Source organism: Artibeus jamaicensis, unplaced genomic scaffold (genome assembly GCF_021234435.1).
Source record: "Artibeus jamaicensis isolate MK-2021 breed Jamaican fruit bat unplaced genomic scaffold, CSHL_Jam_final contig_335, whole genome shotgun sequence".
NCBI lineage: Eukaryota > Metazoa > Chordata > Mammalia > Chiroptera > Phyllostomidae > Artibeus > Artibeus jamaicensis.
In genome coordinates, this window is record NW_026521800.1 from 6918603 (window position 1) to 6990691 (window position 72089).

Sequence of the window (72089 nt, forward strand, 5' to 3'; positions counted from 1 at the left end):
TGTTCTCTCCTCCATAGTGTATTGCTAATTTTCTATACTTCATGCCACTTGTTTTCGTTTAGCACACCACCCAAAGTTCTATATCCCTATTCATGATATCCAGATCACACAGAGTCTCTCTGTATTGATTGATCTCTGTATGATTGTTGCTTTAATATTACTGTAAATAATGGCTCTTCTATACAACTGTAAGTACTTCACAACACATGTCCCGGATCTTAGCCCACTTCACAGTTTCCTGAACTCTATTACTGTAGTGGTTAACTCTATTTGCTCATGCACTACACCTATTTACTAATCTTTACTCTCACCTTACCTCAGAATCTGACTGCCCGCAACCTCACTGCTTTCTAGATCCAACTCACAAGCCTTCCTTCCCCAACAAGAGACTTATGTCTTGTCCATCCTCTCTTAAAAGTGGCAAATTGGGTTGAAGATTATTGTTAACACTATATATAGCCTAAAGATCTTCTATTTCTTCTCTGCTGGCTGTGACTGTAAATATCATAAAATACTCTCCTGCTGTCATAAACCATTTTGCCTCCCCCTCCAACTGATCACACACACAAAAAAGTAGATGGAAGCAGAGAACACCAGGATACCCGAAGGAGACTGCACCACTGAATTTCACAGGTGTTCTACCACAGAAGTTCACACCATAAACCCATGGAGTCAGAACTGATCAATTTAAGAAGCTGAGGCTAACAAGAAGAGTCTCACAAACAATGGGAAGACAAAGAAACAATCCCCAAATGAAAGGAAAGGAGGAAGCCTCAAAAAGAATGTTAGATGAAATGAAGGCAAGTCAACTATCAGATATTGAATTCAAAGCACTGGTTATCAGGAAATTCAATGAGCTCACAATGAGCTACCAGAAACTACAGGGGAGCTACAATGAACTCACTGAAAACTAAAGCAATATAAAAAAAAGAAATAGAAACTATCAGTAAGGGCCATGAGGAAATGAAGAATACAATTTCTGAACTGAAGAACACAGTGGAAGGAATCAAAAGCAGGATCGATGAAGCAGAAGATTAGACCAGTGAGTTGGAGGGAAAAGTAGAAAAAAAGAAAACACTCGGAAACAGCAAGAAAAGGGAAAGAGGCTAAGAAAGAATGAGGAGGGATTAAGAGAAATGCAACACAATATGAAACATAATAATATCTGAATAATAGGGATGGAAGAAGAAGAAGAAGAAGAACAACAACAACAACAATAACAACAACAATAAGGGCTAGAAAACCTATTTGAAAAAGTAATGATGGAAAACTTCCCTAATTTGATGAGAGAAAAAGTCACACAAATCCAGGAATGACAGAGAGTCCCAATGAAGAGGAACTCAGAGAGGCCCACTTCAAGATACAGCATCATTAACATGGCAAAATTCCAAGATAAAGAGAGAATCTTAAAGGCAGCAAGGGAGAGAAAGAAAGAAACATACAAGGGAGCCCCAATAAGGTTAGCTGCTGACTTCTCAATGGAAACACTCCAAGCAAGAAGAGAATGGCAAGAAATGTTCCAAGTAATGAGAACCAGAGGCCTGCAACCAAGGCTACTTTACCCAGCAAGGCTCTCAATCAAGATAGAAGAGCTTCCAAGACAAAAGATGTCTAAAAGAATATGCCTCCACCAAACCAGCTCTGCAAGAAATGCTAAAAGGACTGCTTTAAGGAAAGAAAGAAAAAGAGACAGAGAGGAACACAGGTACAAAAATAGCAATGAATAAGTACCTATCAACAATAACCTTAAACGTAAATGGATTAAATGCTCCAGTCAAAAGACATAGAATAGCTGAATGGATAAGAAAGCATGACCCACACATATGCTGCCTACAAGAGACCCACCTCAGGACAAAAGACCTACACAGACTAAAAGTGAAGGGCTGGAAACAAATTTTCCAAGCAAACAGAAAAGGAAAAAAAAGCTGGGGTAGTAATACTCACATCACACAAAATAGACTAAAAAACAAAAGCCATAAAGGGAGACCCAGAAGGTCACTTCATAATACTCAAGGGAAGAATCCACCAAGAAGACATTAACATCATAAATATATATGCACCAGCATAGGAGCACCAAAATATATTTTAAAAATCTTAGAGGACTTCAAGAAAAGATATTGACAGCAACACAATTATAGTGGGGGATTTTAACACCCCACTGTCAAAAATGGACAGATCTTCCAAACAAAATATCAACAAAGATATTGTGGCATTGAACAATGCCCCAGATGAAATGGACTTAACTTATATAGAGAGAGCCCTTCATCCAAAAGAAGCTAAATATTCATTCTTTTCAAATGCACAGGGAACATTTTCAAAGATAAACCACATGATATGACACAAAACGAGCATCAACAAATTCAAGAAAATTGAAATCATACCAAGCATTTTCTCCAACCACAAGGGATTGAAACTGGAAAACAATCAAAGGAAAAAACCCAAAACACCCAAAATCATGGAGACTGAATGGCATGCTATTAAACAACAAATGGGTCAAGAATGAAATTAGGAAAGGAATAAAAAAGTTTCTGGAAACAAATGAAAATGAACTCACAACCACAAAAAACTTACGGGACACAGGCCCCTGGCTGGTGTAGCTCAGTGGATTGAGCACGGGCCTGTGAACCAGAGGATCGCAGTTCGAATCCCAGTCAGGGCACATGCCTGGGTTGCAGGCAGGTTCCCTGCAGGCCAGTTCCCAGCAGGGCATGCACTAGAGGCAACCATACATTGATATTCTCTCCCTCTCTCCTTCCCTTCCCCTCTAAAGATAAATAAATAACTCTTTAAAAAAAAACTTATGGGACACAGGAAAGGCAGTCTTGAGAGGGAGTTCATAGCAATACAGGCCTATCTGAAAAAGATAGAAACATTTCAAACAAACAACCTAACCCTATGCCTACAAGAACTCAAGAAACAACAACAAAGACAGCCCAGAGCAAGTAGAAGAAAAGACATAACGAAGATCAGAGCAGAATTAAATGACATAGAGACTAAAAACACAATTCTAAGGATCAATGAATCTAGGAGCTGGTTTTGTGAAAAGATAAACAAAATTGACAAGCCTTTAAGTAGGCTTATCAAGAATAAAAAGAGAGAGGACCCAAATAAACACAATCAGAAATGAAAGGGGAGAGATTACAGCTGATACCACAGAAATACAAAGCATTGTAAGAAATTACTATGAAGAACTGTATGCCAAGAAATTTGAAAACATAGGTGAAATGGACAAATTTCTAGAAAAATATAATCTTCCAAAACTCAATGAAGAAGCAGCAGAAAGCTTGAACAGATCAATAACAGCAGATGAAATTGAAGCAGTAATCAAAAACTCCCATCACACAAAAGCCCTGGACCAGATTGTTTCACAGGAGAATTCTACAAAGCACTTAAGGAAGAGCTTACTCCTATTCTTCACAGACTATCCCAAAATATCCAAAATGATGGAAGACTCCCAAACTCTCTTTATGAACCCAACATCATCCTAATCCCCAAACCAGGTAAAGACACAACGAAGAAAGAATACTTCAGGCCAATATTGCTGATGAACATAGACTCTAAAATCCTCAACAAAATATTGGCAAATCGCATTCAACAGTACATTAAAAAGATCATACACCATGACCACGTGGGATTCATCCCAGGGATGCAAGGATGGTTCAATATTTGTAAATCAGTAAATGTAATACGTCACATAAACAAAAGCAAAGACAAAAATCACATGATCATATCAATAGATGCAGAAAAAGCTTTTGATAAGGTACAACACCCATTTATGATAAAAACACTCAGCAAAGTGGGAATAGAGGGAGCATTCCTTAATATAATAAAGGCCATATATGAGAGACTTACAGCCAACATCATACTTGATGGGCAAAACTAAAATCTTTTCCACTAAGATCAGGAACAAGACAAGGTTGTCTACTTTCACCACTTGTAGTCAATAAAGTACTGGAAGTTTTGGCCACAGTGATCAGACAAGAACAGGAAATAAAAGGCATCCAAATGGGAAAGGAGGAAACAAAATTGTCATTGTTTGCAGATGACATGATAGTGTACATGGAAAATCCTATAGACTCTACCAAAAAAATGCTCAAACTAATAAATGAATTTGGCTAAACAGTGGGATACAAAGTCAATATCCAGAAATGAAAGGCATTTTTGTATACCAACAATGAAACAGCAGAAGCAGAAATCAATTTAAAAATTCCCATTTGATATAGCAAAAAGAAAAATAAAATATCTGGGAATAAACCTAACCAAGGAGGTAAAAGACCTGTATACAGAAAGCTACACAACACTGAAGAAAGGAATCAAGGAAGACACAAACAAATGGAAATGTACACTGTGTTCATGGATTGGAACAATTAACATCATCAAAATGTCCATACTATCCAAAGCAAGTTACACATTCAATGCAACACCTATTCAAGTACTAATGGCATATTTCACAGACATAGAACAAACACTTCAAAAATTTATATGGAACCATAAATGACCCCAAATAGCAGGTGCAATTTCGAGAAAGAAAAACGAAGTAGGAGGAATCACAATACCTGATGCCAAACTGTATTACAAAGCCACTGTAATCAAAACAGCCTGGTACTGGCATAAAAACAGGCACATAGACCAATGGAACAGAACAGAGAGTCCAGAAATAAACCCAAGTCTCTATGGGCCATTAATATTCAACAAAGGGGGCAATAACATAAAATGTAGTAAAAATAGCCTCCTCAACAAATGGTGTTAGGAGAACTGGACAGCTATGCGCAAAAAAAGGAAACTTGAGCACCAATTTACACCAAACACAAAAATAAATTCAAGGTGAATAAAAGACTTAAATATAAGCCATGGCACCATTAAAGTCCTAGAAGAGAACATTGGCAGGAAAATCTCAGGCATTTCATGCAGCAACATTTTCACTGATATGTCCCTAGAGCAAAGGACATAAAGGAAAGAATAAACAAATGGGATCTCATCAAACTAAAAAGCTTCTGCATGTCTAAAGAAAACAGTATTAAAATAAAAAGAGAACCAACTGTATGAGAAAATAAATTTGCCAATGATACCTCACACAAGGGTTTAATCTCCAAAATATACAAAGAACTTACATGACTCCACTCTAAGAAGACATCTAACCCAGTTAAAAAATGGGAAAAAGACTTGAACAGATACTTCTCCAAGGAGGACATACAGAATATCCAGAGACACATGAAGAGATGCTCAATATCTCTACCTATCAGAGAGATGCAAATTAAAACCACAATGAGATACCACTTTGCACCGGTCAGAATGGCTATCATAAACAAAGCAACAAACAACAAATTTTGGAGAGGTTGTGGAGAAAAGGGGTCCTTAGTTCACTGTTGGTGGGATTGCACACTGGTACAACCATTATGGAAAACAGTTATGGAATTTTCTCAGAAAAATAAAAATCGACCTGCCTTTTGACCCAGCAATTCCACTGCTAGGATTATAATCTAAGAATCCTAAAACATCAATTTCAAAGAACCTATGTACCACAATGTACATAGCAGAACAATTTACAATAGCCAAGAGTTGGAAGCAACCTAGGTGCCCATCAGTAAATGAATGGATCAAAAAATTGTGGGATATATACACAATGGAATTCTATGCAGCAGAGAGAAAGAAGGAGCTACTACCCTTTGCAGCAACATGGGTGGAACTGGAAAGCATTATGCTCAGTGAAATAGGCCAGGCGTTGAAAGACAAATACCATATGATCTCACCTTTAACAGGAAGCTAAGCAACAAAATAAACAAGCAAGCAGAATAAAAATAAAGACACTAAAATACAGAACAGGCTGACAGGGACCAGAGGAGAGAGGGGAGGGAATTTCAGGGGAAAAGGGGAAGAATTTATAGGAACAAGTATAAAAAAACACATGGACAAAAACTAGGGGGGTGAAAATGGGAGGAAGGTAGGGAGTACTGGGGGGGGTGGGCTGGGATCGGAGTAAAAGACAGAAAACTGTACTTGAACAATAACGAAATAAAAAATAAATTAAAAACAAAACAAACAAAAAAGAACATTTATTGCATTCTTAGTGTGTGCCAGGCACAGTGCTAAGTAGCCATGCAGTAGGGCCAATTATGATTTTTCTTTTATAGATGCAGGCATTGTCACACAGATAATAAATGATGGGCATGAAGAAAAAAGGAGGTCGTTTGACATGGTAGAGGAAGAAGAAAATTTCTTCTACCCTTCTAGGTTCTTCCAGCTGGTCTAATAATTAAATCAGCATGAGACAGATTAAGAAGAGAAATAAACCAAATTTAATTAAACATGTACAGATGTCAGAGACCTCATGTACATCAAAGATTCAGAGACAAAAAGGAAAAATGGGGAATATATGACATTCTGGTATTCTGCAGCTTCTGATGGGGGGAAGATCATTCACAGGATGACAAAAAGAGATATTCGGGAATTAGATGTTTGCCATGACCTACTGGGCAAGGCACCTTATGTAAATTCTTTCAGGGAGAGGTACAAGTTTCTCTTGAGCCTTCGGGGTCTTGTGTGTGAGAAAGAAATTTTGTCATCAAGTTTCTTCTGGCTAGTCTAATAATCAAACAGACATGAAACAGATTAATGAAAGAAAATAACCAAATTTAATTGCATAATATGTATGGGTACTCTGCATTCATGAGAGAGTCAGAGACGCCACATACATGAGAGGTTTACAGACAGAAAGAGAAAATGAGGTATACTCATATAAGACACTTCGGGCTAGGGATGAGGTAAGGCACCTTGGGGCTTCGGAAGGTGATTGCCTGGAGAGCCCAAGCTCAGTAATCAGTAGTTTGCCCTGCCATATAGGTAGATAGTCTCTCATAATCTGTTATTACATGCAAGGCCCCTAATTCAAATCCTTCTAGATAGTTAAGGGTGAGGGGTCAGACATTTATCTTGAGCCTACAGGGTCTAGCTCAAAACAATCTGCATACCACAGAGGAACATCTTGGGGTGGCTCATTCAGAATCCATACAATTGCCTTCAGCTCAAAATAATTCACATGCCAAAGTGGCACATTTTAGGGAGGCCTGTTCGTATCCTTTTAACATGCACAGCTCATAGTAAAATTTTCCATTTCTAAGACAATCTGACATTTCTTTTCTATTGTAAGGCTGCTGTCATGTGAAAGGAAACTTCTACAACCATCCCTGAATTCTTTCCATTCTCCCAGTACCTTAAAAGAATAATAGCACAATCCAACCTTTCTTCATCTCTTGGCAGTTTATCTAGCTGACCACTACTACTGCACTTGTTTTACACCTTCTTTTTCACTCCATCCAATTTCCCCTTTCCATCCATTTTTTACCTTTGTCTCCCTTGCCACCATGCTACCTCATTTCAACCTCTCTTTTGCCAACATTTAAAAATTTTGGACCCCTTGCTTTATGGTTATACCTATCTAGAAACCCCTAGACCAGGAATGGATTCAGATATCTATCATCTTTACTCCTACACTAGGCTGCTGAATATTATTGTAGAAATTGCATAACTAGGCAGAACCCTATTACAGTATGTTTATGGCCTATTTCTGTGAACTGTGCTAGGGTCTCAAAACCATCCAGCCTCTTACTGTGGTGTTTTAGCAGTCAGCACATTTCCACTACCCGCAATGACTATTTCAAACTTTCTCCACTCTTCTCAAATCTCCAGGCTCCCTGGACAACCTCACTTTTTACAGATAGTCTTGCTTCCAAATTAATAGAGTAAATAAAGGCAATCAGTTGGAAACTCCTTCATCTTCCTACCTGAGTTTACACACATTCTTTTTTTTTCCCCTGCAGCAGTGGAGAAGGATCCAAGATCCTTTCCTCTCTGTCATGTCATTCAGGATCATGTCATTCATTCAGGCAGTTGGGGTCTAATTTAGATTGAGGGGGATAGAATGAGTAAAAAAAAAGAGGCTTTATTAAGGCAAGAACAAAAAGGAGATCTGAAGGAGAAATGTGATGTTGGACTAGAAGAAACAAGGGTGAGTTAAGGGTTGGTTAAAAAATTGTAGGCTGAGAGCAAATAAACTGGAAGTGTACATTTGCATCAGGCAAAGAGGAAACTTCTTTCTCAGGAAACTTTCACTAATGATGATTCTAAGTCTTCAGCCTCTCACATTTTGATGGTTTCTTTCATTCTACATTTAATACACTCAAGTTCTTCCACCTTAAGAAAAATAAAAATAAATAAAATGGAAAATAAGAGCTTGCTTTAGCCTGCATGTTCTTCGAAGCCCAGTGATGCCTCTCCCTCTAGACAGCCCAGGTTCCTGGAAGAGCTGTCAGCAGCCACTGTCTTCAGCTGCTCCCTGGCCACTGTGCCCTCAGCCTGCCCCGTCTGGATTCTGCCACTGCTCCCTTCACTGTCTCTCTCAAAGTGATCTCCCAAGGACACCAATGATGAATCAAGTGGTCACCCTTCAATCAATTGAGATCACACCCTATTTGTCCTACTCTCTGACAATTTCTTAGTTTCTTTTGTCAGCTTTTTTTAAAATTTATTTTTTATTGATTATGCCATTACAGTTGTTCTATTCCTCCCTTCATTCCCCCCCACCCTACCGCCCCGTTCCTACCATTACCCCCCCCTTTAGTTTATGACCATGTGTCTCAGGTTCTTTAGATTCTATATTTCCCATACTCTTCTTCCCCCCCCCCATCTATTTTCTATCTACTGTCTATGCTACTTATTTTCTGTACCTTCTCCCCCCTTCTCCTCCTCCCACTCCCCTGTTGCTAACCCTCCTTGAGATCTTCGTTTCTATGTTTCCACTCCTGATCTAGCTGTCCTTTTAGTTTGCTTTTGTTTGAGGTGTGGTTGTTAATAACTGCGAGTTTGCTGTCCTTTCACTGTTCATGTTTTTTTAACTTCTTTTTCTTAGATAAGTCCCTTTAACATTTCATATAATAAGGGCTTGGTGATGATGAACTCCTTGAATTTGATCTTATCTTAGAAGCACTTCATCTGTCCTTCCATTCTAAATGAAAGCTTTGCTGGATAGAGCAATCTTGGATGCAGGTCTTTGGATTTCATGACTTGGAATACCTCTTTCCAGCCCCTTCTTGCCTGTAAGGTCTCTTTTGAGAAATCCTCTTTTGACAGTCTGATGGGAACTCCTTTGTAGGTGACTGTCCCCTTATCTCTTGCTGCTTCTAGGATTCTCTCCTTCATTTTAATCTTGGCTAATATAATTATGATGTGCCTTGGTGTGTTCCTTCTTGGGTCCAACTTCTTTGGGACTCTCTGAGCTTCCTGGATTTCCTGGAAGTCTATTTCCTTTGCCAGATTGGGGAAATTCTCCTTTATTATTTGTTCAAATAAGTTTTTCATTGGTGGCTGTTCCTTTCCTCCTTCTGGTACCCCTATAATTCGGATGTTGGAGCGTTTAAAGATGTCCTGGAGGTTCCTAAGACTCTCCTCATTTCTTTGAATTCTTGCTTCTTCGCTCTTTTCTGTTTGGCCATTATTTGCTTTCTTCTGGTCCACTCCATTGATTTGAGTCCCAGTTTCCTTTTCATCGCTATTGGTTTCCTGTGCAATTCCATTCATTTCAATTAGTTTTGCCTTCATATGTTCCTCTAATTTGTGGCTATAATCAACCAGTTCTGTGAGGATCCTGATCACCAGTGTTTTAAACTGTGTGTCTGAGAGTTTTGCTATTTCTTCATTGCTTAGATTTATAGGCTCTGGGGCTTTGAGATGTTCTTGAGCCATTTTTGGTCTGTTTGCGCCCATTAAGTATGAGGAGCGGAGCCTTGGACTCCCAGGTCACTGGGTTGTGACACTGTATGTGGGGGTGTGGTCAGAGCGGGGAAATGGTGGCCTGCTCTGCTGTTTCGCGCCACTGGGTGAGGAGCAGAGCCTTAGGTGGTTCACCAGGGCCAGGCTACTCAGAGTTGTTGGGTTATGACGCTGTATATGGAGGCAGGGTCAGAGAGGGGAAATAGAGGCCTTTGCTGCAGCTCGCAGCTGGGGTCTGCTGGGTCCCATCTAATCGCCCATCTGCACACGAATGCACAACCATAGTCAACCTGCAGCCCGGCTCCCTTGCTGTTTCCCCACGGTCACTCGCTGGGTCGCTCACTAGGTCCGACCCTGTGCCTGGACTGAGTCCGTCTGACCGAGTTTTCCTGTGAAACCCCGCTCCGCCAGCTGCTGGTTTCACCCCTCTTACCCATCAGGCTGAAGAATTTGTTGTTATCAGACTTCTGGAAAGTTCAATTTTCTGTGTTCTGACTATGTTTTCTATTGCTAATATTTAATTGTCTCCAAACTTGATTGTGTGAGAAAGCATGGTGTCTCCACCTATGCCTCCATCTTGGCGGAAGTTTAAGTTTGGCTTTTTTTAGCTCATTATTTTCTAATAAACCACTGAAATGGACATTTAACAGAAAGTGGCCCAAGGTCCTCTTCACTGCTTATTTTATTGTTTTTGTCTAAGTCAGATATCAGCAAAGTTTATGTAAATGGCCACAGAGTGAATATTTTAGGCATCGTAGACCATGAAATCTCTGGGTTTCCATCACAATTGCTAAACTTTGCCATCATAGCTTGAAAGTTGACAATAAATACATGTGGCTGTGTTTTAATAAAGTTTTATTTACAAATGTGAAACTTGAATTTGATACAATCTTCATATATGAACACTATTCTTCTTTTGAATTTTTCCTCCAATCACTTAAACATATAAAAATAATTCTTAGCTGGTAGGATATACAAAAACATATGGATAGCCAGGGCCATGGTCTGTGCTTGCACTTTGTGATCTCCTCTGCCTTGTTGCTTTAATTACAATGTTTACAAAGAAAATCCCAAATTTAAATCTTCAACTAAAACATATTTTTAAAGTTCCAAATATATATATCCAACTTATTACACTTCCTCTTTGATGTCTTAGTGGTATCTTAAAATTAACACATCTCAGGATGACCCTGCTTCCTCTTCATCATACAAATTTGATCAAACACAAGGTCTTGGTGATTATATATCCTACTTATTTCTTGTAACCATTGTCTTCTCATCATTAAATCTGCAATCATTCTAATCCAAGCCACCTTCGTCGTTTGCTCTCCTGCAATTGCTTTCTAAATGGTCTCCTAATACCTTCTCCTGTCCCCCTGTAATCCATTTTGAGGCCAGGGTAATATTTGAAAACACTAATCTCATAATAATACTTCCCTGCTTCAAGCACTTTTGTCACTTTGCCAAAAGTCTCTCAGGTTAAAGCCTGGAGGTTGCTGCTTGATCTGCCCAATAGTTGCCCCTCCCTCCTCACCTGTGCCTCTTCCCCCACTGCCTTCCCTTACTGTAACCAAACTGATTCTGCACTAGTCTGTACCTTTCCCTCTTTCTTTCAGAAATCCTTACCTACCCTAAGACCATACAAATATTCTCCCATATTTTCTATGAACAATTTTGCTGTTTTTGATTTTCACTTTTAACTCTTTAATATATATGGACATTATTTGTGAGGTATAAGTAATAAATCTAATGTTATCTTTACCTAGTTGGATAGCCAATATTTCCAATATTATTTATTACATAGTGCTGATTTTCAGTGCTTTCCATTCTAAGTTCCTTGGGTCAGTTTCTAAACTATTATTTTCCATTGGCATATTTTTCTTATAGTAACACAATGACTTTTATTATTAAGGTCAAAATTTTCTTGACTATTTTAGTCTTTAAACCTGCAAATTAGTACTAGGATCCTGGTGTGATTTTTATTGGAATATGACGATAAAATGTTAGTAGTCCCCTTTTGAGGATAATATCCAAAAGCCAGGGAAAAGAAAACTATAAACTCTAACTTCAACAGACTAAAAGGAATGGAAACTAATCCACAAAGCATGTGAAAGGGCTTTCAAAGCAGCAAAAATCAAACAGTGGTGCATGTGAGAGGAGGCAGACAGGACACGCATGTATTTTTAAACCTCAGAAAGAGACAGCAAAGTATATTTTTCCAAATGAGGGTGACTCTCAGAACCAAAAGTTCTCTCTTTTTGTATACCATGAGATCAAGATGCCTGGACTGGCAGTAGGAACGTCTATAGACTTGATTTTGTTCTAAAGGAGCAAAGGAGTTAGGCTAGCTGAGAAAACTCACAAATAAGCTGAATTTATAACCACCTATCCCAAACCTATTGCAAACACATTAGTGGAACATAAAACCTCAGAAGCATTTTCTTTAATAAGGATGTCCACTATCACTGTTATTTTAAAGAAATTTTAGCCAGATAAATAAGGCAAGAAAAAGAAAAAGGTATAAGAATTGAGAAAGTAATTAATTTGTCATTATTTCAGACAATGTGTTTGTCTAGATTGAAAATAAGCTAAGAGTCTATAGGAAAGCTTCTAGAATCAATAAAGAAGATTGTTACATAGAAGTGGTGTTCATATATACCAGCAAAGTAGTTACAGTACTGATAAAAAATCACAAGTAACTAAGAATAAATTTAACAAATGAGGTATGAGACCCTCACAGATAAATTTATAAATTTTATAAGACTTTAAAGTGGAATGCTATCCCATTTTAATGGATCAAAAGATACTACATTTTAAGGATGGCAATTGTCCCAAATTAGTTCATAAATTCCATGCAGTTCCAACAAAAAGCACAAGATTCTTAACAGAACTTTTTAAGCTGATCCTAGTACTAATTTGCAAGTATATAAGTACCAAAAACTGGATGTCTCTATAATTCTATTTTAGTTGCCTTTGTTTATTAATTGTTTTCTTAGGTGTTAGTGTTTCTGTTTATTGAATTGGGGGTTTCTTTCATGATTTAGTTTTCTTCAGTCATTGTTGATACTTGTTAGCATGTCTGCTTCTTTATGTTCAAGATCCCATCTCCTCCTTTCTGTGGACACTAGTTATATTCATCACAGTATGAGATTTGGGGGAAAGGGCAGACTATGATTTCAGCTAGAGGCCATTGTGACCTTTCATTTATGTTTTTGCTGTCATTCCTCCTGAGCGTCACTAGCCAACCACTCATATTGCACAACTTCTTATTCTCACCAAGGGCCTGCAAACTTTTCTATAAAGGGCCCAATAGTAAATATTTTAGGTTTTGCAGGCCTGATAGGGTTTCTATGATATATTCTTCTTTTTTTCTTGTTTAGTGCTATAAATGTAAAAGTGTATACGTAAAGTACATAAAAAAAGGAAAATACAAAAACCATAGTTACCTTGCACGCAATACAAAATAGATCACAGGCTGACTCAGCCTGTGGACCATGATTGCTGACCCTTGCTCTGATTCTACACTCATTGTTCTAACTGGGGACAAATGCCTCTCCTTCCTGTTGCTTAATGCAAATGGAGGACAAAAGAGAGGACTGACTTAGCAGGTTTTTCTTAATTCAGTTTTCCAGTTACTCTGACATTTGCCCCAAAGCTCTATCTTCTTTCTTCCAAGCCTTCCTTCTGCTTCTGAACTTAACACAATCCCAGGACCCTTTCTACTCTAACCAGGAACACATCCCTTTCATAAGGTTTGGATTTTGATTTATTCTTAATGCTGTCCCATATACTCTCTGTCTTCCAAAGGAGCTTCTGATATTACTCTTTGTTTTCCAGTGTTGTAAATTATGTCTAAAAATGTATCTTTTCTAAGGAAGATTCTTTTTGCCATAGGTAGATATTCGGACAGAAGAGACAATAGAATATCTCTACCTCTATTTTTTTTAATGATTTTGAGAGAGAGGGAGACAGAGGGAGAAACACTGATTTGTTGTTCCACTTATTTATGCACTTATTGTTTGATTCTTGTATGTGTCCTGACGGATATCAAACCTGTATCCTTGGCATGTCTGGATGACGCTTTAACCAATTGAGCTACCAGGCCAGGGCCTCTACTTTTATTTTTAAGAGAAACTTTCTTCACATTATCATGAGCCTTAAAGAAATGGAATTGACAAGTACTTAAGAATTAACTGTGAGTTTAACTTAATTTTGTTGGCTATTTTCTTCTTGTATTTCACTTCTCTGTTAGAGTAATATTTTATTGAGTTGGAGTACTTGGGTAATTATTTAATACATGTTCTGAAAGTGGTATAAACTTTTGTTTCTTGCATTGGATTTCACCTTGAATGATTGGGAAGATAATTCTGAATTTAAAATAACTTCTTTACGAACTTTGCTTTGATCAGTTTTAGTATAATGTCACTAATAAGTACTCAGTTACCAAGATCTTTTTCCTTTATAGGTCATCCAAGCTCTCTTTGCTCTATATAAAATTTTTCAGGGACCTGGCTGGCATGGCTTAGTTGGTTGAGTGTCATCCTATAAAGCCGAGGGTTGCTGTTTCTGATTCCTGGTCAGGGCACATGCCTGGGTTGTGGGCCTGGTCCCCATTTGGGGCACATGCAAGAGGCAACTGGTCAATATTTGTGCCACATGTCAATGTTTCTTTCCCTCTCTTTCTCCCTACCTTCCCCTCTCTCTAAAATAAATAAATAAAATCTCAAAAATTTTTTTTAGGATTTTATGTTTGACGTGGAAGATATGAAGTTTCATCAGAAGGTGATTTAATTTCTTCATTGATGTGAAGTAGAAGTCTGAATTCATTTTTCCATGTGGATATTTAATTATTCTAGTATCATTTACTGAAAAAAATATTTTTTACCCATCAAATTGTCATGGCAACAACATTGAAAAATCAGTTCACTGTAATTGTGACTTGATAGACTGGTAATTTTTTTTCTATTAATCCATGTCTATCCCTGTACTAGTACCAAAAAGTCTTTATTACTGTTGCTTTGTAGTAAACCTTGAAACCATGAAATTCTTAGCCCTCCAATTTGGTTCTTCTTTTTAAAGACTGTTTTGGCATTTCTGGAGTAATTAACTTTTAAAACTTAATTGATTCATTTCCTTCTCTCTTCGTACTGAACATAACTGAAGAAGCCCTTTCTGTTTCCTTCAAATTTCTGCAGGCCTAAGCTCATTCAGGACCATACCTTCCTTCCTAACACTCACGTGAGTTTACACTATTCATTTTACTTCTTTTATTTTTAACTTTCATTTTTCAGTTATAGTTGACATATACTATTGTATTAGTTTCAGTTATAACATAGTGATTAGACATTTACATAACTTATGAAGTGAACACCCCAATACATTTAGTACCCACCTGACACTATATAGTTAGTACAATATTATTGGCTATATTTTTTATGCTGTACTTTATATTGCCATGTTTCTTTTCATTTATATGCTTTTCTATAGCTATCATTTTAGAACCAAGATGATCAAATAGCTCCTGTGCATTATTTAAGTTTCAAGAGCTACTTTCCACTTTTCTTTGCTAGAGTCATTTGTGACTGTGTTGTCTGGTTCTTATTCTTTAGAGCTTCCCATCCCTTTGAACCATCTTTCCTTTGCATAAAATTAGATGTTAGTATTTTCTCCTGAACTGTTATGGGCAATTGATTGCTAAAAGGCTCCTAACTCTGCATGTTCCTGGTCAGAGTAGAAGTGTCAGGACCACCACTAGTGGCAGCATTACCTGCGAGTTTTTTAGAATTGAAAACTTCAGGTCCCACCCAGATCTATGAAGTCATTTGGTTTGCTGGCCACTCAGTGATTACCCAGCCCTCTGACCAGCTTGAAGACAACTATTTGGTTAGCATATCCTGAAGTGAGATAGGAGCAGAGGTGGGAAATGCAATAAGGAAAATTGCAGCTGCCCTGGAAGAGAGGCTGGAGGTTTATTCTAGGGTGGTAGCTGGATATTTGGATACAGGTAGAGAAATTCGAGGTACACAAAAGGTCACATATAGTGTGATTTATGTAGTTCTATTGATATGAAATACCCAGGATAGGCAAATCCATAGAGACAGAAAGTAGAATGTTGGATGGCAGAGGCTAGGAGAAGAAAAGGGGGAGTTATTGTTTAATGGGCATGAAGTGTAAGTTTTGCAAGATGAAAGAGTTCTGTGGATGGATGGCAGTAATAATTGCACAACAATGTGAATGTAACTAAACTGTAGTTAAGGTAACTAACCTATACTTTTGAAATGGTTAAGATGGAAAATGTTATGTTATGTGTATTTTAGCACACACCATTTTTTAAAAAACTCTGCTGTAAAAGTGTTCTGCTCTAGTATCTGTGAAAGTGGCCACAGAAGAGGAATCAGCTTCTGCCACCCTGCAGCCCCAATCTCCACCTATCCCCAGAGTTAAAAGCAGAATTTATCCTCCAACAATATCAATAAATCCCTAAAGTTATTCATCACCTCTCTTCCAGGTCCAAATCCCTCCATATTAAGGTCAGGGGGACACTCAAGTACTTACAATTGGTTGATAGAATATGACATAGATAAAAAACTGAGAACAAATCCATTGCAAACAGGATAATTTTGGCAAGCCTATTCAATAACTAAGATGAGGAATTGAGTAAACAGTAAGATACACAATACAGAGCACAAAAGAAAGGCCTGTGCTGCAAAAATAAATGTGGGCTACTTTCACAGGATGCATAGAGTAGAATGGGATGGGAATGGACTAACTCTGAGAAAAACGTACAGGTAGAAGAACATGCAGCCTAGGAGGAGTTACCTATAGGAATGAAAATGGAGAACATCACTTCTAACTTGTCCACATGGGATGACCAAATAAAGAGCTTGATTAAATTAGGACACTTTGAGTTCCAATGAGGAAATTGTATCAGAAACTTTATGATTCCTGAAAAAAACAGGGGTTCAGAAAATGAAATGCGAGAGAATAAAACATCCCATGACTTTCTCCCTCTAGCATTTCTATCTGCTTCTCATTAATTACCCCACAGCAGGAGACATTGCTACAGCTGCTCCTAGGTCCCATCCCTCCCAGCTTCACCACCAAAGAAGGACTGTGTTTCTTCAGGAATCCCCAGGAAAGAATTGGTAGGTTCAACTTAGATCATGAGATCATTCCTAACAATCACCTGAGGCAGACACTATGGTTTAGGCTGGGTTGGAGCCCTCTCCTAGACCAGCCACCAACCGTGACCAGAAAGGATAGAAAAGGCCTCATTAGAAATCTCAAGACTCAGAAACACATTGTCTAGAAAAGGTAGGCTGGGCTAACAAAACCAAGTGCCCTCTATACAACATCCAGACTCTGGAGGCAGAAGCCTGTTTATTGAACGTACAGAAGATAAAGGAAGTAATAATGCCAGCCACACATCATTTCCTCCTCTTCTTCTCCCTCCCAGTTTCCAAGACAGATTACATCACTGTAGATATAGGATTCCTGATGGCCTTTGAACTCTGCTGCTGACACCACAATTGCAGTTCATTCAGGTGAGGCTGGAGCATACCATTAAGCCTCAAAGCATCCTGTGACAATCAGTGTACACTACTACAGACCCAAGGAGGGGGGTAGCCCTCATCATTTCCTCCTTCTTTCCTCACAAGGAAGAGCTTGATCCTTCAGTTCCCATGCCCCTATGGGTTAATCGATCTGAAGAAAGGATCTATCTACTATTGGTCTACACAATCCTAAAGTTGCCACATCAGATGCTGGGGATTCCATTCCATCGGCCCAATGGTTTTCTCTTTCTTTATATAGCAAAATGTAGCAGCACCAGAAATTAAGACATTTTTCCCAAGCCATGGTCATCAATCAATGATGAGTACACAGCCTTTTGTTTTCTTACCTCTTTAGCTCTTGGATCCTCATCTACCTGGACAAGATAACCACAAACAGAACTACAAAGCCTACTGCTCCACAAATAGGCCCAATGGGTTTTATCACAATCAGCTGAGTCACTTACCATTAACTCTCAACAGAAGGACTTGAACAGCCTGAGGGCTTTTTAGGGCCACAACAATCAGTGACTGATACTATTGCTAATAATTACCCAGACCTCTAGTAAAGGCCTCCCCCTATCTATACCAACCCATAACACTTATAAACAAGGTTAACATTATGTAAGCATCTGTGCTTATTTCTTAATTTCTTTATTCAGAAGCTTAGAGCACCTTGCCCTTTTTGCAACTGTAATTTGTTCCTATAACCATGGCTTTGTGTACTCGGCTTGCCACTGTCTGGTCACTGCCATGAGAGGGAGATTCTCTGCTCACACTAGATTGTTTGTCCCCATCATGGCTAACCCAGAAATCTCTGAAAGAATCATTATTCTCCACCACTCAGAGATATCAGACATTCTTGCTTCCTCTGCCCCACAATCCAGCATTTTCTTCCAAGTTACCTCATCCCGCTAGGTAATAAAAAATTACAAAAACAGCCTTCATACTTAAGCTGGTTGTTTACCATTTTGTAGGACTAATAGTGATAAGCAGAATGGTATCACAGGCAGTGTGGGCTGTTCCAGCCACAGAGCAGGAGCCTTTTAAACATGAATTTATGTCAATGCTTTCATTTTATCCTTCACTGAATTATCTTCTTCTACAATCTAGACCGTCTTAATCAAGTTTCATCAAGTTTTGCATGGCATATTATATATTGCCCCCCCCCAAACTGAGTTTCAATTACAATGCTGACCAAAACTTCAAAGGATGTTCACCTGCTAAATTCTGGCTTTTCGTTCCCATCAAGTCAGATTATGTCACACCTTATTCCTTAAGCATGTATATGTCAATATACTGTATTTTATTGAATCCAAATACCACTGATTATAAGAACCATATTTTTTTATATCATTGAGAAATACAAACCTTACCAATTAAACTATGGCAATGCTTTCATACCACTTAAAATTTTTACTTAAAACTTTTTGAAGAACTTCTGCTAGAACAGGGGTAGACAAACTGACCTCTGAGCCAAATCTGGCCTGCCCCTATTCTTACACATAAAGTTTGGCTGCAAGACAGCCTAGCCCATTCATTTACTTATAGTCTGTGGCTGCTTTCATGCAACAATGGCAGAGATGAGTAAGTAGGACAAAGATGGCATGGCTTAAAAAGCCAAAAATAGTTATTACCTAACCCACCTCTGTTCTAGCTTTAGAGTCTAAATTCTAGACACATTTTAAAATCACATTTAATTTATACACAAGATTGACATACCTAAAATAAATGGCTTGTTTCTTTATAGTATGCAGAAATACATATATTTCTGGCCATTTCTCCAACAAATATTTGATTCACTAAATTCAATTTTTTGTCTTGCTAATATGTGTCTGCACCCTGTTCTTTCACTGCCAAATCAAGCTGGGACCCACTGGGAGGCTTCTCTGCAGGTCTTACCTGGGATCACTCATGGGGTCATAGTCATGGACGGTTCCAATAGGGCCTCACTCTCACATCTGTCAGCTGGTGCTGGCTCTCTGCAGGGGCACCTCAGTTCTCCTCCACATGGCTTCTCATCCTTCAGGCTTTAGTGGGCTTATTCACCAATACAGCTATTTCAGTATTGGCCCACATTTGGTTGAGCAGGCAGAAAGGAATGGATTCCTTACTTCTGCAAGCTTCAAGCAGATGTGGTACATTTACACAGCAGAATACTACACAGCCGTAGAAAAGAAGGAAATCTTACCCTTTGTGATAGCATGGACAGACCCGGAGATTATTATGTAAGCGAAATAAGCCAGTCAAAGAAAAACAAATCATCTCACTTATATGTGGTATTGAATTAATGAAATGAACTGACAAACTATGACCATACGCATGGACATATGGAACAAACTGACTGATCTCAGAGGGGAGGGGCATGGGGAAGACTGAAGGAGATCAGCCAGAGAACATATATGCTTATATGCATAGCCCATGAACACAGACAAAAATGTGGTGAAGGCAGGGATTTTAAGTCACCATAAATTTTACTAAAATTGTATTGGGAAGCAACTGAAGGATTTTAAGGAGGGACCCCCTGCCCAAGGTCTGTTTTATGTCTTTAGAATATCACCTGGGTCCTGACCAGTGTGGCTCAGTTAGTTTGGCCCATGGACACAGACAACAATGCAGTGAAGGCCGAGGGTGGAAGGGGGCAAAGGGGAAAATATGGGTGATATCTGTAGTAGTGTCAAAAATTAGAAAAAAGATACTGGTGCAGTAGATACATTTCAAAAGTTTCAGTCAGTTTCCACCTAATGTTTAACAGGCATCTCAATTCTAAAATATTCATAACTGAAGTTTTGAAATGACCACCCTCCCCCACCCTACTATTCTTCCAGTTTTCTCCATTGTAATAAATGGAACCACGTTCCATGCAAACACTCAAGCCCAAATCTGAAGAGTGACTCTTGACTCATCCCTTCTCCCTCACTACTACCAAAAAGAGCTGCCATTTCATCTCCAGAAAGTACCTCAAATTTCTCCATCTCTCTCCAAATACACACCTGCTACCCTAGGATAAACCTCCAGTCTCTCTTACAGGGGAGCAGGGTGATGCCCACCCCTGCTCCTATCTCCCTCCAAGCTATGGTCCATAAAGCAGCCCAAGTGATATTATTTTTATAAGATTTTACTTATTTTTATAGAGAGAAGGGAGAGAAAAAGAGAGGAAGAGAAATATTGTTGTGAGCAAGACACATCCATTGGTTGCCTATCATTCATGCTCCCCAACCAGGGACCAAACCTGCAACCCAGGCATGTGCCCTGGCTGGGAATTGAACTGGTGGCCTTTTGCCCTGTGGGATGATGACCAACAAACTGAGCCGTACTGGTCAGGGCCCAAGTAATATTCTAAAGACATAAAACAGGCCTCAGGAGGCCCCTCCTTAAAATCCTTTACTTGCTTCCCAATACAATTTTAATAAAATCCGAATTTCTTACGGTGGCTTAAAATCTCTGCCTGACCTTACTAATGACTAACATGGTAACCCATGCATTCTCAATAGGGGACAGTATTGCCCCAGAAAGGTAACAATTTCTCATAGAATGAGAAAGGTTTGTATGACATCAATGTAATCTAGCAGCCAAGGAGTGTAGACTGGAATGTACATGGGTGAACAATGACATCTTCGCTGTATTAGACAACAATGAGTGATCATTTGTACTGTGTGGATATCGCATTCGAAATGACTGAGCAAGTACAACAATGAATCTGCTTCAGATTTTGCCTTAGCTTGAACATTCCTCTATGGAAACTATTTGGATGATTCAGAGGCCACAGCTATGGCAGCTGGTGACTTGCAGTTTCATCACAACACCACACCCACTCTGCATGTCTCGTGCAGAGCTTTTTTGTGAAATATCAAATCACCCAGGTAACTCAGCCCCCCTATGGCCCAGATATAGCACCCTGCAACTCCTGGCTTTTTCCAAAGCTAAAATTACCTTTGAAAGGGAAAAGATATCAGAATGTTGATAAGATTCAGGAAAATACGATGGGGCAGCTGATGGTGATTAGGAGAACCCTGTGAGGTCCCAAGGTGGCTATTTTGAATGGAATGGAAGTGTCACTGCCCTGTGTACAATGTTTCCTATATCTTCTTCAATAAATGTCTCTATTTTTCATATTACATGGTTGGATACATTCTGGACAGATCTCATATAACACCTATGGAATTAAAATTTCATGGTGCAGATGATTAGAAGGAACATGTCTAAAAGGACTCCTGAAGGGGGCTGTAATAAAAAATGGTTGAGAAAACACTGTTGTAATTTCATATCAGGCCTCTATGCTTTATCTGCCAGACCAGTGTTACACAATAAATCTTTGTGCAGTGATAGAAATGTTCTGTAATCTGCACTGCCTAATACAGTAACCCTTGAACACTTGAAACGTAGCTACTGAAACAGAGGAACTGAATTTTTAGTTTTCACTAATTAAAATTTAAATTTTAATAGCCACATGGGGCTGCCACATTAGACAGCACAGCTTTACACATAATAACTGGTCTCCTTTTGATTCAAAGACGTGGAGTTTTGGTACATGCTAGGATGCTTTTCTATAACAACAAAAATTCTGAGTGAGTTGAAGAGTAAGAAAATATATTATTGTATTATATAAGAAGTCCAGATGTAGAGAGATTCCAGGATTGGCTAATTCAAAGACTCAGTGTCATTTGAATGCCAAATATCATGGATCCAGGTTCTCTGCATCTTCCTTCACTGTCATTCTCAGTGGATCCTTTAGGCACTGCCTTCGGGTTGTTTCCTAATGGTCACATTATGGCTGCAACTATGCCAGGCATCACACTTAAACCTAATGTTCAGAGAAAGAGAAAGCAGTTGTTTTCTGCTTCTCCATTTAAAAGTGAAGAAAACTCACATCTCATGAGCCAGAGTTTTATCATGTCCCTTTGTAAACAAATCACTAGCAAAAGAAATGGGACCACTACACATAGCTCAGATCCTGTAAAAGCCGTTCCCTGGGGTCAGACATGTCCCTGGTTCCTGAAATACATATCTCTAGGAGGTAACTGGATACCTAAACAGATGAAGGCTCTATAGGAAGGTAGAGACTTCATCTTATGTTGGGGTGGAGAACATGAAAGGAGAACCTTAGCCTCTTTACTACGTAGAGCTAAACTGAACCTGCTGAGAATGTCCCAGTGCCAGTGGTTCTCAAAGTGTAGTGCCTGCACCAGCAGCATCAGCATTACCTAGAAACTTTTTAGAAAAGAAAGTCTTCAGATTGCACCAGACATGTTGAGTTAAACTTTGGTGGTAGTAGCCAGGAAAATGTGCTTTAACACGCCTGCCAAGCAATTCTGATGAGAGCCACTGCCCTATACTCTGATTCTCAATCAGAGGTGGTTTTGTCACAAGGGGACATTTGGCAATGTCTAGAAACATTTTGTTTGTCACAGCTGGGGTATGGAGTGCCACTGGCATGTAGTGGCAGAGGTCGAGATAATGCATAGACAGCCCCACAATAAAGAAGTGTCTGGCCAAAAATTTCAGTAATGCCAAGGTTGAGAAACTCTGTCCTATGCTATGAGGCACAGTAAGTTCCTTTAGAGGGGCCGCAGTCACCTAGCTCTCGATATTGGATTTGGCTCTTTGAACCTAGTTGGGACAAGGATTAGTATGCCTTAACCACTCGCAGAGCAGAATAGGGTCTGGTTAACTCTTTAAGCAACAAGTCTTCAGGACTTCAAGTCACTCAGATGAGCCCCAGGGCTCTTACTCAAGTATCTATCTCTGACAAAACAATAAACAGGACAATGTTTATCTTCAGAACTGCCCCCCGCAAAAGACCATATTTTATAAATGGCACAGTCAATACATGCATTGATGTTTCAGAACTGGCTTTTATGGGGGCCCAATTCCTTTCTTAGAAGGTGGATAGGCAAACTTTTTCAACGCTTAGGAATTTTTCTGTTCATATGAGATAAGCAAGTCTCCACTGTTTTCTACTGTCCAGTTCTGCCACCAGAGAGCTTGTGGGTCAGGAGATAGAGATCATATATCAAGTTCTAATCTACATTTCCTATACAAGATGCAGGCAAGAAACCTTGCATCTCCGTGCATAGGATTTCTCTTCATGAGCATTTAACATTAGAAGAAAGTAGCAAATCACATCAGAGTAGGTAAGGCCACAGTCAGTTCAGGTCAGCCCCATCTCATATTAACTGTATTTTCAAATGTCTTACCAGTGCAGCTTGTTCTACTATGACCTCTTCTGGCATTTATCTAAGATAACACATTTCTGGAAATGGGTGTGCTGATAAAGTTTACTTATATTATGTTCTATCATTTCAATCATATTTAAGTTCTGGATATTGTGTTTACATACAGAACCCAGTATATTCCTGGGAGAAATTTTTTGAAAAACAAAACCAAAACAGGATACAATTAATATGGTAATTGGGTAGCTCAATGAACATCTGGCTTCTGTGACATCTCCTCTGGGATTTTAGAGTGAACTGTATCCAGGGGCTGCCAGTGGCAATTCATGAGAGAGTCGTAGAGTTCTTCACTTTTCACCATAAACTCTTTGTTTAATTCCTCAATATTCAAATGAAGATTGGGATCTGCAGAAGTCAATAATGCATATAAAAATAGAATTTGACAGGATATATATTAGAAATGGCTTACAGTTTTTAAAAAAAAATAGCAGGAAATATTGCAGACAATGTTAACATTTTTAAATTGTGCTTCATTTCAATAAGACTTGAAAAACAGAAGTTGAACCTAAAAAAGAAATAGTACTACCAGACTTAACGAGCACCTAGATGGTGATTGAGGAGAAAATGGATCGAATCAACAGGCACTATTTGGAAATGGAGTCAATTTGGGGTAAAGGAGAAAGGTGGGGAGTGGCCAAAGATGACTCCTGAGTTTCTGGCATGAGCGCTTGGGTGGATAGGAGCCAAACAGTGAGCCAGGACCAAGTGCCTGACAGGACTTGGAAAAAGTAACTATGCCTTTTTATCTGCTTAGTTAACAGATTGATATATGAATGACTTATACACAGCAACTACCAGTAATGTAGAAAAAGAGAGGAATTTGGCCTTACTTCTCTGAAACCTGGAACCCTGTGATGAGAAGGTAGTGTTATGTTATCATGAAAGCATCAGACCTAGATATTCAAACTAACAGGTTTCCAACACCACTGACTCTTTGAATATATTCTATTTTTTCTCCTTGTATTAAATGTAACTGACAAACCTCAGTTACACTTCTCTTTCCCCTTATAAATTTTGCAAACCTCAGCTCATTTAGGGTCATAATTTGCTTCCTAATACTCACATGCGTGCATGCTATTCATTTGTATTTATTTATATGCGTGTTATAAACAGTTTGTGCCCCCCCCCCAAAAAAAATCACATTGAAATCCTAACTTCAGATTTGATAGTATTTGGAGGTGGGGTCTTTGGGAGATAACTAGGATGAGATGAGATCATGAGGGCAGGGCCCTACCTCCATGGGATTAGTGCCCTTATAAAAAGGACACCAGAGATCGTGATCTCTCTTCCCTCACTACATGAAGGTATGAAAAGGTGTCCATCTGTAAGCCAAAAAGAGAGCCCTTACCAAAAACCGGATCAGCTTGCATCTAATGTTGGACTTTCCGCTGTCCAGAACTATGAGAAATTTTCTGTTGTTCAAGCTGCCCGATTTGTGGTATTTTGTTATAGCAGCCCAAATTTACTAATATGATATCCTTCTATATTTATCACTTTAGAACCAAGTTCATGGAATGGCCCCTGCCCTTAAGTTTCATGAGCTACTTATTTGTCTTCACTAGAGTCATGTGTGACTCTTTTGTCTGATTCATGTTCTTTAGAAATTCTCATCCCTTTTGAAGTATCGTTCCTTTGAGAGCAAGGTATCACAAAATTAGATATTTCTAGTTTCCCCCTAAACTTTCTGAAATTTTCTTTCCTAAAGTCATGCTCCAGAGTCCTTTCTGTCATTGTCATGGGCAGTTGTTTGCTAAAAAGCTTCTGACTTTGCATGTTTCTGGTTGGGGGATAGATGTCAGGACCACATGCTTATGAGCATCTCTCTCCTGTAACCCGTGGCCTAGAAAACAAATGTCAGCTAGGAACCACAGATTAATGATCTAGGCCCTTCCAATGATATTGCTATTGGGGTAATAGTAGCCTATAAAAGACAGATGAATTATCTTTTCTAAACCTGTGGGCTCTCTTGACATATGCTGTCCAATACAGTAGCCACTAGTCACATGTGGCTGTCGAACACTTGAAGTGTGGCTAGGCCTAGTTGAAATGTGATATAAATATACACTGCATTTTGAAAACCTGGCATTAAAAAGTACATAATCTCATTAAATTTTATATTGATTACACGTTGATATAATATTCTGAATATACTAGATTGAATTTAAAATATTTAAATTAAATTTTCCTGTCTCTATTTTTTGAATTTGGCTACTAAAAATTTTAAAACCACCTATGTGGGTGGATTTGTGTTTTACATTACACTTCTACTGGACAGAGCTGCCCGATCAATGAATAACTAACACTTGAGAGGTTATTCTGTGCCAGTCTCTGTTAGAACTCTCAAAAGCACTTTAGAGGTATTTTCCTCACACTTAGTATGAGGTAAGTTTTAAACCCCATTTGACAGGTGGGGATGCCAGTGCACTGGAGGTTAATTTGTCTGGCACTACACAACTTGTAAAAGAGATCTGCACCCCGGCAGTCTGGATCCAGAGAGCACAGTCTCATGGTATGCCTTTCTCTGTCATTTTTTAGGCCATCTAAAAAAACAGTAAAAGCCAGGAGGACAGACTCACTCATTAACCAGAATGAAATCCCCCTGAGAGCTGGAATCATTAGATCACACACCAATCGCATTGCAAAGTACTAAAAACTAGAACCGCCCCATAGCATTCGAAGATTTCTTTTAAACATCAATTTCATTCTATTTAAACATTGGACACCAACTAACACGGAGACTTGGTGTTGGTTACTGGGACTACAAAATGGATGCTCCCATCGTTTATAAAATGACAAAAGCAGTGGGTTGGTTCGTCTTGTGGGGGTGGGGAGAGGGTTGAGGAAGAGACCAGACAGGCATGTGATAAGACAGTTGACAAGAAACAGACAAAAGTGTTCTCTGCATTTTATTTCTCTTTCCCATAACTTAAAATAAATAAAAGAAGACAAATGTTTTCTTCTTTTTGAATAAGACACGTTCCCCGGGCAGGTACATTTTGGTCTTTTCAAGACAGAACAAGAGCTACATGAAGAAACTCCTGGCACTACAGGGGGGAACTGCTGGGTCCTCCAGGAACCAACACCCCCGAGGGAAGCTAGGAAGTCAAGGCCACAGTGATTGCCTCATGCTTTTCTCCTTAAAAATCAAAATTAAAGCATAATTAATCCCAAAGCCTAAACTTATGGAGGAAACAGATCTTTAAAAAAATCGACTTATTGTTTTTTTGAAAATGCCCCCTTTTCCCAGTCCTTGAGAAAGACCTGTTCTCACAGAAACAATTTGCAAAAACTAGATGAATTACTAAAGAGAAAGGCTTAGGCAACCATGTTGGTATTTTCCAGGAGGATCTCTAAGTTTCTAGCCAGCTAAGTGAATGAGGAACCCAGAAATCGGGTTAGGTTTGTTTTTAACTACTTGTGCTTTAGCAACACAAGTTTTATGTTACCTTCTAATAGGTCTTCATCGTGGTTTTCCACCAGAGCTGTGGTTTCCTACAATGAAAATCAGTATTTTAAGGAAAAAAAATTTATTTAAGGCTTACTATCACACATGCTTTCTTAGAAAAACCTAGCTCCCCAAAGTAATATCTAGAACACTAAACTTTCTTTAGATCAAATTTATTTTCAAACTTGGATTAGAAGACTCTTTGAATGATATAACTTTACAATTATTAAATGAGTGAACTGGGTCAACAGAAGAAAACCCACAAAGGAGCAGCAAACCTGACAAAGAACTCTGGGCTCTCTGAAGCTTCTGAGAGCTAACTGGCATCCAAGAGCCTGGGATAGGAACCAGCCCCCAGGGACCCTGAATCCAGACTCCGTAGTCCATGTACTAGATGCCCAACTCTCTACCTGGAGCTCTGCCCTACCTTCCAGATGATAACTGCAGAGGCTCTATGAGCACATTCCCCTCATGGCCTTCTAATCACATCCCAGCTCTATGGTGCAGTTAAGGACCAGAATAAGAAGTGCTTAAGGAAATGCAGAGGCTACAGAAAAGCAAACCAATGAACTATCCTCTGACATAATGAGAGCTAAATTCCATTTCCTCCTTTTCAATGTGTGATCTGGTAAATGTGGATCCTAAATTACCAGGGTGTGTGGAACGGAACCCGTCTGGAGACAGACCATTCTCTCTAGTCTGAGGTTTACCTGGGCAGTGTATGCGGTTGTTTGTCCTCAAAGAAGGGGACAGCTATAAATGGTTTTCCTGTTAGAAGCAGTTTGGGCAGATGGTGCTGGTGAACCCCCAAAAATCTGAGAATCATTTTGAAGATACCTACTTTTAAATTTAAGACATAAGGTCAAAGTGGAGTGTCTAACCCCTTAACTTGGGGAGACAAGGGTGTACTACTGTGGGGCAATGAAACTATCACATCTCATAGAGGGCGCACTTTATTAGGGAAGACTCAAGTGAGGATGTGTGAGTCAAAAGACCCAACAAAGAGCTTTATCATCTTGAATTTTGTGACCAGCTTCATAACCAGGGGCTCCCACCAAGACAGCAGGCAGGTGGCACAAGTATGGTAACCAAAGAGAATATATTTATAATTCCTGAATGAAAAACTGATTATAGTAATAATTTGACTAGAGGGTGAAATATTAAAAACAAAATGTGTCAATGAAAATGGGGAGAGGAGGGAAAGGGTAGCAGAGAGAAAAAAGTGTTAATGTCTTAATTTTTCATGAGTGGGGAAATATTTTCATTTCTGGAGTGGTTAATACACTCAAACCTATACTTCTCTATTTAAAGATATAAAGGTAACTACTAGACGTCAGATAGACCACTTCTCCTTTCTCAAAAAAGGGATAAAATGAAAAAAGTGCTAAAACCTCAGGCAATGTAGCAAAAGTTTTTTTTAGGAGATAAACAAGCACTTGCTAAAAGGGTAAAACCCAAATTGAATTTAAAAGCAAAAAAGCTGGGAAGTCTAACAATATAGTTTCTCTATGAAGCACACCTGAAACAAACTTGAAAAAATGAAAAGGTTTGGGGGGGAAAATCAAGCGAATGAAAGTTTTAAAATCAGTGATTAACTATTAAATTCAACTCTCGTGTAAAAGCCAAGGCCATCGCAAAAAAAATGTCACTGTGCACATTAGGAAAAAAAAACTGTGGAGAAAACTCTGTAACACTTTGACTGCAAAGTGCTAATTTCCCTACGAAAAAGGGGCACAACACAGCAGAAGGCAGACAAAAACATCAACTGACTCCAAAGGTATTGTGTGCAAAATATATTTGCCTTCAATAATAGGCAAATGCCTTCCACACTTGTCCAATTGGCTAATCACACAGAATAACAAACAAAACAAAACGGAGAAGCAACCACACCTACAAGACCAGTGGAAAGTGTAAACCCAGGCAGGCTTTTTGGTAAACTGCTTCTTAAAATTGCAAATGTTATATCCTTTAATCCAGATTTCCTGCTTTCAGAAATTTTTCTTAGCCAAAACAAACAAACAAACAAACAAACAAACCCCACTCAAATGCCTGGAGATAAGGCAAAGAAGTTAAGTGCCTTAAATTAAGGCACTGAGAACATTTAAAAGGTCAGTCAATAGGGATGAGCTAAAATCACAGCATACCCACATGGGCAGCCTTTAAAGGAAGCTCTCCTGATGCAACCTACATGCAGAAGCAAGAAGCAAACAAGTATATAATACTACACAGTCCATTCCTGTCCAAGGCACTCCCAGCTCCCCCAAACAAATAAAGCCCAATCATGCTAATGCAACAAGAGTAGAGGGGGAAAATCTAGAGGACAAGATCACTTAAACTGCGTTTTCTTCTTTCTAAGTGGAGAGGAGATGGGGAAGTCGAGTAGTGAGCCGGGAGGCCTTCCCTCACTCCAATACATCTTTGTGTGGTTTCAGAAATAGGTTACTTTAGTAATCAAAATAGTAAAGTATCTTTTACAAAGTGTGTTAATATTCATTGCTGTACCAAAACAATACAAAAAACCCAATAACTCCTTCTGTCTTATTTTAAGTGTTTAAGAATAAAATCTACTGAAAGATGATAATCTACAATTTAGTAACCAGAATTTAGGCACAAGACTTCATCAGCCTATTTTGTTTTTGGAAGACAGTGAGGACTTAGGGTCGTTTGCAAGTCAGAATTTCTTAGATCATCAGTTGTTACTCTCTGGTATTAAAACAGGGAGCAAAAGCCACTGCTGTGGGAATCTGATTGGCAGTATGTGGAGATTGTGAAGATAGAAAAAAGATGTTTCCAAGTTGAGCACACAAACAATACAGGATTCATTTCACAGGGTGATACCTCAGGCATAACTGCAGTTTCGGTTGGGTGTCCAGAGGTCCCACGTGCAGAAAGGTTGTATTCATTTCCATTCACTGTGAAACCACAGCTGTAGCCGGATAAAGGACAACAGTTGTGCTGTTGTTCCTCATACCAGTTGTTAAAGGGGTAACCCTGGTGGGGCTGGAACTCCTGCTTCACTCTAGGCAGAGGGGAGGGCAACAACGAGAATAACATCACCAACCCAGGCAGCAGAATCATTCAAAAACACAGGGCTCTTTCTCCTTCCCTAGAAGTTAAGAGTAAGTATGATGTCTGCTTTAACTGTTCAAGAACACCCATTTTTAAAGCAACAGTTTGTAAATTGCCAAAAATTATATAAGAAATGAACACAAATAGCCTTCGTTTTCATTTGGAGTAGGAAAAACACCTCACCTTTGCCAGTACCAGTAATAATGATTTTGTTGAGCTACGTCAAAACCTGTAAAGCTCTCCTGTCCGGCCATTTAACCAGAAACTCAATAAAATGAGATGAGGAATCCACAGTTTTTACTCCTGAGTCAGAATTTCCAGGTCCAGGGCTAACACCTCTCTACCTGACAAATAACTCTCACAACTGCCTCAGGGAGCAGCAATTCCTGCTTGGCAATTTAACTGTTCGACTTTCAGGTTAATGGGGTTAAGGCCTGGGTGGGGGCAGGAGCGCAGAGAGTCACCTGGGGGAACTTCAGCAAATGGTTCAGCAAACCACCTGGCTTTGAGTTGTCGGGCTTGGGGAAGCTCGCCAGAGCCCAGGGGGATGGAAGGGTAATTTGCGTTGGGCAACTGAGGACAACTGGGCAACTGGGAAGTCTCCACCACACCTATGTAAGACAGTCACTTTTAATGTAAGACAAATACGATAGTTTGATGCTTCCCTTTTCAGTTCAGCTGTCTGTAAATAGAAGTGGCACATAGTGGACTTTTTTTTTAGTATCTCCTACAAGTTGAAATCATCTCAACTTGCTGGTGGGAAAAACTAGTACATCTTACACACACACACACACACACACACACACACACACACACACTCCCCTTAATTCGAGTACAGAAAAAAGAAAAAGAAAAAAAATCTGTGACTCAGTATTCTTTTTTTTTTTTTTAGAGAGCACAATAAGCTTCCAAACTTCAATGCGCATTTGCATTGCCTGTGCATGTTGTTTAAAATGTAGGTTCTGATTCAATAGATCTGGAGGGGAGCCTCTGATTCTGCCTCTCTAGCAAGTTCCCATGCACTTTAAGTAGAAAGGCTACATAAAGTGTCAAAATTGAAGATAATTTTTGAGTTTAAAAAGGAATAGTTAGGGTTTGGCAATTTTGCTAAAGCTTGTTAACAACTACTCTACTGTTAATGAATTATTCCACTATTCAAGTGCTTGATGTATTCTGTATATATCTGTAAGAAGAAAAATAATAATCATGATGAGTTTAAATCATTTACCCATTATTTGCTGAGCCCCTACTAGACACAAAGCAGGGTGATTGACACTGGTGATATAGTGGAGCTTATATTCTAGTGGATTTCTTCATGTCTTCAAGGGAGATGTCACTGATTAGCCGCTGTGACACAGATTGTTGGGTGCCACCCAATTTTGTTTCCTTTTCTTCCTTAATAACAGAACCCTGAATAAATTCAGGGGCAGTAACAGGGCTCCTTAAAAGACTATATTTCCTAGCTTCCTGCTCCCAGGGAGATGTGGCCAGGTGGCCAAAATCTGGTTAATGAGATGTAAATAAGAACTATTATAAGGAGATTGAGTAAAATTGTATAAGGAGTTTGCTTAGCTGGAAGGCTTTTTGTCCTCCACCCTCTCCCCAAGCCTAGTGCTGGGCTGGAGGCAAAATAACTCTGCACCTATCTTGGCCTATGAGATATTAAGGAATATGTAATGCATGCAAATGCAGGACTGGATAGAGAGAACAGGCCTGTGTCCCAATGACTATGGACTAACTCCCTGTACCAGCCTGACTGGCCTACCTCCAGATTTCTTTTAAGAAATAAATGTCTTGTTTAAGCACCTACTGTTTTAAGTTATATGAAGTTAAACACAATTCTTAACTACTGTAACAACTTAGACATCAAGTAAAACATAGCTTAAGAATTATCTTTTTTGTAAAAACTTTAATGTTGTAGTTTTTCCCCTTCTCTTATTTTTGGACTTTTTTTTTTTTTTTGTAAAAACAAAATCAGAATTTGGGCTATGAATGGGTGAGAGATGAAGTTGTAGTTGGAAAGGATTGTGGGAGTTGGTCATTGATAATAAGGTTAGGTAAGGAGGCTGAGAAAGGGAAAGACCAACGTAGCATGTTAAAATCACCCAGGGGGTCAGGGCGGGCAGACCACCTAGAAAGATGACAGGAGCTGAGGCACAGAGGACCATGAACAAGGCTCCAGAGATGAAGATAAATATTCAAGGGTTTTGTAGATGGGAGTGACAAGAAAGCGTTCACAAATATTGTTTTGCTTTCTCAAAGCTTTAAATTCAAACCTCATATTTCACCTGGATTAGTCCCATGAAGGAGGTGAAGCAAACTTTTATCATGGTAGGCCACTGGTCAGTGTCCAGGGGAAGGAGTCCACTCTGTCTGCTTTCTTCAGCTCTATGTGTAAAGGAGGCCAAAGTCCTCTGGAATATAAGCAACATGTAACCTCTGCAGTCCTAAAACTTAACAGACTTGATATCTGTTACACTGAGAAAGAATTGGGCAGGAATGTTAGACTCACATGCTACTTTTAATAAGGCTGGTTTTTCTGCACTGTATCCTGCTTTCAGCCCCGTATATCCACTTCACCACCTCCCCTACCCATTGCCACCCCCCCACCCCCCAAAAAATAAGCTGGCTGTTTTTACTTTAGCAAACAAAAGCCAGGCACTCAATAAATATGTTGAAAGAATGAATAAATAAATGCATGACTTAAACATAAAAAGCTTTCAATCAGTAATTTAAAAGCAAAACTAAAAACCCTGTTGTATTTTAGTGTTAATGAACTGTGAACAGTGGTTGTTTCTTGGCAACTGCACTTTTCAGAAGAGATTAAATAGCTTCTTATATTCTGTTTGGAAAAGGGAGCAGGAAGTATGTTCAGTTTGAATCCAGTTGAACAGGCATATAATTTTGTATTGTTTTTCTTTAGACAATGAAAAGCCACTGTTCTGTTAAAGAGAATGTACGCAAGGAAATAGAAAAAGCAGCAGCAGCACTAGGTTTACTGTTACTTACTTGTGTGGTTTTCAAAGAGTTCCTCTTCTGGACCTATTTCAGCATTTATAACAGGCTCCATTAGTGTATTTTAACTTTAATGAGGCCCTAATCTTTTTCAAAATATGACAAAATTTTATCAATGCTCTTCTGCAAAAATGTACATACATGCCCTGGCTGGTGTGGCTCAGTGGATTGAGTGCTGGCCTGTGAACCAAAAGGTTGCAGGTTTGATTCCCAGTCAGGGCACATACCTGAGTTGTGGGCCAGGTCCCCAGGAGGCATGTGAGAGGCAAACACACATTTATGTCCCTCTTCCTCTTCCTCCCTTCCCCTCTCTAAAAATAAAATCTTTTAAAGAAATGTGCATACACAATTGTGTATATAATTTCAGGGGATTTGTTAACTCCCTAGGAGTAGAAACACCTGAACTACATGCTAAGGTCATCTGGGCTCTGTAATTGGTTCCAGTAATTGTTGACAGGAAAAACAAAAAGAAAAAAGCAAACCACTTTGAGTTATATTTATGTTGCTTACACTATGGTTTTCATTCTATAACCAGCTATACTATAAAAGATTGGAGCAAAAAAATTTTTCCAGCCACAAGATTCTTCTCTAAAATGTCCAATACTTAAGCAGGCAAAAGTATGGCCATCTAGTAATATGTGCTGATTATAGTAATTATCCTGTTATAGTAATATGTTAAAATTTTAATTTTTAAAAAACGTTAAATGAGTACTAACTCTTCACAAATAATAGTTGAGACTTCCCTGGGGGTAATGAGGCAGGGCTCCAGGGGCATTCCAGAAGCAACAGAATATACAAAACACGGATTTTCAAACAATTTTATTCAGTTTGTTTTCTTTTTGGATGAGAGAAAATTACTTTCACATTAACAAGTGGATCACAGGGTAAAATGCAAAAAGTTCCCTTTTTTTAAGATAAAATATGAGACTTCAAAGAAATGTCCTGCTTACTCATTCTTTGTCACATGCCAAAGGGACACCCACTCAAGCAATTCACATTCCTGACCTTAGTGGTTCTTTGGAGATAACAGTTAAGAAACAAATAGGAAATAATTAAAATAATAAGGTACCTTAACATTTTGTAAGATATTTAGCACAAGGCAAAGGAGTTGCTATAAAACAGCGAATGACTACGCTGATTTTCCAGAGACTGAGAATTAACTATTTCAGTGCCTAGGGAATGTTTACCTGTGGAATCGCCAGTGCGCAGAAAGAAGTCAAGGCCTTTCTTGTGCTATGACACCAAAGAAGCTAAAATGAAATCATTTGGGTAATATCCAGCATCAAATAAAACAAAACGTACTTGTTAAGCACGAATAATGTACCGACAAAACACCAGAGAACAAATGTTCTTGGAAACAAAGGGGTGTGCTACAGAAGTAGCACTAAGTGGGGTCTGAAGAATGGACCTTGACGAATGCCTCTACCTCCTGCTTGAAAAATCGACCTGCGGTGGCGTTTACGTGACGAATTACACATTCCAAGATGAACTCTGTGGTTTGTGCGAACATGTCATTTTAACACATCCCTGAATCTCCAAACCCCATGAGAAATCTCCAACGTCAATTAAAGCCATTTCGCTTTTATTAACGTTTGACTTTGCAACTAAGCTGGGCAGGTGGTGAACATGAGATTTCCTACTTGAATGCTCACAAATGGTTGCGCCTTTTCTCCTCCGCTGGTCAACTGGACCCTAGTGTTAGAAAAGTGAACCAAGCTGGAAGGAAAGGTGTGCACGGCAGGATTACCGGGCCTGAGCAGGCCAGACGAGGCGAAGGGAACCAACTTTCAGGGCCGCCTGCTCTGGTAATCGCGAAGGCCAAATCTCACGCCCTCAGCGCCCTGCCAACACACAATGTGAGAAAAACAGGCCCATTCCACTGTTTGTTGCACAAAAAGGAAACGCGACTCCACGGCGTGTCCCAGCTCGCAACAGCGAGCCGTACACAATCCAACAACTGAAAGCGGCCAGGAGCCCCAGGCCCCGGAGCCCAGGCCCCGCCCCCACCGGAAGCGGGCTCGCCAGCTCCTTAGGTGTCACAGAAATGAGGGGCTTCCGCGAGGAAGTCCCGCCCACTCCCTTAGACGTGCCTAACTCAAGGCTTCCTAGAATATGCCTGCTCATCCCCATTTTTTTTCTCACAGCAATGAGAACCTCTTCATGTGATCTCCTTTCTTATTCTCCGCTTGAAAACTGAGTAATTTCAAGCTCTGAAACCGCTTCTGCCGATGCAGGCTCCTAAAAGGCAGTCCTGCGGCATGACGTCTATTAAGCGCCAATGGAGGAAGGACCCTTTTCCTTTTGCACCTGTTTTAGTCTCCGCCCCTCACGCTGAGCGTGGCCTGCTGAAAGAGGCACACGTGCTTCTGAATGGAGCTGGTTGCTGGTTGCTACGAGCAGGTCCTTTTTGGGTTCGCTGTACACCCGGAACGCAAGACTAGTGGTGGCTACGAGGTAAGAGCTGATTTGCGGGACGGCCGGAGGTGTGGACAGGGGAAGGTCAGGCCTGGTTCCTGCACGGCTAGCGTGAACATAAAACCAGAAGTGAACACACCGTGGGATTTCTTAGGGATTAATTGACTTGTCAAACTCAGGAAACACGTATAGGTTAGCTCTTTAGTGCATGGAGCAGGCAGCCCTGGCTGGTGTGGCTCAATGGATTGAGTGCCTGTCTACAAACCAAAGAGTGTCCGGTTCGATTCCCAGTTAGGGCACTTCCCTAGGTTTCCGGCCAGGTCTCCAGGAGGGGGCGCGCAGGAGGCAACCACGCGGTGATGTTTCCCTTTCTTTCTCCCTTCTCTAAAAATAAGTAAATAAAATTAAACGAAAAACACGGAATAGGCAATTCATAAAAGGAGATAATGCCTGTTACGACTAGGGGCACATTTTTATGACTACAGTGCACAAAGAAAGATGGCATTTCTGTGAAGGAGCAAATGAGTTGTAGTTTTATGTATTTAAGGGTTACTGCCATAAATTGACAGTCAGTTTAGATATTTGCTCTTTCACTGAATTTGTCCTGGAGTTTTTACAAAATATTTTTTTACGAAATATTAGAGATGGTTCAGGATTAACACCAGCTCATTATTGGATCCTTACTGTGGGGCATTACTAGCAACGAAGGTGGAAAGAAGCCAAGGACATGGATCCCGTGCTAGATACCTTTCCAGCATGAGGGGGTGAGGACTGGAAGACAAATGCATGGAAAGAAATTACAACAAAATACAAGTATTTTATGAGATGTATGAGTAAAAAAGTAAATTGTCTATAGTCAAACAGGGTATTCCCAGGACTAGAAACAAGATATTTTAGTTTAGGACTATTTTTTTTTTACCTTAGCAATCCTAGGTATCTCTTAGAAACCTATTTCATTGAGGTTCTTTTCTTTCTTTCTTTTTTAAGAAAAGCAATCTTTTTTTTTGAGATTTATTTTTAGAGAGAGGGGAAGGGAGGGAGAAAGAAAGAGATGGAGACAAACATCAATGTGTGGTTGCTTCTTGCACCCTTTACTGGGGACCTGGCCTGCAACCCAGGCGTGTGCCCTGACTGGGAATCAAACTGGGAACCCTTTGGTTTTCAGGCTATCACGGAATCCACTGAGCCACACCAGCCAGGGCTCATTGAGTGTTTCTTAATGGAGAAATCAAGGTGTCAGTCTTGAATTAACCAGAAAATTAGTAGTATGTGTTTTGATTCTCTGCTTTTGCTTATTTTCTTCTCTGTTTATTAGTCTGCCTTTGGTTGAAAGGTGACATGTTTTGAATATTTAAAGATGATGCTACTAATTGTGTTCTCTTAGTAATAATGTTATTTACCACATTCCAGATACATGTAGACTCACAGCAGTCCTCTGAGGCAGATATAAGTATACTCATGTTGGAGATGAGGAACCGGACATTGAGATACATTAAGTGACCTGCTCAAGGCCATACAGCTAAAATTTAGTAGACCTGGAACTCAAATCCCCAGTGTCTCTCACATATGAAGCTCTTAACCATTAACCAATACTGCTTCTACACCTGCACAGACTGTAGCCTAGATAACCAACATTTCTTCTGTAATACTGATTTAGGGCCATATTTGCCCCCCAAGGAATGTTGTGTCTTTACTCAAAAGAGGTTCCCTAGGTTTTTATTGACAGAAGCACTATTTCTTGCTATTGTTACTTAAGAATTAATTTACAACAACACATTATAAGTATGTTCAAAGAAATCAGGTGGGTTTTTTCTTCTTTGGTTTGTTTTACTAATACTTTTTGATGCATGTCCTTCAAATTGGGACGTGTGTGCATCCGTTCTTTGCACTCAACCAGTCACACTTCTCCAGTCTGAAAGTTACATGTCAGTGAGTGTAGAGTTCTCGAAACTTCATCATTAGTCAATTTCTTGGGCTTATATTGGTACTGATGGAAACATACTACTAATCCTGTTTATTTCCCATTATAGGATTTGTCATTATAGTTATCTGTATATAGTTATCTCTTCCTTATTTGTTTTAATCTACATATCATGGGATAGTTTTTTCTCCTGTAAGATCCACTGGTAGTTTGTAAGATCCACTGGTAGTTTTCATGGGACATGAAACCATTTATTTGTTTCTGGAGAACTATGACATGGTTGTGACAATTATGTGGTTTACTCTTCAGCAGAAATGGACTTCTGTGGCTGACTTCACTCACCATGCCCACACAGCCTGCTTGTCAGCGGTGGCTGTAAATAGTCGTTTTGTAGTCACTGGAAGCAAAGATGAAACAATTCATATTTATGATATGAAAAAGAAGATAGACCATGGAGCTCTGGTGCATCATAATGGTAAGAAATGATATCCTTTCAGATAATAATGTTGAAGTATCACTACTTTATAATTTGACTTCAGTTGCACAATTCAGTAATCAGATTCTGTGCTAGGAAATACAGAAATGAGAAAAACATGTTGTTCTTTGTTCTTAAGGTATTCACAGTCTGTATTGGAAGACAAAAGAATCACTTAACTCGGTCTGGAGGGAAAGGGGAGGACGTGAATTTTCACTGAAAACTTTCTTAAAATGACATCTGAATTACCTTGAAAGAGAAGTACTAGCCCTGGGTGGTATTGCTCAGTGGATTGGGTGCTGACTGGCAAACTGAAGAATCACCTGTTCGATTCCCACTCAGGGCACGTGCCTGGGTTGCGGGCCAGGTCCCTGGTAGGAGGTGTACGAGAGGCAACCACACGTTGAGGTTTCTCTCCCTCTCGTTCTCCCTTCCTTCCCCTCTCTCTAAAAATAAATAAATAAAATCTTTAATATCAGAAAAGAAATAGCATCTGTTAGCCAAGTGAAGTTTGCAAAGAGGGAGAGGGTATTCCAGGGAAAACAGGCAGCACAAGGACTACAAGCAGCAACATCATGTTGACAGCTGCTTTTCCTGAAGGAGTATCATATACCAGCATTGCCAAAAAGGTACACTTGTATTTTCAGTTTATAGAAGAGAAACCGTAGTTCAATGATATTATATAACTTGCCCCAGGTTACAAAACAATGAAACTAGAACTCGAACCTAGGCCTAGAGCCCATGTTTTTAATCACAGGCGTACATGGGGAACTGTAAGCAGGTCAGTGTTATGAGAAGGGTAAAATGAAGGTTGAGGTGGCTGGAGAAGTAGATGGGGCCAGATTCTGGTGGTCCTTGAAGGAGCAAGGAGATAGGTCCTTGAAGGTCCTTGTTATGAGAAGGAGATAAGGAATTGACTGGGAAGGAGAGTGATCAAGGTTTGAGGACAGCGCTGGCAGTTAGGGTATGAAAGAGATGCTGACTAACAACAAGCAAGAGGACTGATGAGAGCCGCCCACTTGAATTTGGAGGCTGTGGATTTAGTAACATCGTTTTGCAGTAAGCTGTAGACATTTCTATAGAGCAAGGAAAGTTATTTGGTTTGTGAGGAAGGATTAAATTAGAGAGGAATTAGGATTTTGGTGAAAATAGGTTTTTGGCCTAGAGACAATGGGTTGTTAAGGTCTGTAGATCTCTGAAATAAGAAAGCAGGTAGAGTGTGATTGATGGTAGGCATGAAAGGGCTGGCAAGATGTGAAGTCGGGTCAGAAAATAGATTCTTAGGGTTCAAGAGTTCTGATGCGGAACAGCTCTGGACAGTAACAGTATCCAGGCTGTGGGTGTAAGGATAAAATACAGAGAAGACAAAGGTCACTAGAGATGAGGAAGGCAAGAGATAGTGATTCTCAAGTAAATAGTGATTCTCCACACAGATGATACATTGCCTAGTATAGTGGCAGGATCAAGAAATAGACTGAACAGGTAGTTTTGTCTTTTTTTCCTCAGTATTGAACATTATATACTATTGTCATTGCATTTTCCCAGGAGACAAAGAATGAGGGGTTTAACATGTATCTGAGAAAAGGGAAAATTGGAAAGGAAGAACTCAAATTAGTAGAGTCAATTAGATATGTACTTAGTTTAGGGAAACTCAGCCATGGAAGTTGTTTGCCTGCAATTAAAGGTGGGTAAGACAGGTACCTTTTTTTCCTATCCTGTCTTCATATATTTCAGAAGTTCCACCCCAAGCACTGGTGTCTAGCAGTAAATTAGAAGTGATCAATTCTGTCTTTTATTAGATGGTCCTTTACTGCTTTGAAAAGTATCTTTTTTTCTTCTTGACAGAAGAATTTTGACAGAAAAATATCTTCTTTTCTATTTGACAGAGAATTTTGACAGAAGCTAGGCTTTGAGTCATTGTAACATACATTTCTTTTCCTATGTCTTCCAATCCCAGTTTGTATGAGAAAGCCACCTCTCTTTCTAAGGCTTGGAAAAAATAATTTAAACAAAACTGGTCTGTCCAAACCCATTGATACAGGTGTTCAACCATAAGAAAAGGACTTACAGTAAGAGTTTGGATGGGGGAATGAATGAAGTAGGGCCCCTGGTTTACTTTATTCCTCATATAAATTCTGGTTTTCCATCAGTTGTCCAGATAAGCTCTTTTCCGGGGAGCAGATGGAGTCATTGGCAGGAGTGGAAGATAGTGGAAAGCAAAGTATCCAGGGTAAGAAATAGGATAGTAGGGAAACAGGAAAACATGAGCAAAGATAGCCGAAGCCTCCCACTTTGAAGGAAAGCTGGTATGTTAGCCCGTATCGTCTTAGTATGGGAATGGGGGGCTGGTACAGACTCATCAAAGCTCTTTAGCTCTCAGTATAAAGGGCAAATGTGAAGGATTGATGATGAGGTGTGCAGATGAACACTAGTAACCCAGGGGTTCACAGTCTTATTCCTTAAATGATAAAGTAGTACTGTAAATACATACTTAGGTTTTGTGGCCATAGGGTCTCTGCTAGGATTTATTCACCTCTGCCATTGTGTTGTGAAAGCAGCCATGGTGTCTTGTAACTGAATGAATAAGGCTGCATTCAGATAAAAGTGCACTTACAAAAACAGTGCACCAGCCATATTTGACCTGCAAGCAGTATATGCTGACCCCTGAGCTACAGGGCAGTGAAGCTGGCAGACACACCTTCAAAGGACAGGGAGTTTTTCTTGAAGGTAAATGTATAATGGCATGGACTGCTTTTAGGAGCTAGAGGAATGCTGCGTTCTTCCATCAACTCACCTCCCTTTAGCCTTTTAATGTTTGAACCATGGGAAGGAGAGAGGGCATAGCGGAAAAGTTGAACATGTTAAGTACTTAGGATGGTGGATGCGAATTGTGTAGAAGTTGAATTAAAAACAGCTATGGGTTCTGGCCTGGAGGCTCATTTGGTTGGAGCATTGTCCCATGCACCAGAAGCTTGTGGGTTTGATCCCCAGTCAGGTCATGTGCAGGAGGCAACCAATCGATATTTCTCTCACCCTTCCTGTCTAAAATCAATAAACATCCTGTCAGGATTTTTAAAAAAAACAGCTCTGGAATGTGGATGATTGGGTAGCTAACTGTTTAGAATGTATGGCTATACATTTCAGTTTGTTACCCCAGGTTAGCTGCTAGCTGGTTAGTTTTGTTTGACTTCTCAGTCTTACCAGCTCTCTCATAAATATATGATTATGGGAATTTAGAGCAAGAAAGTAAACTGGTCAGTTCAAATCTATATCTAAAACTAGAGAAACTGCTGAAAATCCTTGAATAGGCTTAAAACTACTATATTAAAAAGTTAATTTTTCCACTTGCGTTAAGGTTCAATTCAATAATACTTTTAATGTTTTAGTTATCACGGCATAGCGTTCAAACCAGAATGGTACTTGCACTCAGAATAATAATTTTGAATATTAATTTTGCCTATTCTGTTTTTCTATAGGCACGATAACTTGCCTGAAATTCCATGGCAACAGGCACTTAATTAGTGGGGCGGAAGATGGGCTTATCTGTGTCTGGGATGCAAAGAAATGGGAGTGCCTGAAGTCAATTAAGGCACACAAGTGAGTCTCGCCCTTCTCGGTGGTGGTCTCCAGGTGCCAGTCAACTTGGGGGCTAACTGTTGATTTCCTTTTAGAGGACCTGTGACCTTTTTTTCTATTCACCCATCTGGCAAGTTGGCCCTGTCAGTGGGTACAGATAAGACATTAAGGTAAGTCATAATGCTCAACAGCATCTTTACTTCAGTTGTGATCTTTCTTCTTCAAGTATAACAGGAACCCACCTGTGATACAAGGAAAGGTTGAAAGCTAGTGAAGAACCTTTTTTGTAATAATAGGAAAAAAACGACAAGCTTTGTATGGAAACATACACATTAGATTTCAGTTAACGTAAGCTGTAAAGTGTTTTATGATGTGAAATCTTTTGCAAATACATTAAAGATATTAAAGGGAAGTGGGAATAACCCTTTAACAAGTTAATCTTGAGAATAAATATTCTAGCTGTTGCTATAGGAAAGACAGCAGTTCTGAGTAGCCATGTATTTAGTAAATTGACATTTGAGTGAGTTGTCTTTATGCTTACTTTAAAGCCTCATAAAAGGTTTGTGACTATGCCATAAGTGAACTTCTTGTTTTGTAGAACATGGAATCTTGTGGAAGGAAGATCAGCATTCATAAAAAATATAAAACAAAGTGAGTATTTTTATTTGGAATGTTTTATGACAACTTGGAAGAATATGAATACACACATACTCATGTGCGTGCATGCACACATTTATTTGCCTGCATGATGGTGGTTACCTCTGAGAGCAAAGGCTTTGGGTTACTTTCTTCTTTCTTGTTAGTTTGATCAGCCCTATAATCTTTAGTGATTCTTTGAACCCAGTTTATTGTCTAAAATTAAACTTGCAAAATATGTGTGAAAATGTGCAATATAAATATTTGGTATTTTTAGTATTCTGATTATTTTTTATTTATGAAACGAAAAATTTTGTTTAACTTACAGATGCTCACATAGTGGAATGGTCCCCAAAAGGAGAGAAATATATAGTTGTCGTACTAAATAAAATAGATGTCTATCGTCTTGACACAGCATCTGTTACTGGCACTATCACAAATGAAAAGAGAGTATCTTCTGTTACATTTCTTTCTGTAAGTGATCAGAAATGAGTGATGTAAATTTAGTGTGTATATGATGATAGGAATTGTTTGATATTCTGGATTACTCATTCTTTTTCTCTCTCTTAGGAGTCTGTCCTTGCAGTGGGTGGAGATGAAGAAGTTGTAAGGTTTTTTGATACTGATTCATTAATGTGTCTCTGTGAATTTAAAGCTCATGAAAACAGGTATTTTTTTTGTTTTACCAGTTTGTGGTGTATATGGGTACAGTCTCAAATGTCATGTGCAGTAGTTTGACTATAGCAGCATATATGTTTTTATAAACAGTTGCAGAGATAGACACCTGCATATATAGACTCCACCTGTCTGGAGTCTAAGAGGGTGGTGAAAAGGTCTTGGCCTCAGTAAGTACAAAAGTGGCCAAGTTGTCGTCAGGACTAGTCATATCTACAAAATACAGTTCCAATAATTTCATTAGTCTTGGGGCCTGAAGTGAACCATATTTGAATGGGGGGATAAAATTAAACAGTCTTCAGCTTTGCTTCTGACTGCTCTTGCCTTTTACTTTATTCTCCTTGTCTGCTTTTCCCCCTTTTATTACTGCATTTGCCTTTCCTTTAGAAGAAATACAGGACATTATAGACTTCTGTTTTGTGCCAGTCTCTGTTACCTCTTACTGCTCTCTGTTTCTAGGGGTACACCGAAGTCTCAGTACATTGTTAAGTGATTTTGCAAGGATGATCCCACTGTTAGCCAACAGAGCTGAAATTCAGATCAGTTCTGTCTGACTCTGCCCCTGCTTTTTCCACTCTAATTTTGAAAAAGGTGAAAATGTAAAGAGTTATACTTGAGTGTGTTTCATTTGCGTGCTGTACATCTTAAGTAAGTTTTAATTATTATTTTCTAAATAGGTTTTAAGAAATCTCTCTTTGTAAACATAATACAGCAATCGCTGTACATATCTAGTTAACGTTATTAGGGAAGGGGGAGTGGTACCCCAGAGATAAAAAAGCAACTGTTCTTAAAAAGAAGAGAGAGCTTTAGGCACACTGGCTCTGGGAGAGGAAAGTGCTGGGTGCATTTCAGGAACCGAAGACCTGTGTTAATAGATTAAAGTGAGCCAAAATAGACTTCTGCCAAGATGGAGGCGTAAGTGGAAACACTTTGCTTCCTTGCACAACCAAATCCAAAAACAGCAAAATTTTAACAATCATAAATGCAACCAAACCACAGAAAATTGAACAATACAGAGTCTGAAAATAATGAACTGCTCAGCTAAACCGGTGAGAGGGGTGAAGCCAGCAGTGGAGCAGGTCCGGCAGAAAGGGTCCCCCGACCCAGGTGGCTGGCAAGCAGCCGAGGGCGCGGATCCCAGGTGCGGGGTAGCTGTGGGAAGGCACGGCACGGCTGGCTGTCTGAGGTCATGCATTTGCGCCCAGATAAACCAGTCAAGGGACGTGCATTGAGACAGACTGCGCAGGCCCCGGCGCAGGGCGGCGGCTCACACATTTGCGCTCAGATAAACAGGCGGGGGAAGTGGTGAGGCGGACGGAGGAGCAGAGAGGACCGCCATTGCTCCCTCTCTGACCCCACCCCCACATACAGCATCACAAACCAGCCACCTGGGGTCCCCACCCTAGTGAACACCTAAGGCTCCATCCCTCATATGTAACAGATGCAAACAGACCAAAACATTATGGCTCAAGAACAGCTCAGATTCTCAGAACCAATAATTCTAAGTGACCAAGACATAGCCAAACTTTCAGATGCACAATTCAAAACACTGGTCATCAAGATGCTGACAGAACTGGTTGATTTTAGTCACACATTAGAGGAACATTTGAAGGCTAAACTAATTGAAATGAATGGAAATGCACAGGAAACCAATAGTAATGGAAAGGAAACTGGGACTCAAATCAAGGGAGCAGACCAGAAGGAAGAAAAAAATGACCAAACAGAAAAGAATGAAGAAACAAGCATTCAAAAACATGAGGAGAGGCTTAGGAACCTCCAGGACATCTTTAAATGCTCCAACATCCAAATTATAGGGGTACCAGAAGGGGAAGAGGAACAGCCACAAGTGGAACACTTATTTGAACAAATAATAAAAGAGAACTTCCCCATTCTGGCAAAGGAAATAGACTTCCAGGAAATCCAGGAAGCTTAGAGGGTCCCAAAGAAGTTGGACCCAAGAAGGAACACACCAAGGCACATCATCATTACATTAGCCAAGATTCAAATGAAGGAGAGAATCCTAGAAGCAGCAAGAGATAAGGGGACAGTCACCTACAAAGGAGTTCCCATCAGACTGTCAGCAGATTTCTCAAAAGAGACCTTACAGGCAAGAAGGGGCTGGAAAGAGGTATTCCAAGTCATGAAATCCAAAGACCTACAACCAAGATTGCTCTATCCAGCAAAGCTTTCATTTAAAATGGAAGGACAGTTAAAGTGCTTCTCAGATAAGATCAAATTCAAGGAGTTCATCATCACCAAGCCCTTATTATATGCAATGTTAAAGGGACTTACCTAAGAAAAAGAAGATTAAAAAGATGAACAATGAAAGGACAGCAAACTCACAGTTACTAAGAACCACACCTAAAACAAAAGCAAATTAAGAGGACAGCTAGATCAGGAGTGAACCATAGAAATGAAGATCACATGGAGGGTTAGCAACAGGGGAGTGGGAGAAGGAGAAGTGGGGAGAAGATACAGAAAATAAGTAGCATAGACGGTAGGTAGAAAATAGATAGGGGGGAGGGTAAGAATAGTAGGGGAAATATAGAATCTAAAGAATTTGAGACGTGTTCATGAACTAAAGGCAGGGAATGGTGGGGGAGGGGTGTTCAGGGTGGAGGGGAATGAAGGGGGGAAATAGAACAAATGTAATGGCATGATCAATAAAATTAAAAAATATATTAAAAAATATATTAATAAATAAAAGTGAGCCAAATGGTACATTGCCTTGTGGGCTGTAGTGAAAAGTTTTGGTTTTATATTAAATGCCTTTGTAGATTCTGTTGTGTTAATTTCTTATGAAAAAATTTAAAGGCAGATAGACCAGTTTAAGAAAGCAGCTCCTATAGACCCACTACCCAGCTTCAGCAGTTGTCAATTTATGGTCAGTCTTGCTTCTTAAATATTCCTAGTCACTTCCTCCTTTCCTGTGTTATTCCAATGCAAATCCTAGCTTCGTAGAATGTTAAGCCTGGGAGTAACATGTTTTGATTAACACTTAAACAGTTGTTAGGGGGCAAAAATGGAAGCATAGAGACCAATTATAGTACTTCATAACTCACAAAAGTGATGGTAGCTTTGACTAGGATCAGTGGCACTGGGATGAGAGGAATGCATGTATCGGAGGAAGCCTCTATTCATCTTTTTGTCTTTTCTTTCTGTACTAAACTTATATTTTCTTGAGGTGAGGGGCTTTAAGTATATTGCCTTTGTGTTAATCTGATTATAATATCATTATCATCATCATTTTTTCAACTTTTTAAAAGGTGTAGTTAATAGTTTTATCTTAAAACTTAGACTCTGAAAAATGGCTCACTGACTTCATGAGAAGTGAAGCACAGTTACTGAAAAATCAAGAGCCTGTGTGCATAGAAGCTTATTACAGTATCGTGCTATTTGAAGAAAAGATCATTTACGGTGTTAATATTTCTGTTCAAGGGTAAAAGACATGTTCAGTTTTGAAATTCCAGAGCATCATGTTATTGTTACAGCATCAAGTGATGGTTTCATCAAAATGTGGAAGCTTAAACAGGACAAGGTCAGTGTCTTAGCATAGTATCAGTACACTCTGATGCGGTCGTACTATCAGTATTGCCTTGAGTTAAGTGAGATGGAATTCTTTCTTAAGGGGCATAGTCAGAGATCTCGAAACAAGTGCTTTAAAAATCTTTCAGGTGTGATTGATATTCATGATTTTAAAGTTAGGGTTCCACAGAGCTGCCTTGGGTTGGCATTGGTGAATCTGAGCTGTCAGGATCTCAGAACTCCTGTTTTTTCAGAGAGGTTCTACTTCTTTTTTGTATATTGATGTTCTTTGTAATATTTTGTTAGGTAAAATAGTGCCATTACTAAAAAAAAAAAAAAAAAAAAGATAACAATTGGAAATTACTGATTAACTGTGGAACCAACAGTGGTTTTGAACCAGATAATTGGAATATTAAATTCCCTTTGATAGTATCCCTCTCCTAGATAGTCTTGTTTATCCTGCGAATACGGCATGTTAAATGCTTACTTTGTTAACACCTAGAAATGAATAAGACATGGTCCCTTTCCTTAGTGAATTTACAGTTTCTGAGTAATCAGAAATTGGCTCTGTGAAGGACATAGCCAGGAATCAGATAATAGATTTCTTCTAAACAGCATATCTTATTCTCAAGAAAACACAGTGTTGTAAGTTAAGGAGTTGATTATAGAAAAAGAAAATTAATTATTTAAAATTCTCCTATGTTGTCATGAATTTTTCTTGCTTGTTTTAGAAAGTTCCCCCATCTCTACTTTGTGAAGTGGACACTAAGGCCAGGCTAACCTGTCTTGGAGTGTGGCTAGACAGCGCGACAGACCTGAAAGAAAGCCTTCCTCCAGCTGCAGAGCCTTCTCTAGGTAAATGAAATTGGTCATTTTAAAAAATTAAATAATCTGTTACCTCATGAATTATTGAAGTGAAGGAGACCCAGATAACTTCACTTTATATTGTCAGCCTGTGATTCTTTTTCAGGGGGGAGAAACAATCTTATATACACTGTCTTGTGTTTTAGTAAGTAAAGAACAGTCCAAAAGCATCAAAAAGGAATCTGGCGGTGTAGCGCAGGAAGAAGGAAGGCAGCCAGAACCCGGCATGAAGAAATGTGCTTTCACTGCTGTGAAGAAGCAGCCAACAAAAGGGAGTGGCCTGGGGTCAGCCAAGAAGAGGAAAATGGTGGAAACGTTGGAAAAGAAGAGAAAAAAGAAGAAAATATGAATAATGCAGTGAATTCAGATTTCTAAGAAAAAAACTTAGAATCATTCTTTTCAAATGTACCTAATTTTTTCTGCCAAGTAAAAACTAGGAATTTTCTCTTTTGGAGAAAATGTATAGCTTAAAAAAAATCACTCAGTCACTTTTGGTTTTTGTTTTTAAACAGTAGCAAAACTTTTTAGTAGGCAGTATATATTATGGTATATATTATGTTAATGTGTAATAGAATTTTTACTGTTGTGTAAAGCAAATAAAGGTCTTTCTCAAAATAATGTAATATAAGGTAATACAAAAATCTTGAACACAGTCTTTACCAGGGGTACATAAGAAAGTTTAAGGTCAGGGAAAATGACATTTCTTTTTTTTGTCCATTTCAAGCCATAAAAAAATTCCTGTAGCTAATCTAACAGGTAGATTTAAAATCAGCCCGTTGATTATACTGTCATCATCTCTTACCTTCTTTCCTCATAGATTACTGGATGTTTTGAAAAGATGATTTGATATAGAGGATTTATGGGTTTTACTTAGGTGGGCCTATGTTGAATCCCTCCTGATTTGGCAAAATCAGGTGTCTGACAGTCAGACACTGGAAATGCCCCTTTCTTCAGAGGAGGGAATCATTTAGGAAATGAACCAAATCATGTGTCAGATGTTCCAGTGCACCTCTTAGTTAACTTACTTAGGCCTGTAAACAAGGATGAAGGTAGGTTTGTTTTTTGTTTTGTTTTCGAGACTGTTTTCTTAAGAGTAGTTCTGGGGTTATAAAATTGAGAGGGACTTTCAACAGAGACTTTCCAGTGCCCCTGCAGCCCCTGCCATTTCAGCATTGCTCACAAGAATGGCACATTTTTACTGAGGATGAACTTACATTGACACATCATCGAGTTTAACTTTGGGAATCACTTTTTAAAAAATCCTCAACTGAGGGCACCCTCTTAATTGCTTTTAGAGAGAGGAAGGGTGAGAGATACTGACGCAAGAGAGAAGCATCAATTGATTGCCTCCCATCTGTGATCTGACCAGATATCATCCGTACCCAGGCTGAGGATCAAACCTGCAACTTAGGCATGTACCCCAGCTGGGAATTGACCTGCAACCTTTTGGTTACAGTACCACGCTCCAGCCAACTGAGCCATACCAACCAGTGCAGGGGATTACTTTTGGTGTATATTCTATAGGTTTGGACAAATATTTAACGACATTTACTGAATATTTTCATTGCCCTAAAACAGTTTTGCCCATTCATTTTTTTCCATATCTGACAATCACTGATCTTTTTCTGTGTCTCCATAGTTTTGCCTTTTCCATAATGTGATACAGTTAGAATCATACAATATCATAGCTTTTTTGATTGGCCTCTTCCATTTAGTAATATGCATTTAAGTTTCCTTCATATCTTTTTTTATTGCTTGATAGCTCTTTTTATTTAAAAAAAAATTCTTTGACTTCTGGCCAAGATGGAGGCGTAGGTGAAAATGCTGAGCCTCCTTGCACAACCAAGTTTAAAGACAACAAAGTTTTATTAACAAAAATGCAGCCAAAACACAGAAAATTGAACTGTACAGAAGTCTGGCAAACAACAAACCATTCACCAGACTGGTAAGGGGCGGAGTCAGCAGCAGAGCCAGGTCAGGAAAGATCAACCGGACTGACCCAGGAGTGCAAGCCGTGGTTGGTGGATTCCAGGAGTGGGGCGGAGCCCAGTGAGGGCTCAGGGCGGTTGGCTGACTGCTCACCCATTCAAGCACAGATAAACCAAGTGAAGGAGTGAATAGTGGGACACACCATGCAGGCTAGGGTCCAGCTACAGGATTCAGAGCCTGAGAGCACCAATTGGAAAGACTTTTGGGGTTGAGGTGCCGGGAGAGTTCGTTGGAGAGACCCACAGGGTTTTGGAGGGTACACAAGCCCACACACCTGGGAACCAGCACCAGAAGGGTGGGAAGTGGTAGAGGGGAGAAATCTGAGAGAGCACGACAAATACCATTGCCCCTCTCTGACCCCTTCCCCACATACAGCGCCACAACCCAGTGACCTGGGTGGCCCCACCCTGGTGAACATCTATGGCTCCATCCCTCATATGTAACAGGTACAAACAGACCAAAACTATGGCTCAAGAACAGCTCAGATTCTCAGAACCAATAATTCTAAGTGACCAAGAGATAGCCAAACTTTCAGACGCACAGTTCAAAACACTGGTGATCAGGATGCTCACTGAACTGGTTAATTTTGGTTGCAAATTAGGTGAAAAAAATGAAGGCTATGGCAAGTGAAATAAAGGAAAATGCACAGGGATCCAATAGTGATGGGAAGAAAACTGGGACTCAAACCAAGGCAGTGGACCAGAAGGAAGAAAAAAATGACCAAACAGAAAAGAATGAAGAAACAATTCAAAAAAATGAGAGGCTAAGAAACCACCAGGACATCTTTAAATGTTCCAACATCTGAATTATAGGGGTACCAGAAGGGGAAGAGGAACAGCCACAAGTGGAACACTTATTTGAACAAATGATAAAGGAGAATTTCCCTGATCTGGCCAAGGAAATAGACTTCCAGGAAATCCAGGAAGCTCAGAGAGTCCCAAAGTTGGACCCAAGAAGGAACACACCAAGGCATATCATCATTACATTAGTCAAGATTATAATGAAGGAGAGAATCCTAGAAGCAGCAAGAGATAAGGGGACAGTCACCTACAAAGAAGTTCCTATCAGACTGTCAGCTGATTTCTCAAAAGAGATCTTACAGGCAAGAAGGGGCTGAAAAGCATTCCAAGTCATGAAATCCAACGACCTATGACCAAGATTGCTCTATCCAGCAAAGCTTTCATTTAGAATGGAAAGGCAGATAAAGTGCTTCTCAGATAAGATCAAATTCAAGGAGTTCATCATCACCAAGCCCTTATTATATGAAATGTTAAAGGGACTTACCTAAGAAAAAGAAGATAAAAAGATGAACAGTGAAAGGACAGCAAACTCACAGTTATTAACAACCACACCTAAAACAAAAGCAAACTAAGGACAGCTAGATCAGGAGTAGAACCATAGAAATGGAGATCACATGGAAGGTTAACAACAGGGGAGAGGGGAAAAGGTACAGAGAATAAGTAGCATAGATGGTAGGTAGAAAATAGACGGGGGGGGGGCAAGAATAATATGGGAAATATAGAATCTAAAGAATTTGTGACACATGGACAAACGAAAAGGGGAATGGTGGGAGAGGGTTGTGCAGGTTGGAGGGGAATGAAGGGGGGAAATGTGACAACTGTAATGGCATAATCAATAAAATATATTTTAAAAAATTAAAAAATTCTTTTTGAAGATTTTATTTCTTTTTAGAGAGAGGGGAGGGAGGGAAAGAAACATTGTTTGGTTGCCTCTAACATGCCCCCAGCCAGGGACCTAGCCTGCAACCCATGCCTGTGCCCTGATTGGGAATTGAACCAGCAATCTTTTGTTTTGCAGGCTGATGCTCAGTTCACAGAGCCACATGAGCCATGACAGCTCATTTCTTTTTGGTGTAATGATATTCTACTGTCTTACATAAGCACCACAGTTTACTGTTCACGTGCTGGAGGACGTCTTGCTTCCAAGTTTTGCCAATTATGAATAAAGTTGCTCTATTCACATGCTGGTTTTGGGTGGACATGTTTTCAACTTACTTGGGTAAATAGGAACATAACATGATTGCTGCACTGTATGGTAAGAGTGTGTTTAGTTTTTGTAAGAAACTGCCAAACTGTCTTCCAAAGTGGCTGTACCATTTTCCCACCAGCAAAGTGAGAGGCTATTGCTCCACATCCTCACTGGTGTTAGGATCTGACAGTGTTCCAGACAGTGTTCCAGATTCTGTCCAGGCTAGTAGGTATGTAGCAGCGGTATATCCTTGATTTAATTTGCATTTCCCCAATAACATGATTTGGCACCTCTTCATATGCTTACTTGCCATCGGTGTATCTTTGGTGAGGTGTCTAGAGGTCTTTGGCCCATTTTTCAATCTGATTGTTTTCCCACTGAGTTTTAAAAGTTAATTGTACATTTAGGGTAATGATCCTTTATCAGATGTGTCTTGCAAATATTTTCTCCCCATCTGTGGATTGTCTTCTCATAGTATCTTGTAGAGCAGAAGTTTTTAATGAACTCTGGCTTATCAGGTTTTTTTCATGGATTATATCTAAAAACCCTACACCCAAGGGCATCTAGGTTTTTTCCTGTGTTACCTTATAGGAGTATTATAGTTCTGCATTTCCATTGAGATCTACAATTCATTCTGAGTTAATTTTTGTGGAAGGTTTTTGTGTATAGATTTTTTTTTGCATGTTTTTGTCATCATTTGTCAGATTCTTTGCTTCATGGTGTTGCCTTTGTCAAAGGTCAGTCAGCTCTGTTTGTGGTGTTCTGTTCGTGGACTCTATTCAGCTCCATTGACCTATTTGTCTATTCTTTTGCCAGTGCTACACTATCTTGATTATTACAGCTTTACTGTAAGTCTTAATGTCAGGTAGCATCAGTTCGCCAACTTTGTTCCTCAATATTGTTTGCTATTCGGGATCTTTTGCCCCTCCATGTAAACTTCACAATCAGATTGTTGATATATTGTGGGGGCAACTTTGCCAGCAAATCCCCCCATCTGCCACGGATGAAAGTAACACTACCAAGACATGATCTGCTTGGGGAGGAGAGGTGGCCAATCTCTCAGGGGGAAAAGGCCAGGAGCCCCTTCCTCCAGGGGATTTTATTGGGTTGCAATACACAGGAATACAGGCAGCAAGGATCAAACAATAGATAACATTTCAAAGAAATCTGAGGGCTTAGTCTGAGTCAGTGTCTGTCAGGAAAGGGGTTTGCAGAAACTTTGGGAGACATACTCATTTCCTCTATAACCCTTATCATATGAATGAAAGCACTCTTAGCAAAGCAGGCTTAACAAGACTTTTAGGAATTCTTACTTATGCCCCATTACCCCAGATCCCACTCTAGCCACGCAAGGGGCTGCACTACCTCCCCCATCACAGGTTTTCAGGCTTAAGTGGATTAGAACCAGGAAGCACTTCTCCCAGAGGACATGGAGACTGGGCTGTCAGAATAGCCAGAAGGCGATGTCCATCACTCCCTCTTGTAGCCCCCCCAGGTCCTTCCATGATGGCCTCCCAAGTGATCTTGTCTGGCTTAGGTTGCCCCCCACTCTGAGGGGTCATACCCATCTCTGACTAACCGACCAAGCACTGGGGCAGGGTAAAAATCAGAAGCAGCGCTGCTGCCAGAGACAAGTTTGGTCTCCTTAGTGGCTTGCATTCCGGAGGTCGCTCACTCAGTCTTAGCCATGGGAGGGCAGTTACAACTGAAACCAGGCAGAGCAGTTCCCAAAAATATACATAAAATAACTTGGGATTTTGATTGGGATTGCATTGAGTCTGTAGATCAATTTAAGAATTGAGGACTTCTGCCAAGATGGAGGTATAGGTGGATGTGCCGTACCTTCTCACACAACCAAGTTTAGGACAACTAAATATTAGCATCAGAAAACACAACCAGAACACGGAAAACTGAACTTTTCGGAAGTCCGCTAACAACAAATTCTTCAGCCCGACCGGTAAGGGGCGAAACCGGCGTCTGGTGAGGAGTTGCAAAGGAGGGATCGGTTGGACCCGGGCGCGGAATCCAGACGCGCGAATCCGGACGCGCAGGATTGGACCTGGTGAGCGACCGAGTGACCCACCGGGTGAGCGACTGCAGAGGAGACAGTGGGGAGGCGGTGCAGCGTGTTGACTGCGGTTGCCTGATTGCGCGCGCGAGCGAGGGAGTGGGCGGTTGGACCGGCCGCGGCTGCGATAGAGGGTGCCGCCATTTCCCCATTCTGACCACGCCCCCACATACAGCGTCTCAACCCAGCGACCTGGGAGTCCAAGGCGCCACTTCTCACATTTAAAGGGCCAGAACAGACCAAAAATGTCGCAGGAAGACCTCAAAGCCCCAGAGATAAATCTAAGCGACGAAGAAATAGCAAAACTCTCAGACGCACAGTTTAAAACACTGGTCATCAGCTTCCTCACAGATCTGGTTGATTATAGCCACAAATTAGAGAAACATATGAAGGCTAAATTAAGGGGAAATGAATGGAATTCCACAGGAAACCCATAGAGATGAAAAGGAAACTGGGACTCAAATCAATGCAGTGGACCAGAAGAAACCAAATAATGGCCAAACAGAAAAGAGTCAAGGAGCAAGAATTCAAAGAAATGAGGAGAGTCTTAGGAACCTCCAGGACATCTTTAAACGCTCCAATATCCGAATTATAGGGGTACCAGAAGGGGGAAAGACACAACCACCAGTGGAAAAATGATTTGAACAAATAATAAAAGAAAATTTCCCCAATCTGGCAAAGGAAATAGACTTCCAAGAAATCCAAGAAGCTCAGAGAGTACCAAAAAAGTTGGACTCAAGAAGAAACACACCAAGGCATATCATAATTACATTAGCCAAAATTAAAATGAAGGAGAGAATCCTAGAAGCAGCAAGAGCTAAGGGGACAATCACCTACAAAGGAGTCCCCATCAGACTGTCAGCAGATTTCTCAAAAGAGACCTTACAGGCAAGAAGGGGCTGGAAAGAAATATTCCAAGTCATGAAATCTAAAGACCTACAACCAAGATTGCTCTATCCAGCAAAACTTTCATTTAGAATGGAAGGACAGATAAGGTGCTTCTCAGATAAGACCAAATTCAAGGAGTTCATCATCACCAAGCCCTTATTATATGAAATGTTAAAGGGACTTATCTAAGGAAAAGAAGTTAAAGAAACATGAACAGTGAAAGAACAACAAGCTCACAGTTATTAACAACCACACCTAAAACGAAAGCAAACTAAAAGAGCAGCTAGATCAGGAGTGGAAATATAGAAATGAAGATCTCAAGGAGGGTTAGCAACAGGGGAGTGGGAGGAGGAGAAGAGGGGAGAAGGTACAGAAAATAAGTAGCATAGACAGTAGATAGAAAATAGATGGGGGGGGCAAGAATAGCATGGGAAATATAGAACCTAAAGGACTTGAGACACATGGACATAAACTAAAGGGGGGTAATGGTGGGGATGGGGGGCAGGGTGGAGGGGAATGAAGGGGGGAATAGAACAACTGTAACAGCATAATCAATTTAAATAAATAAATAAATAAAAAAGAATTGACACCTTTACATTTTTTTTTTAAGTATAAGAACTTAACATCCTGACAATACTGAGTTCTATCCAGGAATGTGGAATGTGAGTATCTCTTCATTTATTTAGTTCTTTGATTTCATTCATCAGAGTTTTGTAGATTTCCTCATATAGATCTTAACAAATTTTGTTAGTTACCTATTTTATTGTGAGGTTTGCTCATGTAAATGGTGGTGTTTATAATTTCAAATTCCACTTGTTAATTATTGGTATATAGGAAAGCGGTTACTTTTGTCTGTTAATGTACCCTGTAACCTTGCTGTAACTACTTAGTACTAGGGCACAGGTGGCAAACACAAGGTCCTCAGGCCGAATCTGGCCCTCCACCTTATTTTATACAGCCTGGCAACAGTTAACAGATCACTTAACTGTTAGGGAATAGTTACATTTATACAGTCCTAAAATTATATTTGGCTCTTTGAAAGCAACCAGGAGGCTGATGTGGCCCCTGGCGAAGATGAATTTGACACCCCTCTAAGCTAGGGTTTTATTTATTTATTTTCCTAATTCTTTCAATCATGTCATCTGTAAACAAAGACAGTGTTATCATTCCCAATCTGTACACCTTTTATTTCCTCGCCTTTTTGCATTACCAAGGACTCTAAAAGAAACAGTGGGTTTGGTTCTTCTTAAAATTCCACTTTTTATTTTGAGATAATTGTAAATTCACATGCAGTTATAAGAAATAATACATAGAAATATGTACCCTTTATACAGTTCCCTGCAATGGTAACATCTTGGAAATTAAAATAAAATATTATATCTGCGATGTAGAAATGATATAATCAAGATGCAGAACATTTCTATCACCACAGGGATCCCTCATGTTGCCCTTCAGAGCTGCTTCCTTCCGGTAGTTTTATAGCTACACCCATCTCCTTAACTCTTGACAATTGCTTATCTGTTCTTCATCTCTAATTTTGATGAAATTATAATAAATGGACTATACATTTGGAGGGCATGATTTTTTCCACTCAGCATAACTGGGAGATTGATTCAGGTTATTGCATATTCTAAGTTATGATGTGGTTATACTACAGTTACAATACATGTTAACCATCTGTTTCCAGACATCTAGTTTCCAGTTTTTCAGAAATTATGACCAAGGCCCCTATAAATATTCCTGTGTATATTTGGGAGAGCTTATTACTGCTGGGAGTAGGTAGGAGCTCTGCATCTCAGCAGGATCGCCACTGACATTGTGGTGGAGAGGGGACTTGTTATCAGCCAGTGGGGATGAAAGAGGGAGCTCCCTACTTGGTCTTTTTTGACATCACCTAGCTGGAGGGTTGGATACCTTACTGCCTCTTGAAGGTGAAAGGTGAGGCTCCAATTAGCCCTTTGCTGGCATGGGTTGGTGTGGGGCCACAGTTTGGGTTTTTTCTCCCCTGTGGTGTTTCGCTGGAGTAGAGTAGTCGTTGCCTGAAAATTTTGCATCCTGCAAAGCTGCCCCTTTTGTGCTCCTTTGGTTGGAAAGAGCTGGATTTTGTTGGGGCTGTCCGTTCCCCCCTTGCATTGTTGGCATTTCTGGGCTGCCAGTTTCTTCAGCTCTGAAACAGTTTAGGGAATTTACTACCATTATGTTCCTCTGGTTCTGAAGTCCTTAGTTGCTTTGCCTTCTCTCCATCTTTCTGAGTTTTATATTATGTGATTTATATATGATTGATTACCACAGTTTCTGTGTGTCCTCAGGAAAAATAAGGGAAATTATGTCTACTTTATCTTCCCAGAAATGGACATTCCCTGAATAGAGTTGTTAGATAGAAAATTGATACAAATAATATCCCTTATGCCATCCTCTCTAGAATAATGATGTGAGATCCGCTTATTATAAAGTTACTTAATGAAGCTTCCATAGATTTAATTCCAGTGTCTAGAAGATGCATATCACAACAGGATTGAATATAATGCATATGATAACATTCCCATCAGCTGTTATTTGTGGGAGCATTTAACTGAAATGATGAAACTGTCATTTTAGCCTCTTCAACTCATTTCCATTAATCTTAGGGTAAGACCTTAAATAAATACTTAGATTGTATACTGTATGTTTGTGTTCTTAAAAAGTGGAGTCTTGAAGTCTTTTCAAAATATCTTACTGTTCCCTTTGCTTCTGCATATCACTGGACATGATCACTTATGAATAATTCTAGTTTATTTAGCACATCTCATCCGAAGTGAAGATGACTGACAGGAGGCTATAACTAGAAGAGTGACTGGGAGCTCCCTAGAGTGTTTGCAGTGAGCCTAGGAAAGGGAGTTGGGAGACCTGTGTTTCAGACCTGATTCTGTCACCAGACTGTCTCCACAACCCTGAGCCCTCTACCCTTTCTGACCTTGGAGCTTGCTATTATCCTGGCATGTCAGCCTGTTCCCATTTGTACTCCCCATCACCACCCATAAATTTGTCATTCGATTTGACAAGTTGTTAGTGAGACTAGTGGCAGTGCAGCATCATCTCCCTTTAGGTTGACGTTGATCTGTCAACCCATGTTATTAAAATACCTACTCCCATAGAGCGTAGGTACTGTCATATTTTAGCTAAACAGCCGAGGCTAGCTTGCTTCTTGATTTACAAAGTTAAGTGTCAGAATGGCATTTATTTTGTCAATGGCTGACCTTTTAAAAATTTGACAGTGGCAAAATAGATTAAGATTTCGGGGTATTATGGGTGGAATTTTTTGTTTTGTTTTCTTTCATTCAGAAAACATTTCCTTTGAGAACTAGGGAGTTCTCAGTTCTCAATTACAAATAGCTTTGTAATTAATTACTATTCTCGTGTCTAATCTCTGATACAGGAGAAGAGATACAGAGAGCTGCCTGGTGATTCAGGGCCAGGGCCCTAACACTAGGCAGCCTGGGTTCAAACCTTGGCTCTTCTACCTACTACTGTGTGCCTCAATTTTCCTATTTGTATGGAGATGACAATCTTTCCCTGCCTCATAGAATCGTTATGAAAGTCAAATGTGATGATATGTTTAAAGCCTTTGGAACAGTGTTAGCATACTGTCAGTACTCAGTAAAGGCCAGCTGTTACTACCATTATCATCTTAGCAGTAGGAACATTTTTTGTCATTTGGAAAACAGATGTTAACAGATGTCTCCTACCTTGATGTCTGAGATTTCAAAGTGGGCAGGGGTGGCAGAAGAAATAAAACAGTGCAATCTGTGAGTTTGGTATGGTTATAAAAGGTGAGTCTGATTTTGAGAGGGAATATGTATATAACTTCTGGGTTTTTAGGTATGTAAACTAGAATATGGTGTCCAAATTTTTGTAGCAATTCAGGATGGTAACATCTATGGTATTTAACTGCTGTTTGGAGCCTCAGCCTCTTTCCTGGTGCAGAGAAATTAGTTGGTCCTTCCCTCTGATTCCAGTTTACTTAGATCCTTTGGGTCCAGATTTCCAGAATCTTGGTGCTATCAGCCACCATTATACCCATGGCAGCCAAGGTTGTGCTAGAAATCAGGTGCTAGTAATAAAAGTATGTGAGCGTGGTCTAAAAATAGAAGGGGGTTCTAGGCTGTTAAAGCCTGAAGAACAGGTCTTCAGTCCACTTCTTATTCCACCAGCTTTGATTCCAAGCATTAGAGAAAGGAAAGATGGCGAGAAAGTAAGCAGGGAGGCAAGGGACTTTAAGAGGAGAGAAATGATTTTTTTTAAATACTTATTTCCCACCCTTTCCTCACACACTGCACCTTGTAGCTTTTGGTTTGTGAAAAACCTCAGCACCTCTACAGAGCATTAAAGAGTAAGTAAAAGGAAGTTATGGATCAAAATCAGGCAGCTAGGGTTGGCAGAGGCTTTAGAGTTCACTGCTCTAGCCCTGTCTTTTTTTTTTTAACTTTGTATTTTGGAATAATTTTCAGTTTACGGATAAATTGCAAACATCAGTCCCCATAGACCCCTCATGCAGCCTCCTGTACTGTTAACATTCTCCCTAACCATGGTGCATTCATCAAAATGAAGAAATTAACATTGCTGCAATACTGTTAACTACAGCCTTCGAATCTCAACAGCTGCTCCACCCACGTTCTTTCTCTGTTCCAGGATCCAGTCCAGGATACGATGTTGCATTTGGTTGTCTTGTTTCTTTGGATTTCTTCAATATGTGATACTTTCTGTCTCATTTTTCATGAATATGACACTTTTCCTCTTTAAATTGTGGTTAGATATATAAAACATAAAATTTGCCATGTAAACCATTTTTAAGTATACAATTCAGTGGCATTAGTTATCAATCATCAATATTTCCATCAACCAGAGAGAAATTCTATACCCATTCAACAATAACTTCCCATGCACTTCTTCCCTCAATCCCTGGTAATTTCTAGTCTACTTTCTGTTTCTATGGATTTGCTTATCTGGAACATTTCATATAAATGGAACTATACAATCGTGTCTTTTTGTATATAGCTTATTTCGCTCGACATCTTCCAGTTTCATTCATTTTGCAGCATGTGTCAGAATTTCATCCTTTTTTATGGCTAAATGGTATTCTGTTGTAGGTATATAGCACATCTTGTGTATCCATTCATCTGTTGATGGACGTGGGTTTTCCCCTCTGGGCTGTTGTGAATAATGAACATTGGCATACAAGTCTCTGTGCCCCTATTTTAAACTCTGAGTACATACCTAGGTGTGGAAGTGCTGGGTCATGTGCTAATTGTATCTAACTTTTTGAGGAATTGCCAAACTTTTCCACAGTGGCAACAGTATTTTACATTTCAATTTGCAAGGTGCAAGGATCTGAATTTCTCCACATCGTTATGAGCACTTGCTCTTTTCTTATTATAGCCATCCTAATAGGTATCAAGTAACATATCATTGTGCTTTTGATTTGCATTTTTCTAATGACTAATGATGTTAAGCATCTTTTACATGCTTATTGGTCATATGTGTATCATCTTTGGAGAAATGTCTATATAAGTCCTTTGTCCATATTTTAACTAGGTTGTTTGCCTTTTGTTGTTGAGTTGTAGAAATTTTTTCAGATATTAAAGTCTTACCAGACATCATTTGCAAATATTTTCCCTTTCACATGTTTTGTTTTGTTTTTTAATTTTTATTTATTTTTAGAGAGAGGGGAAGGGAGGGAGAAAGGAGGAGAGAAACATCAATGTGTGGTTGCCTCTCATGTGGCCCCCACTGGGGGGACCTGGCCTGCAACTCTGGCACGTGCCCTGACTGGGAATCAAACTGGGGACCCTTTGGTTTGCAGCCCATGTTCAACCCACTGAGCCACACCAGCCAGGGCGACACTTTCCTATGATAGGCCCATTGAAATTGCCTTCCCCTCTCATGCCTTTAGCTGTGTTGCTCATGGTTGACCTAATGAAACCTATTCTTTTACATATCACCTACCTCAAGCCACCATAATGTGCAAAGCTCAGTCACCAAGTATACTTGTTTTTTCTCATTTGAATGCTTTTGCTAGGAATTCTATTTTGCTCCTGAATGAGAGGGTTGATGGTCCAAGTAAGAGGCTCAGATTGCACCATCTAACTTGGGCTACAACAAAGGCACCAGGGTTTTTTATGTGGCATTGAAAAAAATACAGTTGGAATGCACATTTGCTTTTGAGAATATTTGATTCTGTTAAAGATTACTGCATTTGTAAACCAGAGAAAAGCTTTTAAAATAAAAGTACAAGCTAGTAAACAGTTTGTTAAACATAGGCAGAATTTATAAATGGGTTAAGATAAGTATTTATAGTAAATAGAACAAGACAGAAAGGAACCTAAAGTCTGAGATACCCACTATTCATAAACACACACAGGACGTCTGAGCACTAAATATTCCCAAAATGTGAACTGCACCATCAGCATAAAATGGTTGTCAGGTTGAGAACTGAAGTTTTATTCAACAACCGAGACATTTTTTTCTGTGAACAACTTGGTCGGGAACCGAATTGTTTGGGATGGGAGATGTTTGGGAACCAAGGTTTGATTATATGATTATGCAGTAAAACACACTGCCCTTTTGAAGGCCAACAGGCAAAGTGCAGCTATTGACCAAGCTTACTTGTGCCTACCTCCCTCTGCTGGGCAAGCAGGTGTCGTGGTATGGATGCTGGTGCGGGTTCCCTCTGTGGCTCTCCTTGCTCAAACCTTTGGTCTGCAGTACTGTCAGGAGGTAGGCTAATGTGGACAGGAGTAGGGGGACATAAATATTGTGTGACGCAGGATCAGGTAGCACGGTTTTCCACCTGGCTCAGAGCCTCTCCCATGGTGATTATTTATTCATCCCACCTCTTTCCCATGTGTCTCTCATTGCTTTAAGTTTAAAGATGTGATTCAAGCATTTTAATTCTCCTCTGTGACCCATTCTGTGACCTCTGGTAGATCTTGCCTGTCAGTGTACTTAGAGGCCATTGCATTTTCCACATGCTAATAGTTCATTCTAAAATATGTAATTCATCTTGAAAGAAGCAGGTTCATTTTGTTTCCTTTTTCTCCTAGGAATGTATAGTTTGCATATAGTTTAAACCATCTTAGGTATTGAATTATCTACTTCATATGTATTCTCATTACAAATTCACTCCTTAATATTTAGTAAAGCCATCTATGCCACTCATATGCCACCTGTATCTTCCCTCTTTAGGGCCCCTGTGAGTTACCACCAGAGACATCAGTGAGTTTATCAAGGCTTGCCAAGATGTTGGCACAGACCGGCATAAGGCCTCTCTCAGCTGCTGAAATTAAGGGAAATCCCAAATTTTATAACTGTAGAAAGCCTGGTCACCTGCACAAGGACTATCTGTCCACACTGAGAGGGGGAATAGGTAATAGCAAGCTTCCCCCCCCAAGGATAGTCTGAGGTATGGCAAAGGCAGACATTGGGCAAGTGAATGCCACTCTAAATCTGAAAATGGCCAGCCCATTTGGGGAAACTTCTGGGGTGGGGGGGCAGGCAGGGGCACCCGCTCCAGCGCCCCCAACCCCAATGAGAGCTTTCGAACAGCAATCAATATCAGGGAATTCAAGGAAATACACAGTTTCCAACCTTTGTGCAGCCACCTGCGGAAGTGCAGGACTGGACTTGGTCACCCCCGACGAGCTCATCTTAAAGGAACGGGATCAAGTAATTGTAGCTCCCACTGGTGTCTGGGAACCTTTACCCCTTGGAACAGTTGGTCTAATCTCACGGAGATCCAGTATTACTACAAGGCATTTTTGTCTGGCCAGGAATCACTGACTCAGACTATCAAGGGGAAATTAAAATCATGCTTAACGCTTCTAGCTATCATATTACTCCTGCCCAAATGCATATTGCCCAGCTGCTCCTCCTCCCCTACGTAATCACGAAGACTCAAAATACAGTGAGGGGGGAAAGAACCTTCAGTAGTACAGACAATCAGGGTTTTTTTTTTTTTTTTTTGTACAAAATCAATTAAGTTAAATAAACCAACCTTACAAATAAAGATAAAGGATAGAACTTTTCATGACCTCATAGACATGGAAGTTGACATCTCTGTTATCTCCAATCAGTCCTGGCCTCCTGAATGGCCTTTACCAGACAGCAGAAGGCCTGTCACAGGCACTGGGGGAGTTTCTCAACCACAAGTCAGTGTGTAGTCTCTTAGATGTTATGGGCCAGAAGGACAGGTAGGGAGAACTAGACCATATATTTTGCTTATGCCTCTTAATATTTGGGGCCATGATCTCCTCAGTTAGTGGGGAATGCAAATCTCCCTGCCGCCTTTTCCCCAGTGGCCACTGCTCTTATAACTCCCCTACCGCTTACCTGGTTCTCCATTGCACCAGTATGGGTTGACCAGTGGCCACTTAAAGGAGAGCGACTTGAACAGACCTACCTTTTAGTTAAACAATTAGAAGCAGATCATATTGAAGCCTCTAACAGCCTCTGGAATATGCCTATTTTTGTTGTACCAAAGAAATCTGGTAAATGAAGACTTATTCATGATCTGAGAAAAATTAATGCATCCGTCCAACCTATGGGCCCCCTACAGCCGGGAGGGGGCTGGCTTGAATCCTTAATCCAGCTTGAATTCCCAAAGATTGGCCACTTTTAATTATTGACCTAAAAGATTGTCTCTTTATAATCCCTTTAGCAGAAAAGGATTGGGAGGGTTTTGCATTTTCCCTCCAAGTCATTAATAATTCTCAACCTTTGCAGCTGTTTCAGTGGAAAGTTTTACTTCAGGGAATGCTTAACAGTCCAACCATCTGTCAGCATTCATCAGGCTGTTCAGCCACTAAGAAATTTATTTCCCCAAAGTGTTATTTATCATTACATGGATGACATCCTGATCGAAGCTCCCTCATAAGATATTCTAGCAAAAACTACCTTCTTTCTTAAAAACTCTGTGGCCCCTGCTAGACTAGTAATTGCTCCAGAAAAAATCCAGTATTCAGAGCCTTGGAATATTTAGGCTATATCCTTTTTAATAGGACAATTCGGCCTCAAGGCCTTCAAATTAATTCACCCAAGGATTTGACTCTTAATCACCTCCAACAACTCCTGGAAGCAATCAACTGGGTGTGATCCAGCCTTGGAATACCTACCCAAAAATTACCTCATTTGTTTAATGCCATTAAAGGAAATCCGGATCTTAATTCCCGTAGAAAATTGTGCTCTGTAGCCCTACAAGTATTAACTACAGTGAATCAATATATTCAGCAGCAGCAACTAATTAGAATTAATCCAGTCTCCTGTCTGGCTTTGCTGCCTCCCAACCGCAGGCACCCTAACGGGCCTCAGAGAACAGCTGCCCCCCCACTCAGCTACGATAAGTGGCTTTTCCTGTCTCATCAGCCACAGTGCACTATTATCACCTCCATAACTGCATTGTGCCATCTTATTCTAAAGGGGCGTAAGTGAACTTACAGAAGTTAGTTGGATATGATCCCGTCTTTATTCATGTCCCCTTAATTCAGGTTTATTTACAATTAACAGCTTAATCTTTAGAATTTCAGGGTGCCATAGCTGACTTTGTAAGAGGACTAGAAATTAATCTGCCCTCAGATAAATTGCTTCAAAACATTCCATTCCTTCAAATAAGGCTAGCAGAAAAATCAGCCCGACACCAATAACTGGGGCAAGAACAGTATTTCTTGATGGGTCTGGAAAAACTGGATGGGCTGCTACTGTCTGGCAAGAAGGCAAAAACTGGAGAAATTCTGTATCCTCAGGACATTCCTCTACTCAAAGGGCCAAGCTTTTCACTGCACTGATGGCCCTATGGCAATAGCCCCGGGAAGCTTTGAATATAGTCTGTGACTCAGGATATACTGTTTATTCTATTCTGCATCTAGATCAGGCATTAATTAAGACTTCTATTGACCCCAATCTACTTTTGACCCTACAGTCTCTCCTGGACAAATGAGAACACCTTCTCTTCTTTACTCATCTTCAATCCCATTCAGACCCACCTGGCCCCCTGGCGGATGGTAACAGTAAGGCAGATGCCTTATCAGTGTCCTTACTGCCTTCCAGAAAGCAACAATTTCTCATCAGTTTTTTCATCAAAAGAGCCCATTCTGAAAACATTTCAACATTCCTCGCTCCCAAACTAAGCAAATCATTAAAGAATGCCCTGACTGCCAAGCCCTTACCAAGTCACCTCCATCAACAGGAGTTAATCCTTGAGGACTACAAACAGATGTCGATCATTAACCCTCCCTTTAAAAAATTCAAGGGGACTTCCGCCAAGATGGAGGCGTAGGTGGAAGCACTTCACCTTCTCACACAACCAAGTTTAAAAACAACAAAGCTTTAGCAACAAAAACACAGCCAAACCACAGAAAATTGAACTACACTGAAGTCTGGCAACAACAAATCCTTCAGCCAAACTGGTAAGGAGCACAGCCAGCAGCAGAGCGGGGTCGGGCAGGAAAGATCCACTGAACCCACCCAGGCACTTGACCCAGGTGCGCAGGCAGCCGTGGGCGGATCCCAGGTGTGGAGAAGTGGGCGGACCCACTGAGCGTGCAAGGCGGTGGACCCACTGAGGGCGGACTGTGGTCACACATTCGCGCCCAGATAAACCAGCGAAGGAGCTAGCAGTGGTGAGACGAACTTCACAGGCTCCAGTGGCAGAGAGAACCGCCATTGTCCCTCTCTCACCCTGCCCCCACATACAGCGTCACAAACCAGCCACCTGGGTGGCCCCGCCCTGGTGAACAACTAAGGCTCCATCCCTCATATGTAACAGGTGCAAACAGACCAAAACATTATGGCTCAAGAACAGCTCAGAGCCCAGAACCAATAATTCTAAGTGACCAAGACATAGCCAAACTTTCAGATGCACAGTTCAAAACACTGGTGATCAGGATGTTCACAGAACTGGTTGATTTTAGTCACAAATTAGAGGAACATATGAAGGCTAAACTAATTGAAATGAATGGAAATGCACAGGAAACCAATAGTAATGGAAAGGAAACTGGGACTCAAATCAAGGGAGCAGACCAGAAGGAAGAAAAAAATGACCAAACAGAAAAATATGAAGAAACAAGAATTCAAAAAAATGAGGAGAGGCTTAGGAACCTCCAGGACATCTTTAAATGCTCCAACATACAAATTACAGGGGTACCAGAAGGGGAAGAGGAACAGCCATGAGTGGAAAACTTATTTGAACAAATAATAAAAGAGAAATTTCCCAATCTGGCAAAGGCAATAGACTTCCAGGAAATCCAGGAAGCTCAGAGAGTCCCAAAGAAGTTGGACCCAAGAAGGAACACATCAAAGCACATCATCATTACATTAGCCAAGATTAAAATGAAGGAGAGAATCCTAGAAGCAGCAAGAGCTAAGGGGACAGTCACCTACAAAGAAGTTCCCATCAGACTGTCAGTGGATTTCTCAAAAGAGGTCTTACAGGCTAGAAGGGGCTGGAAAGAAGTATTCCAAGTCATGAAATCCAAAGACCTACATCGAAGATTGCTCTATCCAGCAAAGCTTTCATTTAGAATGGAAGGACAGTTAAAGTGCTTCTCAGATAAGATCAAATTCAAGGAGTTCATCATCACCAAGCCCTTATTATATGAAATGTTAAAGGGAATTACCTAAGAAAAAGAGGATAAAAAAGATGAACAATGAAAGGACAGCAAACTCACAGTTATTAAGAACCACACCTAAAACAAAAACAAACTAAGAGGACAGCTAAATCAGGAGCAGAGCCAAAGAAATGAAGATCACATGGAGGGTTAGCAACAGGGGAGTGGGAGAAGGAGAAGGGGGGAGAAGGTACAGAAAATAAGTAGCATAGATGGTAGGTAGAAAATAGACAGGGGGGAGGGCAAGAATAGTAGGGGAAATACAGAATCTAAAGAACTTGAGACACGTGGTCATAAACTAAAGGGGGGGAGTGGGGGAGGAGGGGGTGTGCAGGGTGGAGGAGAAAGAAGGGGGAAAATAGAACAACTGTAATGGCATAATTAATAAAATATATTTTTAAAAATTCAAATATATTGATATTTCTATTGATACTTATTCCAGCATCCTACATGCATCTGCTTTAACAGGAGAATTTGCTAAAAATATACAAGCCCATTGGCTTGAGGCCTTTAGTCATTTAGGATGACTTCAGCAAATTAAAACTGATAATGGCCCCGGATATCTTGCCCGTTCTACTCAGGTTTTTCTTCAGCATTGGAATATCCAACATAAAGTAGGAATACCTTAAAATCCAATCAGTCAGGCAATTGTAGAATGGGCTCATCATACTTTTAAAAATCTTAAAAAACAAAAAAGGGGGAGTCATGAGTCCTCCCCCCAAAATTTGACTATGTTAGCCATGTTTACCTATAATTGTCTAAATTGTGATGAATCACTCTGTCTCCAACTGAAAAACATTTTCAGACAAAAGAGTCAAAACCACTTTACCCTCAGGTTTTATATAAAGATCTGCTAGGAGATGGCACTTGGCAGGGCCCAGTAGATCTCTTAATGTGGGGAAGAGAATATGCATGTGTCTCCATTCCTACAGGTCTTGTCTGGCTCCCAGCCAAAGGGTAAAGCCTTATCATGAGCGGGACAGACACCAAGCTCCTCTACCTGCAGCTGAGAACCAGTCAACTGGCAGACCAGATGGCCCAGCTGACACTGAACAACCAGAAGGAAACCGGACACCCACAGTGTCACTCACGGGCCTGGGTCTTCCAGTGGCGGAGGATGAGGCCTGCCCCAGTGACAGCGGCCGGGGCTCAGGTGCCTCCTGCAGACAACAACCCCCTAATGCCCCATAATGTTCCGTTTAGGCATGTCCCCACTACATGAGGGGACCTCAAGGCTCTTAATGCTTGAACTGAGGAAATTCTTGCTGAAACGAGGGTAGAAGACACCCCCCGAACAGGTTTATCACTTACTCAGCAGTGCTGTCAGCCAATTTGGCTAAAACTTTGCTTTGAATTGCCATTATGCTTTGCCTAGGGGGCAGGGCCTAGCTACCGAGGTTAATTCCTCTTTTATCTATTGGGGCCACATTATTGATCCACCAGTATTTAAGCTACATACCTGGTGGAATGTTGAGCCTTCCTTTTCCACCAGCGATACTCAGTGGACTGGAGGAGTGTGGATGAGCCCTGATGGCCCATTAGAAGAAAACAAACATTGCTTACCAGTGCCAAAAAATACTGTTTATGTTGCTGAACACTTACTAGTTATTCTGTCCTTCTTAACACTTTGTGCTCTCCTTTAAAAGAGCAACTTTACAAAGAGCAACTGCAAGCAAAGAGCAACACAGCGATTACTATCAGCTCTCCATGGTAGCCACAGTGAACCTGTGTACCCAGGAGGGGATCTACCATACTTCCAGTCCCCGTCCAGTTCCCCCTTGTACCATAGTTGTAAAGACTCAGTCTTCTGGTCTTTATGCCGAGGACCAAATGCCACCATTGCTTTTCTCCCCAAAAGTCCTTTTGTAGTAGAGAACTGGGGAGCTAACTGGAAAATATTAGCTAAGACTGACACAACAGTTCCAGCTCAGCCTCAACAACTAAATACTAAAATGTGGTGGGACAGGCCCAGCACTGAGGCAACTATTATCAGTATTGTTTCTCCCAATCACACTAGCCCACGGCATTACAACTCTTAGAAGATGGGTTTGCCCTTTATTACTAGGAAACATGTGTATATACAAATTGGTTGTGACCCCAAAGGTGTTCTGGGATGTTGCTACCAGATTGACCCTCCAGAACAGAACTGGGTCATGGTTTGTACCTCTCACCCTTACCTGTTTTTAGCAACCCCAGGGACAGCCCACGTCTCTCATAATGAATTGGCAAAAATTTATTCTCTGTGTGTCCCTGGAGGCTCTATATATGCCAGCTGTCTTGCTCATCTCAATATTACTCAGCTAAACCTCACTACGGTTTATATAGTTAGAAGGCAAACTCCAGTATGGGTGCCAGTTGATGTAACCAGAGAATAACAAGATCCTAATGGCATATTAGCACTTAACAACATGCTGTCCTCCTTAAGAGTCAGATGGTTTGTCGGCACCCTAATTGCATTCATTGTCTCTGCTGTCGTTGTCACAGCTACTGCTGCCACGGCAACTGCTGCCCTTGTTGACTCAGTTCAAACTGCTCATCCTGTTAATGTTCTCTTAACCAATACTACTTTAGAAATGCTCCAGGACTTCTGGCCAGGATGGAGGTATAGGCAGTCACTGTGCCTCCTCGCACAACCAAAATTAAGGACAAGAAAAATTTAGAAACAAAAAAACAACCAGAACTGACAGAACATTAAACTATACAGAAGTCCTACAACCATTCATCCAGACCGGTAAGAGGGGTGGAGTCGGTGGCCAGAGGAGAGGGGTTGCGGCAGGAAAAAGCAGTGGCTGGCGGACCCAGGTATGTAGGCAGCTGTTGGCAGATCCCAGGCGTGGGGTGGCAACAAGCACATGCAGTGAGGGCGCCAGGCAGCTGGCTGGCTGTGGTCACACATTCGTGTGCAGATAAACCAGATGAAAACTGGGCAGGGAGACAGACAATGCAACCTAGAGCCCCAGTGCCAGGAAATAACACCTAAAAGTACCAATTGAAAACACTTGTGGGGGTTGAGGTGCTGAGAGAGACTCCCATCCTCACAGGACAGTTCATTGGAGAGACCCACAGGGTCCTAGAATGTATACAAACCACCCACCCAGGAACAAGCAACAGAAGGGCCCAATTTGCCTGTGGGAAGCGGCAGAAGGGACTGAAATCCAAGAGGGAATGGAGCATGCACCACTGTTCCCTCTCAGACCCCGCCCCCACATACAGCATCACAAACCAGCAACTGGGTTGCTCCGCCCTGGTGAACACCTAAGGCTCAGCCCCACATACATAACAGACACAACAAGACCCCCTCCCCCCAAAAAATGGCTCAAACAGAAGAACAGATCAAAGTCCCAGAGCCAATACATCTAAGCGACCAAGAGATAGCCAACCTATCAGATGCACAGTTCAAAACACTGCTGATCAGAATGCTCACAGAATTGGTTGATTTTGGTTGCAAATTAGATGTAAAAATGAAGGCTACGCTAAGTGAAATAAAGGAAAATGCACAGGGAACCAATAGTGATGGGAAGAAAACTGGGACTCATATCAATGGAGTCGACCAAAAGAAAGAAAGAAACAACCAAACAGAAAAGAATGAAGAAATAAGAATTCAGAAAAATGAGGAGAGGCTTAGGAACTTCCAGGACATCTTTAAACATCTTTCCAACATCTGAATTATAGGGGTACCAGAAGGGGAAGAGGAACAGCCACGAGTGGAAAACTTATTTGAACAAATAATAAAGGAGAACTTCCCCAATCTGGCAAAGAAAATAGACTTCCAGGAAGTCCAGGAAGCTCAGAGAGTCCCAAAGAAGGTGGACCCAAGAAGGAAGACACCAAGGCACATCATCATTACAATAGCCAAGATTCAGATGAAGGAGAGAATCCTAGAAGCAGCAAGAGATAAGGGGACAGTCACCTACAAAGGAGTTCCCATCAGACTGTCAGCGGATTTCTCAAAAGAGACCTTACAGGCAAGAAGGGCCTGGAAAGAAGTATTCCAAATTATGAAAGGCAAGGACTTACATCCAAGATTGCTCTATCCAGCAAAGCTTTCATTTAGAATGGAAGGGCAGATAAAGCGCTTCTCAGATAAAGTCAAGTTCAAGGAGTTCATCATCACCAAGCTCTTATTATATGAAATGTTAAAAGGAAATATCTAAGAAAAAGATAAAAAATATGAACAGTAAAATGAAAACAAATTCACAGTTATTAACAACCACACCTAAAACAAAAGCAAACAACTAGAACAGGAACAGAAGCACAGAAATGGAGATCACATGGAGGGTTAATAACAGGGGAGTGGGAGGAGGAGAAGGGAAAAGGTACAGAAAATAAGTAGCATAGATGGTAGGTAGAAAATAGAAGGGGGGGAGAATAGTATGGGAAATGTAGAAGCTAAAGAACTTATGACACATGGACATGAACTAAAGTGGGGGAATGTGGTTGGGAGGGGTGTGCAGGGTGGAAGGGAATGAAGGGGGGACTGGCACAACTGTAATAGCATAATCAATAAACTATATTAAAAAAAATAAATGCTCCAACTAACCCAGATTGATCAAGAGATCCTGACTTGCCCTTCTGCAGTTGAATCAGCACTTGACTGGATCTGCAAGCGCCAGGACACAGTAGTGACCCACCAACAGCTAATCTGTGACCCTGGATTCTCCAAGCTGTGCCTTTAGTGGAACTCCGGCCAACACTCCTGGAGTGATATTCAACATCACCTAAGAGGGGCTTTTTCTACCAACTTAAAGGGACTAATTGATAAATTTCAACTAGAGTTGCATCAGCAGTTGCAGGTCATTCAATGCTTGACCGTGTGGGATATTTTTCCAAACCCTCTGTGATAACCTCTTTGGCTAAACCCAAAACATTGGTTTGGTGGACTTAACCTGAGAACGTGGGTCTTCAGAGCCCCTGGTAACTGATTCTAATAATGCTTTGTATACTTGGATGCATTTGCAAATTATTTTCCCAGGGTCACATGAGACCAGTAAGTAGCAAGCTTTGTGGAATCCACCTATGTGGCAGTCCTAACTAAAAACAAGGGGGGGGCCCTGGTTGGTGTAGCTCAGTGGATTGAGCACAGGCCTGGGAACCAGAGGACTGCAGTTCAATTCTCAGTCAGGGCACATGCCTGGGTTGCAGGCTGGTTCCCTGCAGGCCGGTTCCCAGCAGGGGATGCATGAAAGGCAACCATACACTGACGTTCCTCTCCCTTTCTCCTTCCCCTCTAAAGATAAATAAAATCTTAAAATAAATAAATAAAAACAAGGGGGTAATTATAGGGAACTGACCCTACAAACCAAACCTGCTTGGCAATGGCGAATGTAGCCCAGCCCTGTTGGAAAACTGGCAGGCGTGAAACAGCACACGGGAGCCAGACCCACAGATCAGCTTTCCTGTGGGAAACCAGGCCTGCATTGTACTTAGGGTGCTTTGAGGCTTGCTTTTGCTAAAACTCTCTCATCATGAACTGAAGCAGCAAGCACTTACTGCGTATCTTTAGAGTAACTTCCTAAAGTCTGTGCTAATTCTCTCAAAGACTGAGTATAACCAGACTGATCACTCTTATTGTTCTCTTGCATTGGCAACATTTTTTCTTTGTTAATCTGTAAGAGGTAATCAGCAACATCCTTTCCTTTGTTATCTGTAAAAAGTAATCACCTAAAGCAAACCTTAACATAATGAATGAGAACTTCTTTGATGTTCTTATTCTTCTTTTGATGTTCTTTTATTGCTGTTTAGAAAGCAATAAAAGCCTGTCCAGGCAAGGGTTACAGCACTCTCTCACTCAGAGAGTGGCTGTGCTGTACTTTTTTCTCCACAGGACTTCTGCAGTCCGTGTGAATGTGTTCACTGCATCCACAACACGGCAGACACCCCTGGTTGGAGTCCGCATCACATGCCCCATTTACACATGTGGTTCAGGGTTGTAGTAATTCAATGGGCTCCTAATTAAGAGCCTATATCAGACTAAAAGGTTTTTGCACAATGAAGGCATCAACAAGATGGAAAGACAACTATTGAATGGGAGAAGATACAAATGATATATTCAGTAAGGGGTTAAAATCTAAACTATATAAGGGATTCATACAACTTAATACCACCACCCCTCATAAAACCCCCAAACTCCAATCCAATTAAAAAATGAACAGAGGTCCTGAATAAGAGACATTTCTTCAAAGAGGACATACAGATGACCAACAGACATGAAAAGAGGCTCAATGTCACTAATCATCAGAGAAATGCAAATCAAAACATGAGAAACAACCTCATACCCTTCAGAATGGCTGTCATCAAAAAATCAAGTGCTCACAAGGATGTGGACAAAAGGGAACTCTCATGCACTGTTGGTGGA

The 72089-nt window shown here is 40.4% G+C and overlaps 2 protein-coding genes across 3 annotated transcripts; one reads left to right on the forward strand and one right to left on the reverse strand.

Moving 5' to 3' along the window:
- Window positions 1-23709: 23709 nt before the first annotated feature.
- CUNH6orf52 (chromosome unknown C6orf52 homolog) lies at window positions 23710-30316 on the reverse strand. Its single transcript, XM_037125611.2, has 4 exons — window positions 30246-30316; window positions 29832-30012; window positions 26995-27040; window positions 23710-23893 (listed from the first exon to the last, which is right to left on the reverse strand). Exons 1-4 carry the CDS (start codon window positions 30314-30316, stop codon window positions 23736-23738), a joined length of 456 nt encoding a protein of 151 aa, XP_036981506.1. The 3' UTR covers window positions 23710-23735.
- Window positions 30317-35386: 5070 nt separating this feature from the next.
- On the forward strand, window positions 35387-48923 carry PAK1IP1 (PAK1 interacting protein 1). 2 transcript variants are annotated; one of them, XM_053664113.1, is made up of 10 exons: window positions 35387-35531; window positions 37726-37888; window positions 41365-41485; window positions 41560-41634; window positions 42063-42115; window positions 42429-42574; window positions 42671-42768; window positions 46214-46313; window positions 47032-47155; window positions 47311-48923. In XM_053664113.1, the coding sequence occupies exons 1-10, from the start codon at window positions 35448-35450 to the stop codon at window positions 47511-47513; spliced, it is 1167 nt and encodes a 388-aa protein (XP_053520088.1). In that variant the 5' UTR covers window positions 35387-35447; the 3' UTR covers window positions 47514-48923. The 2 variants fall into 2 exon arrangements, with proteins under 2 accessions (XP_053520088.1, XP_053520087.1); XM_053664112.1 differs by having other exon boundaries at window positions 35388-35531; window positions 37723-37888.
- Window positions 48924-72089: the final 23166 nt, after the last annotated feature.

Excerpts from the sequence above, each read along its gene's own strand:
- CUNH6orf52 (XM_037125611.2), bottom strand. The coding sequence starts at position 30,316 with ATGGCCGGACAGGAGAGCTTTACAGGTTTTGACGTAGCTCAACAAAAT. Across the intron at positions 30,013-30,245 it reads TATTACTGGTACTGGCAAAG|AGTGAAGCAGGAGTTCCAGC; the intron begins GTGAGGTGTTTT and ends CCCTCTGCCTAG. Across the intron at positions 27,041-29,831 it reads AAACTGCAGTTATGCCTGAG|GAAACCACAGCTCTGGTGGA; the intron begins GTATCACCCTGT and ends TTTTCATTGTAG.
- PAK1IP1 (XM_053664112.1), top strand. The coding sequence starts at position 35,448 with ATGGAGCTGGTTGCTGGTTGCTACGAGCAGGTCCTTTTTGGGTTCGCT. Across the intron at positions 35,532-37,722 it reads AGACTAGTGGTGGCTACGAG|CAGAAATGGACTTCTGTGGC; the intron begins GTAAGAGCTGAT and ends TTTACTCTTCAG. Across the intron at positions 47,156-47,310 it reads AGCTGCAGAGCCTTCTCTAG|TAAGTAAAGAACAGTCCAAA; the intron begins GTAAATGAAATT and ends CTTGTGTTTTAG.